Genomic DNA, 68377 nt, shown 5'->3' with positions numbered 1-68377 from the left:
TTCCCCACACCTCCTCAAACCATACGCCCTACCTCCACACGCCTCCCACCACACTCACTTCACCACATTACAACTCCCACAGTCCCTCATACCACATGCACTCGCACCACACGCCCTCCCACCACAGTCCCTCCCACAACACTCCCTTCGTCACCCTCCTTCTCCCACACATCCTCACGCCACTCGCCCTCCCACCACACTTCCTCCACCAAACTCCTTCTTCCACACTCCCTCACACCACCCACATTCCCAACAGATTCCCATCCAGCACATACCCTTTACCGCACTCCTTCACCCACACTCCTGCCCAAACTAACTTACACTACACTCCCTCACACCACACACACTCCCACTATAGTCCCTCCCACCACATTCCCTTCACTTCACTCCTTCTCCCACACTCCCTGGCATCACACGTTGTACCTCCACACGCCCTCCCACCACACTTCCTCCAACAAACTCCTTCTCCCAGACTCTCTCACACCACCCGCATTCCCAACACAGTCCCTTCCACCACACACACTTCACCGCACTCCTTCACCCACCCTCCTGCCCAAACTAACTTACATCACACTCCCTCGCACCACATGCACTCTCATTACAGTCCCTCCCACCACACAGCCTTCACCGCATTCCTTCCAGCAAACTCCTCCCCACACTAACTTTCACATCCCCCCTTTGCAACACACGCCCTCCCACCACACACCCTTCATCACACTCCTTCTCCCACACCTACTCCCACACCTCCTCCCACCGTATGCCCTCCTACACATACCCTCCCACCGCACTCACGTCACGACACAACTTCTCCCAAACTCTCTCACACCACATGCACTCCCCCAACAGTCCCTTCCACCACACGCAATTTACCACACTCCTTCCACCACACTCTGCCCCACAATAACATAAACCACATCCTTCTCACACATGACCTCTCACCACACCCCCTCCTACCACAAGCCTTTCCAGCAAACTCCCTTCACCACACACTTCTCCTATACTCCCTCGCACTAAACACATTCCCACCACACGCCCTCCCACCTCACGTCTCCCAACACACTCTATTCACCAAACCCCTTCTCCCACATTCCCTCTCACCACACGCCCTACCACCACACACCCTCCCACTACATTCCATTCATGACACTCCTTCTCCCATACCTCTTCGCACCATATGCGCCCCACCACATGACCTCCCACCACGCACCATTCATGCACTCCTTCCCCCACAGACTTCCCTACACTAACTTCCACCACATTCTCTCGCACCACAAGCCCTCCCATCACACGCCCTTCACCATACTCCTTCTCCCACTCTCACTCGCCACACACGCCCACCCTCCACATGCCCTCCCACCATACTCCCTTCACTTCACTCCTTCTCCCACACTCCCTGGCATCACGCGTTGTGCCACCACTCGCTCTCCCACCACACTCCCTCACACCACAAACTCTCCCACCACTCCACACTACTTCTCCCACACTCCCCACGCTATCATTCACCACACTCCCTCGCACCACACTTCCTCTCACCACACTCCCTTCACTACACTCCTTCTCCCACATTCACTCGCACCACACGCCATCCTACAGCACGCCCTCCCAACACTCTCCCTTCACTTCCCTCCTCCCTCACTCCCAGGCATCACACGTTGTACAACTACACGCCCTCCCACCACTGTCCCTCGCACTACACGCACTCCCACCACTCCACACTATTTCTCCCACACTCCTGCCCACACTAATTTTCACCACACTCCTTCGCATCACATGCACCCTCACCACACTCCCTTCTCCACACACCTTCTCCCACACTCCATCGCACCACATGCCCTCCCAACACACACCCACACACCAAACCCCTTCTCCCACATTCCTTCGCACCACACGCCCTACCACCACACACCCTCCCACCACATTCCCTTCATGACACTCCATCTCCCACACCACCTCACACCATATGCCCTCCCACCACACGCCCTCCCACCACACTCACTTCAACACACTACTTCTCGCTCCCTCACTCACACCACACGCACTCCCACCACAGTCCGTCCCACCACGCACTCCTTCCCTCACAGACTTCCCTATAATAACTTACACCACAATCTCTTGCACCACAAGCCCTCCCATCACACGCCCTTCAACATACTTCTCCCACACTCACTCACACCACATGCCCACCCTCCACATGCCCTCCCACCACACTCCCTTCACTTCACTCCTTCGCCCACACTCCCTGGGATCATGCATTGTACCACCACACGGTCACCCACCACTCTCCCTAGCACCACATGGACTCCCACGCCTCCACACTTCTTCTCCCACAATCCTCCCCACACTGCAGTTCACCACACTCCCTCACACCACACGCCCTCTCCACACACTCCCTTCACCACACTCCGTTCACCTCACTACTTCTCCCACACTCACTCGCACCACACGCCCATCCACCACACGCCCTCCCAACACACTCCCTTCACTTCAATCCTTCTCCCACACTCCCTGGCATCACATGTTGTACCAGCATACGCCCTTCCACCACTCTCCCTCGCAACACACGCAGTCACACCACTCCACACTACTTCTCCCACACTCCTGCCCACACTAACTTTCACCACACTCCCTCGCACCAAACGCCCTCTCACTACACTCCCTTCACCACACTCCTTCTCCCACACTGCATCGCACCACATACCCTCCCACCAAACACGCTCAGACCTCACAAACTCACATCGCACGCACTCCCATCACTCTCCCTTCACCACATTCCTTTTCCCACACTCCCTCGCAACACACGCACACCCACCACACTAAATCCCAACTCCTTCTCACACACGACCTCTCACCAAAACACCCTCCCTGCAATCTCCCTTCATCATATACTTCTCCCACACTCCCTCACACTAAAAACAGTCCCACCACACGGCCTCCCACCACACGTCCTCCCACCTCACCTCCCACCACACTTCATTCACCAAAATACTTCTCCCACATTCCATTGCACCACATGCCCTGCCACCACACACACTTCCACCACATTCCCTTCATCACACTCCTTCCCCACACCTCCTCAAACCATACGCCCTCCCTCCACACGCCTCCCACCACACTCACTTCACCACACTACTACTCCCACTGTCCCTCATACCACACGCACTCGCACCACACGCCCTCCCACCACAGTCCCTCCCACAACACTCCCTTCGTCACACTCCTTCTCCCGCACATCCTCACACCACTCGCCCTCCCACCACACTTCCTCCACCAAACTCCTTCTTCCACACTCCCTCACACCACCCACATTCCCAACAGATTCCCTTCCACCACACACACTTCACCGCACTCCTTCACCCACCCTCCTGCCCAAACTAACTTACATCACACTCCCTCGCACCATATGCACTCCCACTACAGTCCCTCCCACCACACAGCCTTCACCGCATTCCTTCCAGCAAACTCCTCCCCACACTAACTTTCACATCCCTCCTTTGCAACACACACCCTCCCACCACACACCCTTCATCACACTCCTTCTCCCACACCTCCTCCCACACCTCCTCCCACCGTATGCCCTCCTACACACATCCTCCCACCGCACTCACGTCACGACACAACTTCTCCCAAACTCTCTCACACCACATGCACTCCCCAACAGTCCCTTCCACCACACGCAATTTACCACACTCCTTCCACCACACTCTGCCCCATAATAACATAAACCACATCCTTCTCACACATGACCTCTCACCACACCCCCTCCTACCACAAGCCTTTCCAGCAAACTCCCTTCACCACACACTTCTCCTACACTCCCTCGCACTAAACACATTCCCACCACACGCCCTCCCACCACACGTATCCCACCACACTCCATTCACCAAACCCCTTCTCCCACATTCCCTCCCACCACAGACCCTTCACCGCATTCCCTCTAGCAAACTCCTCCCCACACTAACTTTCACATCACTCCTTCGCACCACACACCCTCCCTATGCACTCCCTTCATCACACTCCTTATCCCACATTCCATCGCAACATACGCCCTCCCACCACACGTCCTACCACCACACGGTTTCCCACCACATTGTCTCCTGTGAACTAGCAAGGAGAGACTGAATGGGCTGTCCTAACATGGCTTTTATCCTATTAAATCATTGTGTCCTGGGGACAAGCAAGGAGGGGGACAGGCAAAAAGGACTGTTCTCATATGGTCTAACCCCAATTAATACTCTGTGCCCTCTGGGTAAAAGGCAGGAAGATGGTCTAAAGGAGATGTCTATCAGGGTGGAGGAAAAGCCAAAGTTGCTGATCTCTGCTATCTCACACGAATTTAGCATTGTATACTGTGAGATAGCATGGAAAGGCCGAATGGTCTGTTCTCATATCGTCTAACTCCAATTAAAATACTGTGTCCTCTGACTAGCACGAAGGGGGATAGGCCAAAGTGACTGTTGTCATATGGTCCAAGCCCAATTAAGCATTGGGACCCGTGCGCATACAGGCAGGTTGATGGGCCGAAGGGGCAGTTCTCATTCTGTATTTCCCCAATTAATATAACGTGTCACGTGGGCTCGTAGTGTGGAGGATGGACCAAAGGGTCTGTTAACATACCATCACACATCAATTTCAATAGTGTGTCCTTGCAGCTAGCGGGGAGGAGGAGGGGCTGAAAGGGCTGTTTTCATCACGCCCAATCTCAGTTTACATATTGGGTTCCGTGGGCTGGCAGGGAAGTGGATATGGCGATGGTACTGTTCCCATACTGTCTTACCCCAATTAATCATTGGGTGCTGTGGGCTAGCAGGGAGGAGGATGTGCCGAGGGGAAATTCTCATACAGTCTAACAGAAATTTAACATTGTCTCCTGTGAGCTAGCAAGGATGGAATGAATGGGCTGTCCTAACACGGCCTTTATCCTATTAAATCATTGTGTCTTGGGTACAAGGAAGGAGAGAGATGGGCCAAATGGGCTGTTCTCATACTTCCCAACCTGTTAAAACATGGCATCCAAAAGTTTAGCAGGGACGGAATGGGCCGAATGGGCTGTTGACATTCTGATTTACCCTAATTAAGACATAGTGAATTTGGGGTAACAGTGAATAAGAAGGGCTGAAGTGTCTGGTCTCATACTGTCTAAACTCTATTGAACATTGTTTCCTATGAGATAGCATGGAGGAGATGGGCCAAATGGCTAGTTATCATTCCATCAAACCACAATTAAAACATTGTGTCCAGTGGGCTGACCGGCAGCGGTGGGATGCAAGGTGCTATCCAGAAACCATCTCACCCCTATTAAAACTTTGTGCGTTTCTGCTAACAGGGAGGTAGATGGGCCAAAGGGGCTCTTTTCATACAGTCTTACCTCAACTGAAAATTGTGTCCTGTGGATTAGCATCGTAGAGGATGGGACGAATGGGTATTCTAACACCGTCAAACCCCAATAAATACATTGTGTTCTGTAGGCTATCACAGAGGAGGAGGGGCCAAATGGGCTCTTCTCATACCATCCAAACCCAGATTGAAACATTCTGACCTGTTGGCTTAGAAGGAGAGGGCAGGCCAAAAGGGATCTTCACTTCAAATCCAAATGCAATTAATTTGTTGGATTCAGTGGGATAGCATTGAAAGGAGCAGGCCGATTGGCTGTTCTCATACTGTCTTTACCCCAATTAAACATTGTGTCTTGTGGGCTATCAGGAAAGATGAAGGGCCAAATTGTCTGATCTCATAATGACCAAACACAGTTAAACATTGTGTCCTGTGGACTAGAAGGTAGGGGGACAGGCCAACTGGGCTGTTCTCATACAGTTTAACCCCAATTAAAAATTGTGTCCTCTGGGCTGTCAGGGTGAAGGAAGAGCCAAAGTTGCTGGTCTCTGCTGTCTAACACCAATTAAGTATTACATACTGTGGGATAGCATGGAGTGGCTGAATGGTCTGTTCATATGCCATCTAACTCCAATTAAACTATTGTGTGCTGTGGGCTAGCATGAAGGGGAATATTCCGAAGTGACTGTTGTCATACGGTTCAAGCCCAATTAAGCATTGGGACCTGTGCGCAAACAGGCAGGTTGATGGGCCGAATGGGCAGTTCTCATTCTGTATTTCCCCAATTAATATAATGTGTCACATGGGCTTGTAGCATGGAAGATGGGCCAAAGGGGCTATCAACATATCATCTAACATCAATTTCAATAGTGTGTCCTTTCAGCTAGCGGGGAGGAGGAGGGGCTGAATGAGCTGTTTTCATAACGCCCAATCTCAGTTTAAACATTGCGTACCGTTGTCTGGCAGGGAAGTGGATGTGGCGATGGGACTGTTCCCATACTGTCTAACCCCAATTAATCATTGGGTGCTGTGGGCTAGCAGGGAGGAAGATGTGCCGAGGGGATGGTCTCATACTGTCTAACACAAATTGAACATTGTCTCCTGTGAGCTAGCAAGGAGGGACCGAATGGACTGTCCTAACACGGCCTTTACACTATTAAATCATTGTGTCCTGGGGACAAACAAGGAGGGGTATGGGCAAAATGGGTTGTTCTCATATGGTCTAACCCCAATAATACCTAAACCCAATTAAACATTGTCCCTTGTGGGCTAGTACTGTGAGGCCAAAAGGACTGTTCTCAACCCGCCCTACTCCAATTAAAACATTGTGTCACGTGGGCTAATAGCGAGGAGGCTGGTCTCATAGTGTCTTATCCAAATTTAACATTGTCTCCTGTGGGCCAGCATCGAAGATGATGGGACGAATGAGTATTCTAACACCATCAAACCCCAATAAATACACTGTGTTCTGTAGGCTATCACAGAGGAGGACGTGCCAAATGGGCTCTTTTCATAGCGTCCAACCCCAGTTGAAATATTCTGACCTGTTGGCTCAGAAGCAGAGGGCAGGCCAAAAGGGCTCTTCACCTCAAATCCAAATGCAATTAAATCGTTGGATTCAGAGGGCTAGCATCGAAGGGAGCAGGCTGAATTGGCTGTTCTCATATTGTCTTACCCCAATTAAACATTGTGTCTTGTGGGGTATCAGGTAGGATGAAAGGCCAAAGTGGCTGATCTCATAATGTCCAAACACAGTTAAACATTGTGTTCTGTGGACTAGAAGTAGGGGGATGGGCAAAATGGGCTGTTTTCATACAGTCTAACACCAATTAAAAATAGTGCCCTCTGGGCTATCAGGGTGGAGGAAGGGCCAAAGTTGCTGGTCTGCCACTCTCTCACACCAGTTAAGCATTGTATACTGTGGGTTAGCATGCAGAGTCCGAATGGGCTGTTCGCATACAGACTTTCCTGAATTAAACAATCAGTCCAATGGTCTAGCAAGGAGGGTGATGATGGAATGGCCTCTTTTCACTCCATCTAAACGCAATTAAAATGTTGTGTCTTGTGGGCTGGCAGGGAAGTGGGTGGACCACATGTACTATACTCATACAGTCTAACCACATTTGTGTCATGTGAACTAGTAGAGAGGTGGATAGGCCGAAGTGGCTGATCTCATCATGTCTCACCCCAATTAAACATTTTTGTTCCCTGTGGGCAAACAGGTAGGAAAACGAGCCGAATTGGCTGTTCACATACAGTCTAATGCCAATTAAAACTTTGTGCCCTGTGGGCAAACAGGCAGGAAGATGGGACAAATGGGCTGTTCTCATACCATCTAACTCCAATTAAAACATTGTGTCCTGTGGGCAAGCATGGAGGGGGATAGGCCAAAGTGACTGTTGTCATACTGTCCAAGCCCAATTAGACATTGGGACACGTGCGCAAGCAGGCAGGTTGCTGTTCTCATACCGCATAAACCCAATTAAAATATAGTGTCGTGTGGGCTAGTAGCAAGGAGGATTGGTCCAAGTGGCTGGTCTCATCATGTCTCACCCCAATTAAACATTGTGTCCTGTGGCCTAGCAGGTATGGGAATGGGTCAAATGGGCAGATCTCATATCACATAACTCCAAACAAATCATTGTGTCCTGTGGGCTAGCAGGGAAGTGGATGGGGTGAATGGGATGTATTCATGCTATATAACAGCAATTATAAAGGATCTCCTCTGGGCTAGCAGTGAATGGAATGGGTCAAATGTTCTGTACCAGTACCGTCTAACCTTAATGACAATAGTACGTCCTTTGGGCTAGCAGCGAGGGGAAGGGGAAGAATGGGTACTTCTCATATCTTCTAAACCTATTTAAAACATTGTGCCCCATGGGTAGGCAGGGAGTGGGATGGGCTGAATGGGCTGTTCCATACCTCCTAAACTCAATTAAAACATTGCGCCTTGTGGGCTAGTACGGTGGGGTCAAATGGACTGTTTCATACCACCCTACACCAATTAAAATATTCCGTCACGTGGGCAAGTAGTGAGGAGGATAGGCTGAAGTGGCTGTTCTCATAGTGTCTCACCCCAGTTAAACATTATGTCCTGTGTGCTCGCAGGTATGGGGATGGACAAAATGGGCTCTGCTCATACTGCCTTTCCCCAATTAAACATTGAGTCCCATAGTCTAGCATGGAGGGGACTACCTGAATGGGCTGTTCTCATACCCATTAAAATGTTGCGTCCTGAAGTTTAGTAGAGACGGGATGGGCCAAATGGGCTGTTCAAATTCCGATTTACCCTAATTAAGACATAGTGAATTTGGGATGACAGTGAATAAGAAGGGCTGAAGTGACTGGATTCATACTGTCTAACCTCTATTGAACATTGTTTCCTATGAGATAGCATGGAGGGGATGGGCCAAATGGCCAGTTATCATTCCATCAAACCACAATTAAAACATTGTGTCCAGTGGGCTGACAGGCAGGGGGTAGGATGCAAGGCGATGTCCTGAAACCATCTCACCCGTTAAAACTGTGTGCGTTTCTGCTAACAGGGAGGTAGATGGGCCGAAGGGGCTCTTTTCATACAGTCTTACCTCAACTGAACATTGTGTCTTGTGGGTTAGCATCATAGAGGATGGGACGAATGGGTATTCTAACACCGTCAAACCCCAATAAATACACTGTGTTCTGTAAGCTATCACAGAGGAGGAGGGGCCAAATGGGCTCTTCTCATACCGTCCAAACCCAGTTTGAAACATTCTGACCTGTTGTCTCGGATGGAGAGGGCAGGGCAAAAGAGATCTTCACCTCAAATCCAAATGCAATTAATTTGTTGGATTCAGCGGGATAGCATTGAAGGGAACAGGCTGAATTGGCTGTTCTCATACTCTCTAACCCCAATTGAACATTGTGTCCTGTGGGCTAGCATCGAAGAGGATGGGACGAATGTGTATTCTCACACGCAAAAACCCCAATAAATACACTGTGTTCTGTAGGCCATCACAGAGGAGGAGGGGCCAAATGGGCAGTTCTCATATCGTCGAACCCCAAAGAAATCATTGTGTCCTGTGGGCTAGCAGGGAGGTTGATGGGGCGAAGGGGATGTATTCATGCCATCTAACGGCAATTAAACATGGTCTCCTTTGGGTTAGGAGGAAATGGATCAGGTCAAATGTTCTGTACCACTGCTGTCTAATATTAGTTACAATAGTATGTTATTTGGCCTAGCAGGGAGTAAAAGGGGAAGAATGGGTACATCTCATATCTTCTAAACCTATATAAAACATTGTGCCCCATGGGCAGGCAGGGAGAGTGATGGGCTAAATAGGCTGTTCCATACCACCTAAACACAATTAAAACATTGTGCTTTGTGGGCTAGCACTGTGGGGCCAAATGGACTGTTCTCATACGGCCATACTCCAATTAAAATATTGCATACCGTTGGCTTGCAGGGAAGTGGATGTGGCGATGTGATTGTTCCCATACTGTTTAACCCCAATTAATCATTGGGTGCTGTGGGCTAGCAGGGATGTGCCGAGGGGATGTTCTCATACTGTCTAACACAAATTAAAATTTGTTTCCTGTGAGCTAGCAAGAAGGGACCAAATGGACTGTCCTAACACGGCCTTTACACTATTAAATCATTGTGTCTTGGAGACAAGCAAGGAGGGGTATGGGCCAAATGGGTTGTTATCATACGGTCTAACCCCAATTAAAATTTTGTGCCCTGTGAGCAAAAAGGCAGGCAGATGGTCCGAAGGAGATGTTCTTATACCGTATAACCGCAGTTGAAATATTGCAGCTCGTGGGCTAACTTCATGGAGGATGGAGAGAAGGAGCTGATGTCCTACTGCCTCACCCCAATTAAACTGTGGACTTTGTGCTACCAAGTTGGTGGAAGAAAACCCAATGAGCTGTTCTCATACCTCCCAACCCTAGTGAAAATGTTACATCCTGTGAGCTAGCACAGGACCGAATGGTCAGTACACATTCTATCTAATCCCACTGCAATATTGAGTCCTGTGGGCTGGCAGGGAATTGGATGGTCCGAAGGATCTCTTCTCATACAGTCTAACCCCAATTGAACATTGTGTTCTGTGGGCTAGCATCGAAGAGGTTGGGATGAATGTGTATTCTCACACTCTAAAATCCCAATAAATACACTGTGTTCTGTAGGCTATCACAGAGGAGGAGGGGCCAAATGGGCAGTTCTCATATCGTCTAACCCCAAAGAAATCATTGTGTCCTGTGGGCTAGCAGGGAGGTGGATGGGGCAAAGGGGATGTATTCATGCTATCTAACAGCAATTAAACATGGTCTCCTTTGGGATAGCAGGAAATGCATCAGGTCAAATGTTCTGTACCACTGCTGTCTAACATTAGTTACAATAGTATGTTATTTGGCCTAGCAGGGAGGAAAAGGGGAAGAATGGGTACATCTCATATCTTCTAAACCTATTTAAAACATTGTTCCCCATGGGCAGTCATGGAGAGGGATGGGCTGAATGGCCTGTTCCATACCATCTAAACCCAATTAAAACATTGTGCCTTGTGGGCTAGTTCTTTGGGGCCAAAAGAACTGTTCTCATACTGCCCTACTCTAATTAAAATATTGTGTCACGTGGGCTAATAGCGAGGAGGATAGGCCGAAGTGGCTGGTCTCATAGTGTCTCACCCAAATTTAACATTGTGTCCTGTGGGCCAGCATCGAAGATGATGGGACGAATGGGTATTCTAACAACATCAAACCCCAATAAATACACTGTGTTCTATCACAGAGGAGGAGATACCGAATGGGCTGTTCTAACAGAGCATTTCCCCCATTAAATCTTTGTGTCCAGGGGAAAGCAAGCAATGGGACAGCCAAATGGTCTGTTCTTATACGGTCTAACACCAATTAAAATTTTGTGCCCTATGGGCAAAAAGGCAAGCAGATGGGCTGAAGGAGATGTTCTTATACCGTATAACACAAGTTGATATATTGCGGCCGTGGGCTAACTTCATGGAAGATGGGCATGGTCTCCTCCTGTCACACACCAAATAAACTGTGGACTGTGTGCTAACAGGGTGGTGGAAGAAGACCCGATGAGCTGTTCTCATACGTCCAAACCCTAGTTAAAATTTTGCGTCTTGTGGGCTAGCCGAGGGACTGTGGTGGGAGGGCGTGTGCTGCGAGTGCGTGTGGTATGAGGGACAGTGGGAGTAGTAGTGTGGTGAAGTGAGTGTGGTGTGAGTGCATGTGGTATGAGACACGAGGGAAGAAGCAGTGTGATGATGGGAATGTGGCGTAAGGGTGTGTCGTGGGAGTGCGTGTGGTGTGAGGGAGGGAGCGAGAATTAATGTGTTGAAGTGAGTGTGGTGGGTGGGCATATGGTGCGAGGAGGTGTGGGAGAAGGAGTGTCATGAAGGGAATATGGTGGGAGGGTGTGTGGTGGTAGGGCGTGTGGTGCGAGGGAATGTGGGAGAAGGGGTTTGGTGAATGGAGTGTGGTGGGAGGACGTGTGGTGGGAGGACGTGTGGTGCGAGGACATGTGGTGGGAGGGTGTGTTGTTGGAGTGTGTTTACTGCGAGGGTGTGTGGGAGAAGTGTGCGGTGAAGGGAGTTTACTGGGAAGGCTTGTGGTAGGAGGGGGTGTGGTGGAAGGTCATGTGCGAGAAGTAGTGTGGTGTTAGTTAGTGTGGGGCAGAGTGTGGTGGAAGGAGTGTGGTAAATTGCATGTGGTGGAAGGGACTGTTGGGGGAGTACGTGTGGTGTGAGGGAGTGTGGGAGAAGTTGTGTGGTAATGTGAGTGAGGTGGGAGGGTGTGTGTTGGGAGGTCATGTGGTGGGAGGAGCTGTGGGAGAAGGAGTGTGATAAAGGGTGTGCGCTGGTAGGGCATGTGGTGCAATGGAGGGATGTGAAAGTTAGTGTGGGGAGGAGTTTGCTAGAAGGAATGCGGTGAAGGGTGTGTGGTGGGAGGGACTGTAGTGGGAGTGCGTGTGTTGCGAGAGAGTGTGGTGTAAGTTAGTTTCGGCAGGAGCGTGGGTGAAGCAGTGTGATGAAGTGTGTGTGGTGGAAGGGACTGTGTTGGGAATGTGGGTGGTGTGAGGGAGTGTGGGAGAAGGAGTTTGGTGGAGGAAGTGTGGTGGGAGGGCATGTGGTGGTACAACGTGTGATACCAGGGAGTGTGGGAGAAGGAGTGAAGTGAAGGGAGTGTGTTGGGAGAGACAGTAGTGGGAGTGCGTGTGGTGCGAGTGAGAGTGATGTAAGTTAGTTTGGGCAGGAGTGTGGGTGAAGGAGTGCGGTAAAGGGTGTGTGGTGGATGGGACTCTGTTGGGAATGCAGGTGGTATGAGGGAGTGTGGAAGAAGGAGTTTGGTGGAGGAAGTGTGGTGGGAGGGCGAGTGGCGCAAGGATGTGTGGGAAAAGGTGTGTGACGAAGGGAGTATTGTGGGAGGGACTGTGGTGGGAGAGCGTGTAGTGCGAGTGCGTGTGGTATGAGAGACGGTGGGAGTAGTAGTGTGGTGAAGTGAGTGTGGTGGGAGGGCGTGTGGTGGGAGGGCATGTGGTGCAAGGAAATGTTGGAGAAGGAGTGTGATGAAGGGAATGTGGCATAAGGGTGTGTGGTGGGAGTGCGTGTGGTGTGAGGGAGGGTGAGAGACGTATTGTGTTGAAGTGAGTGTGATGGAAGGGCGTGTGGTGGGTGGGAATATGGTGCGAGGTAGTGTGGGTGATGGAGTGTCATGAAGGGAATATGGTGGGTGGGTGTGTGGTGGTAGGATGTGTGGTGCGAGGGAATGTGGGAGAAGGGGTTTGGTGAATGGAGTGCGGTGGGAGGACTTGTGGTGGGAGGACGTGTGGTGGGAGGGTGTGTGGTGGGAGTGTGTTTAGTGAGAGGGAGTGTGGGAGAAGTGTGTGGTGAAGGGAGTTTGCTGGGAAGGCTTGTGGTAGGAGGGGGTGTGGTGGGACGTCATGTGTGAGAAGTAGTGTGGTGTTACTTAGTGTGGGGCAGAGTGTGGTGGAAGGAGTGTGGTAAATTTGATGTGGTGGAAGGGACTGTTGGGGGAGTACGTGTGGTGTGAGGGAGTGTAGGAGAAGTTGTGTGGTGATGTGAGTGCGGTGGGAGGATGTGTGGTGGGAGGGCGTCTGGTGGGAGGAGCTGTGTGAGAAGGAGTGTGATAAAGGGAGTGTGGTTGGAGGTCGTGTGGGTACAAGGTTTGATGCCAGGGAGTGTGGGATAAGGAGTGGTGAAGGGACTGTGGTGGGAGCTCGTGTGGTGGGAAGGCGTGTGGTGGGAGTGTGTTTAGTGCGAGGGAGTGTGGGAGAAGGGAGATTGTTGGGAGGCCTTGTGGTTGGAGGCGGTGTGGTGGTACGTCGTGTGGCAGAAGGAATGTTATTAAGGGAGTGTGGTGGGAGCTTATTTGCTGCGAACAAGTGTGGTGTAAGTTAGTGTGGGGTGGAATGTTTTAGAAGGAGTGCGGGGAAGGTTGTGTTGTGTAAGGGTCTGTGGGGGGAGTACGTATGGTGTGAAGGAGTGTGAGAGAAGTTGTGTGACGACGTGAGTGCTGTGGGTGGGTATGTGGTGGGAGGGTGTGTGGTGCGAGGATGTGTGGGGGAAGTAGTGTGATGAAGGGAGTGTGGTTGGGGGGCGTGTGGTGTGAAGGAGTTATGTGAAATTTAGTGTGGGGACGAGTTTGCTAGAAGGAATGCGGTGAAGCATTTGTGGAGGGATGAACTGTTGTGGGAGTGTGTGTGGTGCGAGGGAGTGTGGTGTATGTTAGTTTGGGCAGGAGTGTGTGCGATGGAATGCGGTGAAGGGTCTGTGGTGGAAGGGACTGTGTTGGCAATGCGTGTGGTGTGAGGGAGTCTGGGAGCAGGTGTTTGGTGGACAAAGTGTGTTGGGAGGGCGTGTGGGGCATGGAAGTGTGGTAGAAGTAATGTGGTGAAAGGAGTGTTGTGTGAGGACGTGTGGTGGGAGGGATTGTGGTGCGATGAGGTGTGGGAGAAGGAGTGTGATGAAGGGAATGTGGTGGGAGGGTGTGTGCTGTTTAGGCGTGTGGTGTGTGGGAATGTGGGAGAAGGCGTTTGGTGAATGGAGTGTGGTGGGAGGATGTCTGGTGGGATGGCGTGTGGTGGGAGGATGTCTGGTGGGATGGCGTGTGGTGGGAGTGTGTTTAGTGCAAGGGAGAGTGGAGAAGTGTGTGGTGAAGCGTGATTGCTGGGAGGGCGTGTGGTGAGAGTGTGTTTAGTGCGAGGGAGTGTGGGAGAAGTGTGTGGTGAAGCGTGTTTGCTCAGAGGGCTTGTGGTGGGAGTGGGTGTGGTGGGAGGTCATGTGTGTGAAGGAGTGTGCTGAAGGGCGTGTGGTGGGAGGGCGTGTGGTGGGAGGACTTGTGGTAGGATTTAGTGTGGTGAGAGTGCATGTGTTGCGAGGGAGTGTGGGAGAATGAGTGTGGTGAAGGGAGTGTAATGGTAGTGCGTGTGGTGTGAGTGTGTGGTGTGTGAGGGAGTGTGTGGTGGAGAGAATGTGGGAGAAGGAGTTTTTTGAATGTGTGTGGTGGGAAGACGTGTGGTGGTTGGGCATGTGGTGGTAGTGTGTTTAGTGCGAGGGAGTGTGTGACAATTATGTGGTGAAGGGAATTTGCTGGGACGGCTTGTGGTGGGAGGTTGTGTGGTGGTAGGTCGTGTGTGGGAGGAAGGAGTGTGGTGGACAAGTGTAGTGGGAAGGATTGTGGTGCGAGGAAGTGTGGGAGAATGTGTGTGATGAAGGGATTGTGGTGGGAGCTCGTTTGCTGCGAATGAGTGTGGTGTAAATTAGTGCGGGGTGGAGTGTGGTAGGAGTGTGGTGAAGGGTGTGTGGTGGACTCGACTGTGGGGTGAGTGCGTATGGTGTGAGGAAGTGTGGGAGAATTTGTGTGGTGAAGTGAGTGCGGTGGCAGGTGGGAGGGCGTGTGGTGGGAGTATGTGTGGGAGAAGGAGTGTGATGAAGGGAGTGCATAGGGAGATTGTGGTGCGAAGCAGTGATGTGAAAGTTAGTGTGGGGAGGAGTTTGCTAGAAGGAATGCGGTGAAGGATCTGTGGTGGGAGGTAATTTAGTGGGAGTGCATGTGGTGCGAGGGAGTGTAGTGTAAATTAGTTTGGGCAGGAGTGTGGGTGAAGGAGTGCGGTGAAGGGTGTGTGATGAAAGGGACTGTGTTGGGAATGCCTGTGGTGTGAGGGAGTGTCGGAGAAGGAGTTTGGTGGATTAAGTGTGGTGGGAGGCTGAGTGGGTGAGGATGTGTGGTGAAGGTGTGTGATGAAGGGAGTCTTGTGGGAAGGATTATGGTAGGAGGGCGTGTGGTGCAAGTGCGTGTGGTATGAGGGATGGTGGGAGAAGTAGTGTAGTGCATTGAGTGTGGTGGGAGTGCTTGTGGTGGGAGGGTGTGTGATGCAAGGATGTGTAGGAGAAGGAGTTTGGTGAATGGAGTGTTGTGTGAGGACGTGTGGTGGGAGGGATTGTGGTGCGATGAGGTGTGGGAGAAGGAGTATGATGAAGGGAATGTGGTGGGAGGGTGTGTGCTGTTTAGGCATGTGGTGTGTGGGAATGTGGGAGAAGGCATTTGGTGAATGGAGTGTGGTGGGAGGATGTCTGGTGGGATGTATGTGTTTGCCAGCAGGGAAATGGTGAAGGGTGTGCGGTGGGAGGGACAGTATTGGGAGTGCATATGGTGCGAGGGAGTGTGGTGTAAGTTAGTTTGGGCAGGAGTGTGGGTGAAGGAGTGCGGTGAAGTGTGAGTGGTGTAAGGGACTGTGTTGGGAATGCGGGTGGTGTGAGGGAGTATGGGAGAAGCAGTTTGGTGGAGGAAGTGTGGTGGGAGGGCAAATGGGGCGAGGATGTATGGGAGAAGGAGTGTGATGAAGGGAGTGTGGCGGGATGGACTACGGTGTGAGGGCGTGTGGTGGGAGTGTGTTTAGTGCGAGTGAGTGTGGGAGAAATGTGTGGTGAAGGGAGATTGCTGGGAGGGCTTGTGGTGGGACTGTGTGTGGTGTGAGGTCATGTGTGAGAAGGAGTGTTGTGAAGGGCGTGTGGTGGGAGGACGTGTGGTGGGATTTAGTGTGATGAGAGGGCGTGTGTTGCGAGGGAGTGTGGGAGAAGGAGTGTGGTGAAGGGAGTGTAATGGGAGCGTGTGTGGTGTGAGTGTGTGGGGTGTGAGGGAGTTTCGTGGGAGGGTGTGTGGTTTGAGGGTGTCTGGGAGAAGTAGTGTGGTGAAATGAGTGTCGTGGGAGGGTGTGTGGTGGGAGGGCACGTTGTGTGAGGGAGTATGGGAGAAGGATTTTGGTGATGGGCATGTTGTGGGAGAGCGTGTTGTATGAGGAGGTGTGGACGAAGGAGTGTGATGAAGGGAATGTGGTTTGAGGGTGTGTGGTGGAGGGAATGTAGGAGAACGAGTATGGAGAAGGGCGTGTGGTGGGAAGGCTTGTGGTGGGAGGGCGTGTGGTGCAAGAATGTGTGTGAGAAGGAGTTTGGTGAATGGAGTGTTGTGTGACGACGTGTGGTGGGAGGGATTGTGGTGCGATGAGGTGTGGGAGAAGGAGTGTGATGAAGGGAATGTGGTGGGTGGGTGTCTGCTGTTTAGGCATGTGGTGTGTGGGAATGTGGGAGAAGGCGTTTGGTGAATGGAGTGTGGTGGGAGGATGTCTGGTGGGATGGCGTGTGGTGGGAGTGTGTTTAGTGCAAGGGAGAGTGGAGAAGTGTGTGGTGAAGCGTGATTGCTGGGAGGGCGTGTGGTGAGAGTGTGTTTAGTGCGAGGGAGTGTGGGAGAAGTGTGTGGTGAAGCGTATTTGCTCAGAGGGCTTGTGGTGGGAGGTCATGTGTGAGAAGGAGTGTGCTGAAGGGCATGTGGTGGGAGGGCGTGTGGTGGGAGGACGTGTGGTAGGATTTAGTGTGGTGAGAGTGCGTGTGTTGTGAGGGAGTGTGGGAGAATGAGTGTGGTGAAGGGAGTGTAATGGTAGTGCGTGTGGTGCGAGTGTGTGGTGTGTGAGTGAGTGTGTGGTGGAGAGAATGTGGGAGAAGGAGTTTTTTGAATGTGTGTGGTGGGAAGACGTGTGGTGGATGGGCATGTGGTGGTAGTGTGTTTAGTGCGAGGGAGTGTGTGACAAGTATGTGGTGAAGGGAATTTGCTGGGACGGCTTGTGGTGGGAGGGGGTGTGGTGGTAGGTCGTGTGTGGGAGGAAGGAGTGTGGTGGACAAGTGTAGTGGGAAGGATTGTGGTGCGAGGAAGTGTGGGAGAATGTGTGTGATGAAGGGATTGTGGTGGGAGCTCGTTTGCTGCGAATGAGTGTGGTGTAAATTAGTGCGGGGCGGAGTGTGGTAGGAGTGTGGTGAAGGGTGTGTGGTGGACTCGACTGTGGGGTGAGTGCGTATGGTGTGAGGAAGTGTGGGAGAATTTGTGTGGTGAAGTGAGTGCGGTGGCAGGTGGGAGGGCGTGTGGTGGGAGTATGTGTGGGAGAAGGAGTGTGATGAAGGGAGTGCATAGGGAGATTGTGGTGCGAAGCAGTGATGTGAAAGTTAGTGTGGGGAGGAGTTTGCTAGACGGAATGCGGTGAAGGATCTGTGGTGGGAGGGAATTTAGTGGGAGTGCATGTGGTGCGAGGGAGTGTAGTGAAAATTAGTTTGGGCAGGAGTGGGGGTGAAGGAGTGCGGTGAAGTGTGAGTGGTGTAAGGGACTGTGTTGGGAATGCGGGTGGTGTGAGGGAGTATGGGAGAAGCAGTTTGGTGGAGGAAGTGTGGTGGGAGGGCAAATGGGGCGAGGATGTATGGGAGAAGGAGTGTGATGAAGGGAGTGTGGCGGGATGGACTACGGTGTGAGGGCGTGTGGTGGGAGTGTGTTTAGTGCGAGTGAGTGTGGGAGAAATGTGTGGTGAAGGGAGATTGCTGGGAGGGCTTGTGGTGGGACTGTGTGTGGTGTGAGGTCATGTGTGAGAAGGAGTGTTGTGAAGGGCGTGTGGTGGGAGGACGTGTGGTGGGATTTAGTGTGATGAGAGGGCGTGTGTTGCGAGGGAGTGTGGGAGAAGGAGTGTGGTGAAGGGAGTGTAATGGGAGCGTGTGTGGTGTGAGTGTGTGGGGTGTGAGGGAGTTTCGTGGGAGGGTGTGTGGTTTGAGGGTGTCTGGGAGAAGTAGTGTGGTGAAATGAGTGTCGTGGGAGGGTGTGTGGTGGGAGGGCACGTTGTGTGAGGGAGTATGGGAGAAGGATTTTGGTGATGGGCATGTTGTGGGAGAGCGTGTTGTATGAGGAGGTGTGGACGAAGGAGTGTGATGAAGGGAATGTGGTTTGAGGGTGTGTGGTGGAGGGAATGTGGGAGAACGAGTATGGAGAAGGGCGTGTGGTGGGAAGGCTTGTGGTGGGAGGGCGTGTGGTGCAAGAATGTGTGTGAGAAGGAGTTTGGTGAATGGAGTGTTGTGTGACGACGTGTGGTGGGAGGGATTGTGGTGCGATGAGGTGTGGGAGAAGGAGTGTGATGAAGGGAATGTGGTGGGTGGGTGTCTGCTGTTTAGGCATGTGGTGTGTGGGAATGTGGGAGAAGGCGTTTGGTGAATGGAGTGTGGTGGGAGGATGTCTGGTGGGATGGCGTGTGGTGGGAGTGTGTTTAGTGCAAGGGAGAGTGGAGAAGTGTGTGGTGAAGCGTGATTGCTGGGAGGGCGTGTGGTGAGAGTGTGTTTAGTGCGAGGGAGTGTGGGAGAAGTGTGTGGTGAAGCGTATTTGCTCAGAGGGCTTGTGGTGGGAGGTCATGTGTGAGAAGGAGTGTGCTGAAGGGCATGTGGTGGGAGGGCGTGTGGTGGGAGGACGTGTGGTAGGATTTAGTGTGGTGAGAGTGCGTGTGTTGTGAGGGAGTGTGGGAGAATGAGTGTGGTGTAGGGAGTGTAATGGTAGTGCGTGTGGTGCGAGTGTGTGGTGTGTGAGTGAGTGTGTGGTGGAGAGAATGTGGGAGAAGGAGTTTTTTGAATGTGTGTGGTGGGAAGACGTGTGGTGGATGGGCATGTGGTGGTAGTGTGTTTAGTGCGAGGGAGTGTGTGACAAGTATGTGGTGAAGGGAATTTGCTGGGACGGCTTGTAGTGGGAGGGGGTGTGGTGGTAGGTCGTGTGTGGGAGGAAGGAGTGTGGTGGACAAGTGTAGTGGGAAGGATTGTGGTGCGAGGAAGTGTGGGAGAATGTGTGTGATGAAGGGATTGTGGTGGGAGCTCGTTTGCTGCGAATGAGTGTGGTGTAAATTAGTGCGGGGCGGAGTGTGGTAGGAGTGTGGTGAAGGGTGTGTGGTGGAGTCGACTGTGGGGTGAGTGCGTATGGTGTGAGGAAGTGTGGGAGAATTTGTGTGGTGAAGTGAGTGCGGTGGCAGGTGGGAGGGCGTGTGGTGGGAGTATGTGTGGGAGAAGGAGTGTGATGAAGGGAGTGCATAGGGAGATTGTGGTGCGAAGCAGTGATGTGAAAGTTAGTGTGGGGAGGAGTTTGCTAGACGGAATGCGGTGAAGGATCTGTGGTGGGAGGGAATTTAGTGGGAGTGCATGTGGTGCGAGGGAGTGTAGTGAAAATTAGTTTGGGCAGGAGTGTGGGTGAAGGAGTGCAGTGAAGGGTGTGTGATGATAGGGACTGTGTTGGGAATGCCTGTGGTGTGAGGGAGTGTCGGAGAAGGAGTTTGGTGGATTAAGTGTGGTGGGAGGCTGAGTGGGTGAGGATGTGTGGGAGAAGGTGTGTGATGAAGGGAGTGTTGTGGGAAGGACTGTGGTTGGAGGGCGTGTGGTGCAAGTGCGTGTGGTATGAGGGATGGTGGGAGAAGTAGTGTGGTGCATTGAGTGTGGTGGGAGTGCTTGTGGTGGGAGGGTGTGTGATGCAAGGATGTGTAGGAGAAGGAGTTTGGTGATTGGAGTGTTGTGTGCAGACGTGTGGTGGGAGGGATTGTGGTGCGATGAGGTGTGGGAGAAGGAGTGTGATGAAGGGAATGTGGTGAGAGGGTGTGTGGTGTTTAGGCGTGTGGTGTGTGGGAATGTGGGAGAAGGCATTTGGTGAATGGAGTGTGGTGGTAGGAAGTCTGGTGGGATGGCGTGTGGTGGGAGTGTGTTTAGTGCAAGGGAGAGTGGAGAAGTGTGTGGTCAAACGTGATTGCTGGGAGGGCGTGTGGTGAGAGTGTGTTTAGTGCGAGGGAGTGTGGGAGAAGTGTGTGGTGAAGCGTGTTTGCTCAGAGGGCTTGTGGTGGGAGTGGGTGTGGTGGGAGGTCATGTGTGAGAAGGAGTGTGGTGAAGGGCGTGTGGTAGGAGGGCACATGGTAAGAGGGAATGTGGGAGATGGAGTATGGTGAAGGGTGTGTGGTGGGAGTGCGTGTGGTGGGAGGACATGTGGTGCGAGTTTATGGGGTGTGAGGAAGTGTCGTGGCAGTGTGTGTGGTTTGAGGGTGTGTGGGAGAAGTAGTGTGGTGAAATGAGTGTCGTGGGAGGGTGTGTGGTGGGAGATATGTGGTGTGAGGGAGTGTGGGAGAAGGAGTTTGGTGGATTAAGTGTGGAGGGAGGCTGAGTGGGTGAGGATGTGTGGGAGAAGGCGTGTGATGAAGGGAGTGTTGTGGGAAGGACTGTGGTGGGAGGGCGTGTGGTGCGAGTGCGTGTAGTATGAGGGATGGTGGGAGGAGTAGTGTTGTGCTTTGAGTGTGGTGGGAGTGCTTGTGGTGAGAGGGTGTGTGGTGCAAGGATGTGCAGGAGAAGGAGTTTGGTGAATGGAGTGTTGTGTGAGGACGTGTGGTGGGAGGGATTGTGGTGCGATGAGGTGTGGGAGCAGGAGTGTGATGAAGGGAATGTGGTGGGAGGGTGTGTGGTGTTTAGGCGTGTGGTGTGTGGGAATGTGGGAGAAGGCGTTTGGTGATGGAGTGTGGTGGGCGGATGTCTGGTGGGATGGATGTGTTTGCCAGAAGGGAAGCGGTGAAGGGTGTGCGCTGGGAGGGACAGTATTGGGAGTGCGTATGGTGCGAGAGAGTGTGGTGTAAGTTAGTTTGGGCAGGAGTGTGGGTGAAGGAGTGCGGTGAAGTGTGAGTGGTGTAAGGGACTGTGTTGGGAATGTGGGTGGTGAGAGGGAGTATGGGAGAAGGAGTTTGGTGGAGGAAGTGTGGTGGGAGGGCAAATGGAGCGAGGACATATAGGAGAAGGAGTGTGGTGAAGGGAGCGTAATGGGAGCATGTGTAGTGTGTGTGTGTGGGGTGTGAGGGAGTGTGGTGGGAGGGTGTGTGGTTTGAGGGTGTCTGGGAGAAGTAGTGTGGTGAAATGAGTGTCGTGGGAGGGTGTGTGGTGGGAGAGCACGTTGTGTGAGGGAGTGTGGGAGAAGGATTTTGGTGATGGGCATGTTGTGGGAGGGTGTGTTGTATGAGGAGGTGTGGGAGAAGGAGTGTGATGAAGGGAATGTGGTTTGAGGGTGTGTGGTGGAGGGAATCTGGGAGAACGAGTATGGAGAAGGGCGTGTGGTGGGAGGGTGTGTGGTGGGAGGGTGTGTGGTGCAAGGATGTGTGGGAGAAGGAGTTTGGTAAATGGAGTATTGTGTGAGGACGTGTGGTGGGAGGGATTGTGGTGCGATGAGGTGTGGGAGAAGGAGTGTGATGAAGGGAACGTGGTGGGAGGGTGTGTGCTGTTTAGGCGTGTGGTGTGTTGGAATGTGGTAGAAGTCGTTTGGTGAATGGAGTGTGGTGGGAGTGCGTGTGGGGGGAGGACGTGTGGTGCGAGTTTATGGGGTGTGAGGGAGTGTCGTGGCTGTGTGTGTGGTTTGAGGGTGTGTGGGAGAAGTAGTGTGGTGAAATGAGTGTCGTGGGAGGGTGTGTGGTGGGAGATATGTGGTGTGAGGGAGTGTGGGAGAAGGAGTTTGGTGGATTAAGTGTGGTGGGTGGCTGAGTGGGTGAGGATGTGTGGGAGAAGGTGTGTGATGAAGGGAGTGTTGTGGGAAGGACTGTGGTGGGAGGGCGTGTGGTGCGAGTGCGTGTGGAATGAGGGATGGTGGGAGAAGTAGTGTGGTGCAGTGAGTGTGGTGGGAGGGCTTGTGGTGGGAGGGCGGATGGTGCAAGTATGTGTGGTAGGATTTAGTGTGGTGAGATGCGTGTGTTGCGAGGGAGTGTGGGAGAATGAGTGTGGTGAAGGGAGTGTAATGGTAGTGCATGTGGTGCGAGTGTGTGGTGTGTGAGGGAGTGTGTGGTGGAGAGAATGTGGGAGAAGGAGTTTCGTGAATGGTGTGTGGTGGGAAGACGTGTGGTGGTTGGGCATGTGGTGGTAGTGTGTTTTGTGCGAGGGAGTGTGTGACAAGTATGTAGTGAAGGGAATTTGCTGGGACGGCTTGTGGTGGGAGGGGGTGTGGTGGTAGGTCGTGTGTGGGAGTAAGGAGTGTGGTGGACAAGTGTAGTGGGAAGGATTGTGGTGCGAGGAAGTGTGGGAGAATGTGTGTGATGAAGGAATTGTGGTGGGTGGGTGTCTGCTGTTTAGGCATGTGGTGTGTGGGAATGTGGGAGAAGGCGTTTGGTGAATGGAGTGTGGTGGGAGGATGTCTGGTGGGATGGCGTGTGGTGGGAGTGTGTTTAGTGCAAGGGAGAGTGGAGAAGTGTGTGGTGAAGCGTGATTGCTGGGAGGGCGTGTGGTGAGAGTGTGTTTAGTGCGAGGGAGTGTGGGAGAAGTGTGTGGTGAAGCGTATTTGCTCAGAGGGCTTGTGGTGGGAGGTCATGTGTGAGAAGGAGTGTGCTGAAGGGCATGTGGTGGGAGGGCGTGTGGTGGGAGGACGTGTGGTAGGATTTAGTGTGGTGAGAGTGCGTGTGTTGTGAGGGAGTGTGGGAGAATGAGTGTGGTGAAGGGAGTGTAATGGTAGTGCGTGTGGTGCGAGTGTGTGGTGTGTGAGTGAGTGTGTGGTGGAGAGAATGTGGGAGAAGGAGTTTTTTGAATGTGTGTGGTGGGAAGACGTGTGGTGGATGGGCATGTGGTGGTAGTGTGTTTAGTGCGAGGGAGTGTGTGACAAGTATGTGGTGAAGGGAATTTGCTGGGACGGCTTGTAGTGGGAGGGGGTGTGGTGGTAGGTCGTGTGTGGGAGGAAGGAGTGTGGTGGACAAGTGTAGTGGGAAGGATTGTGGTGCGAGGAAGTGTGGGAGAATGTGTGTGATGAAGGGATTGTGGTGGGAGCTCGTTTGCTGCGAATGAGTGTGGTGTAAATTAGTGCGGGGCGGAGTGTGGTAGGAGTGTGGTGAAGGGTGTGTGGTGGACTCGACTGTGGGGTGAGTGCGTATGGTGTGAGGAAGTGTGGGAGAATTTGTGTGGTGAAGTGAGTGCGGTGGCAGGTGGGAGGGCGTGTGGTGGGAGTATGTGTGGGAGAAGGAGTGTGATGAAGGGAGTGCATAGGGAGATTGTGGTGCGAAGCAGTGATGTGAAAGTTAGTGTGGGGAGGAGTTTGCTAGACGGAATGCGGTGAAGGATCTGTGGTGGGAGGGAATTTAGTGGGAGTGCATGTGGTGCGAGGGAGTGTAGTGAAAATTAGTTTGGGCAGGAGTGTGGGTGAAGGAGTGCAGTGAAGGGTGTGTGATGATAGGGACTGTGTTGGGAATGCCTGTGGTGTGAGGGAGTGTCGGAGAAGGAGTTTGGTGGATTAAGTGTGGTGGGAGGCTGAGTGGGTGAGGATGTGTGGGAGAAGGTGTGTGATGAAGGGAGTGTTGTGGGAAGGACTGTGGTTGGAGGGCGTGTGGTGCAAGTGCGTGTGGTATGAGGGATGGTGGGAGAAGTAGTGTGGTGCATTGAGTGTGGTGGGAGTGCTTGTGGTGGGAGGGTGTGTGATGCAAGGATGTGTAGGAGAAGGAGTTTGGTGATTGGAGTGTTGTGTGCAGACGTGTGGTGGGAGGGATTGTGGTGCGATGAGGTGTGGGAGAAGGAGTGTGATGAAGGGAATGTGGTGAGAGGGTGTGTGGTGTTTAGGCGTGTGGTGTGTGGGAATGTGGGAGAAGGCATTTGGTGAATGGAGTGTGGTGGTAGGAAGTCTGGTGGGATGGCGTGTGGTGGGAGTGTGTTTAGTGCAAGGGAGAGTGGAGAAGTGTGTGGTCAAACGTGATTGCTGGGAGGGCGTGTGGTGAGAGTGTGTTTAGTGCGAGGGAGTGTGGGAGAAGTGTGTGGTGAAGCGTGTTTGCTCAGAGGGCTTGTGGTGGGAGTGGGTGTGGTGGGAGGTCATGTGTGAGAAGGAGTGTGGTGAAGGGCGTGTGGTAGGAGGGCACATGGTAAGAGGGAATGTGGGAGATGGAGTATGGTGAAGGGTGTGTGGTGGGAGTGCGTGTGGTGGGAGGACATGTGGTGCGAGTTTATGGGGTGTGAGGAAGTGTCGTGGCAGTGTGTGTGGTTTGAGGGTGTGTGGGAGAAGTAGTGTGGTGAAATGAGTGTCGTGGGAGGGTGTGTGGTGGGAGATATGTGGTGTGAGGGAGTGTGGGAGAAGGAGTTTGGTGGATTAAGTGTGGAGGGAGGCTGAGTGGGTGAGGATGTGTGGGAGAAGGCGTGTGATGAAGGGAGTGTTGTGGGAAGGACTGTGGTGGGAGGGCGTGTGGTGCGAGTGCGTGTAGTATGAGGGATGGTGGGAGGAGTAGTGTTGTGCTTTGAGTGTGGTGGGAGTGCTTGTGGTGGGAGGGTGTGTGGTGCAAGGATGTGCAGGAGAAGGAGTTTGGTGAATGGAGTGTTGTGTGAGGACGTGTGGTGGGAGGGATTGTGGTGCGATGAGGTGTGGGAGCAGGAGTGTGATGAAGGGAATGTGGTGGGAGGGTGTGTGGTGTTTAGGCGTGTGGTGTGTGGGAATGTGGGAGAAGGCGTTTGGTGATGGAGTGTGGTGGACGGATGTCTGGTGGGATGGATGTGTTTGCCAGAAGGGAAGCGGTGAAGGGTGTGCGCTGGGAGGGACAGTATTGGGAGTGCGTATGGTGCGAGAGAGTGTGGTGTAAGTTAGTTTGGGCAGGAGTGTGGGTGAAGGAGTGCGGTGAAGTGTGAGTGGTGTAAGGGACTGTGTTGGGAATGTGGGTGGTGAGAGGGAGTATGGGAGAAGGAGTTTGGTGGAGGAAGTGTGGTGGGAGGGCAAATGGAGCGAGGACATATAGGAGAAGGAGTGTGGTGAAGGGAGCGTAATGGGAGCATGTGTAGTGTGTGTGTGTGGGGTGTGAGGGAGTGTGGTGGGAGGGTGTGTGGTTTGAGGGTGTCTGGGAGAAGTAGTGTGGTGAAATGAGTGTCGTGGGAGGGTGTGTGGTGGGAGAGCACGTTGTGTGAGGGAGTGTGGGAGAAGGATTTTGGTGATGGGCATGTTGTGGGAGGGTGTGTTGTATGAGGAGGTGTGGGAGAAGGAGTGTGATGAAGGGAATGTGGTTTGAGGGTGTGTGGTGGAGGGAATCTGGGAGAACGAGTATGGAGAAGGGCGTGTGGTTGTAGGGTGTGTGGTGGGAGGGTGTGTGGTGCAAGGATGTGTGGGAGAAGGAGTTTGGTAAATGGAGTATTGTGTGAGGACGTGTGGTGGGAGGGATTGTGGTGCGATGAGGTGTGGGAGAAGGAGTGTGATGAAGGGAACGTGGTGGGAGGGTGTGTGCTGTTTAGGCGTGTGGTGTGTTGGAATGTGGTAGAAGTCGTTTGGTGAATGGAGTGTGGTGGGAGTGCGTGTGGGGGGAGGACGTGTGGTGCGAGTTTATGGGGTGTGAGGGAGTGTCGTGGCTGTGTGTGTGGTTTGAGGGTGTGTGGGAGAAGTAGTGTGGTGAAATGAGTGTCGTGGGAGGGTGTGTGGTGGGAGATATGTGGTGTGAGGGAGTGTGGGAGAAGGAGTTTGGTGGATTAAGTGTGGTGGGTGGCTGAGTGGGTGAGGATGTGTGGGAGAAGGTGTGTGATGAAGGGAGTGTTGTGGGAAGGACTGTGGTGGGAGGGCGTGTGGTGCGAGTGCGTGTGGAATGAGGGATGGTGGGAGAAGTAGTGTGGTGCAGTGAGTGTGGTGGGAGGGCTTGTGGTGGGAGGGCGGATGGTGCAAGTATGTGTGGTAGGATTTAGTGTGGTGAGATGCGTGTGTTGCGAGGGAGTGTGGGAGAATGAGTGTGGTGAAGGGAGTGTAATGGTAGTGCATGTGGTGCGAGTGTGTGGTGTGTGAGGGAGTGTGTGGTGGAGAGAATGTGGGAGAAGGAGTTTCGTGAATGGTGTGTGGTGGGAAGACGTGTGGTGGTTGGGCATGTGGTGGTAGTGTGTTTTGTGCGAGGGAGTGTGTGACAAGTATGTAGTGAAGGGAATTTGCTGGGACGGCTTGTGGTGGGAGGGGGTGTGGTGGTAGGTCGTGTGTGGGAGTAAGGAGTGTGGTGGACAAGTGTAGTGGGAAGGATTGTGGTGCGAGGAAGTGTGGGAGAATGTGTGTGATGAAGGAATTGTGGTGGGTGGGTGTCTGCTGTTTAGGCATGTGGTGTGTGGGAATGTGGGAGAAGGCGTTTGGTGAATGGAGTGTGGTGGGAGGATGTCTGGTGGGATGGCGTGTGGTGGGAGTGTGTTTAGTGCAAGGGAGAGTGGAGAAGTGTGTGGTGAAGCGTGATTGCTGGGAGGGCGTGTGGTGAGAGTGTGTTTAGTGCGAGGGAGTGTGGGAGAAGTGTGTGGTGAAGCGTATTTGCTCAGAGGGCTTGTGGTGGGAGGTCATGTGTGAGAAGGAGTGTGCTGAAGGGCATGTGGTGGGAGGGCGTGTGGTGGGAGGACGTGTGGTAGGATTTAGTGTGGTGAGAGTGCGTGTGTTGTGAGGGAGTGTGGGAGAATGAGTGTGGTGAAGGGAGTGTAATGGTAGTGCGTGTGGTGCGAGTGTGTGGTGTGTGAGTGAGTGTGTGGTGGAGAGAATGTGGGAGAAGGAGTTTTTTGAATGTGTGTGGTGGGAAGACGTGTGGTGGATGGGCATGTGGTGGTAGTGTGTTTAGTGCGAGGGAGTGTGTGACAAGTATGTGGTGAAGGGAATTTGCTGGGACGGCTTGTAGTGGGAGGGGGTGTGGTGGTAGGTCGTGTGTGGGAGGAAGGAGTGTGGTGGACAAGTGTAGTGGGAAGGATTGTGGTGCGAGGAAGTGTGGGAGAATGTGTGTGATGAAGGGATTGTGGTGGGAGCTCGTTTGCTGCGAATGAGTGTGGTGTAAATTAGTGCGGGGCGGAGTGTGGTAGGAGTGTGGTGAAGGGTGTGTGGTGGACTCGACTGTGGGGTGAGTGCGTATGGTGTGAGGAAGTGTGGGAGAATTTGTGTGGTGAAGTGAGTGCGGTGGCAGGTGGGAGGGCGTGTGGTGGGAGTATGTGTGGGAGAAGGAGTGTGATGAAGGGAGTGCATAGGGAGATTGTGGTGCGAAGCAGTGATGTGAAAGTTAGTGTGGGGAGGAGTTTGCTAGACGGAATGCGGTGAAGGATCTGTGGTGGGAGGGAATTTAGTGGGAGTGCATGTGGTGCGAGGGAGTGTAGTGAAAATTAGTTTGGGCAGGAGTGTGGGTGAAGGAGTGCAGTGAAGGGTGTGTGATGATAGGGACTGTGTTGGGAATGCCTGTGGTGTGAGGGAGTGTCGGAGAAGGAGTTTGGTGGATTAAGTGTGGTGGGAGGCTGAGTGGGTGAGGATGTGTGGGAGAAGGTGTGTGATGAAGGGAGTGTTGTGGGAAGGACTGTGGTTGGAGGGCGTGTGGTGCAAGTGCGTGTGGTATGAGGGATGGTGGGAGAAGTAGTGTGGTGCATTGAGTGTGGTGGGAGTGCTTGTGGTGGGAGGGTGTGTGATGCAAGGATGTGTAGGAGAAGGAGTTTGGTGATTGGAGTGTTGTGTGCAGACGTGTGGTGGGAGGGATTGTGGTGCGATGAGGTGTGGGAGAAGGAGTGTGATGAAGGGAATGTGGTGAGAGGGTGTGTGGTGTTTAGGCGTGTGGTGTGTGGGAATGTGGGAGAAGGCATTTGGTGAATGGAGTGTGGTGGTAGGAAGTCTGGTGGGATGGCGTGTGGTGGGAGTGTGTTTAGTGCAAGGGAGAGTGGAGAAGTGTGTGGTCAAACGTGATTGCTGGGAGGGCGTGTGGTGAGAGTGTGTTTAGTGCGAGGGAGTGTGGGAGAAGTGTGTGGTGAAGCGTGTTTGCTCAGAGGGCTTGTGGTGGGAGTGGGTGTGGTGGGAGGTCATGTGTGAGAAGGAGTGTGGTGAAGGGCGTGTGGTAGGAGGGCACATGGTAAGAGGGAATGTGGGAGATGGAGTATGGTGAAGGGTGTGTGGTGGGAGTGCGTGTGGTGGGAGGACATGTGGTGCGAGTTTATGGGGTGTGAGGAAGTGTCGTGGCAGTGTGTGTGGTTTGAGGGTGTGTGGGAGAAGTAGTGTGGTGAAATGAGTGTCGTGGGAGGGTGTGTGGTGGGAGATATGTGGTGTGAGGGAGTGTGGGAGAAGGAGTTTGGTGGATTAAGTGTGGAGGGAGGCTGAGTGGGTGAGGATGTGTGGGAGAAGGCGTGTGATGAAGGGAGTGTTGTGGGAAGGACTGTGGTGGGAGGGCGTGTGGTGCGAGTGCGTGTAGTATGAGGGATGGTGGGAGGAGGAGTGTTGTGCTTTGAGTGTGGTGGGAGTGCTTGTGGTGGGAGGGTGTGTGGTGCAAGGATGTGCAGGAGAAGGAGTTTGGTGAATGGAGTGTTGTGTGAGGACGTGTGGTGGGAGGGATTGTGGTGCGATGAGGTGTGGGAGCAGGAGTGTGATGAAGGGAATGTGGTGGGAGGGTGTGTGGTGTTTAGGCGTGTGGTGTGTGGGAATGTGGGAGAAGGCGTTTGGTGATGGAGTGTGGTGGGCGGATGTCTGGTGGGATGGATGTGTTTGCCAGAAGGGAAGCGGTGAAGGGTGTGCGCTGGGAGGGACAGTATTGGGAGTGCGTATGGTGCGAGAGAGTGTGGTGTAAGTTAGTTTGGGCAGGAGTGTGGGTGAAGGAGTGCGGTGAAGTGTGAGTGGTGTAAGGGACTGTGTTGGGAATGTGGGTGGTGAGAGGGAGTATGGGAGAAGGAGTTTGGTGGAGGAAGTGTGGTGGGAGGGCAAATGGAGCGAGGACATATAGGAGAAGGAGTGTGGTGAAGGGAGCGTAATGGGAGCATGTGTAGTGTGTGTGTGTGGGGTGTGAGGGAGTGTGGTGGGAGGGTGTGTGGTTTGAGGGTGTCTGGGAGAAGTAGTGTGGTGAAATGAGTGTCGTGGGAGGGTGTGTGGTGGGAGAGCACGTTGTGTGAGGGAGTGTGGGAGAAGGATTTTGGTGATGGGCATGTTGTGGGAGGGTGTGTTGTATGAGGAGGTGTGGGAGAAGGAGTGTGATGAAGGGAATGTGGTTTGAGGGTGTGTGGTGGAGGGAATCTGGGAGAACGAGTATGGAGAAGGGCGTGTGGTGGGAGGGTGTGTGGTGGGAGGGTGTGTGGTGCAAGGATGTGTGGGAGAAGGAGTTTGGTAAATGGAGTATTGTGTGAGGACGTGTGGTGGGAGGGATTGTGGTGCGATGAGGTGTGGGAGAAGGAGTGTGATGAAGGGAACGTGGTGGGAGGGTGTGTGCTGTTTAGGCGTGTGGTGTGTTGGAATGTGGTAGAAGTCGTTTGGTGAATGGAGTGTGGTGGGAGTGCGTGTGGGGGGAGGACGTGTGGTGCGAGTTTATGGGGTGTGAGGGAGTGTCGTGGCTGTGTGTGTGGTTTGAGGGTGTGTGGGAGAAGTAGTGTGGTGAAATGAGTGTCGTGGGAGGGTGTGTGGTGGGAGATATGTGGTGTGAGGGAGTGTGGGAGAAGGAGTTTGGTGGATTAAGTGTGGTGGGTGGCTGAGTGGGTGAGGATGTGTGGGAGAAGGTGTGTGATGAAGGGAGTGTTGTGGGAAGGACTGTGGTGGGAGGGCGTGTGGTGCGAGTGCGTGTGGAATGAGGGATGGTGGGAGAAGTAGTGTGGTGCAGTGAGTGTGGTGGGAGGGCTTGTGGTGGGAGGGCGGATGGTGCAAGTATGTGTGGTAGGATTTAGTGTGGTGAGATGCGTGTGTTGCGAGGGAGTGTGGGAGAATGAGTGTGGTGAAGGGAGTGTAATGGTAGTGCATGTGGTGCGAGTGTGTGGTGTGTGAGGGAGTGTGTGGTGGAGAGAATGTGGGAGAAGGAGTTTCGTGAATGGTGTGTGGTGGGAAGACGTGTGGTGGTTGGGCATGTGGTGGTAGTGTGTTTTGTGCGAGGGAGTGTGTGACAAGTATGTAGTGAAGGGAATTTGCTGGGACGGCTTGTGGTGGGAGGGGGTGTGGTGGTAGGTCGTGTGTGGGAGTAAGGAGTGTGGTGGACAAGTGTAGTGGGAAGGATTGTGGTGCGAGGAAGTGTGGGAGAATGTGTGTGATGAAGGAATTGTGGTGGGAACTCGTTTGCTGCGAATGCTGTAAATTAGTGCGGGGCGGAGTGTGGTAGGAGTGTGGTGAAGGGTGTGTGGTGGACTCGACTGTGGGGTGAGTGCGTGTGGTGTGAGGAAGTGTGGGAGAAGGAGTGTGATGAAGGGAGTGCATAGGGAAATTGTGGTGCGAAGCAGTGATGTGAAAGTTAGTGTGGGGAGGAGTTTGCTAGAAGGAATGCGGTGAAGGATCTGTGGTGGGAGGGAATTTAGTGGGAGTGCATGTGGTGCGAGGGAGTGTAGTGTAAATTAGTTTGAGCAGGAGTGTGGGTGAAGGAGTGCGGTGAAGTGTGTGTGATGAAAGGGACTGTGTTGGGAATGCCTGTGGTGTGAGGGAGTGTCGGAAAAGGAGTTTGGTGGATTAAGTGTGGTGGGAGGCTGAGTGGGTGAGGATGTGTGGGAGAAGGTGTGTGATGAAGTGAATGTTGTGGTAAGGACTGTGGTGGGAGGGCGTGTGGTGCGAGTGCGTGTGGTATGAGGGATGGTGGCTGAAGTAGTGTGGTGCATTGAGTGTGGTGGGAGTGCTTGTGGTGGGAGGGCGGATGGTGCAAGGATGTGTGGGAGAAGGAGTTTGGTGAATGGAGGTGTGGGAGAAGGAGTGTACTGAAGGGAGTGTGCTGTGAGGGCGTGTGATGCGAGGTAGCGTGGGAGAAGGAGTTTAATGAAGGGAGTGTTGTGTGAGGACGTGTGGTGGGAGGGATTGTGGTGCGATGAGGTGTGGGAGAAGCAGTGTGATGAAGGGAATGTGGTGGGAGGGTGTGTGATTGTAGAGCGTGTGGTGTGATGGAATGTGGGAGAAGGAGTTTGGTTAATGGAGTGTGGTGGGAGGACGTCTGGTGGGAGCGAGTGTGGTGTGAGTGTGTTTAGTGCGAGGGAGTGTTGGAGAAGTGTGTGGTGAAGGGAGATTGTTGGGAGGGCTTGTGGTGGGAGGGGGTGTGGTGGTAGGTCATGTGTCAGAAGGAGTGATATGAAGGGAGTGTGCTGGGAGCTCGTTTGCTGCGAACGGTTGTGGTGTAAGTTAGTGTGGGACGGAATGTGGTCGAAAGTGTGCGGTGAAGGTTGTGTAGTGGAAGGATCTGTCTGGGGAGTACGTATGGTGTGAAGGAGTGTGAGAGAAGTTGTGTGGTGATGTGAGTGCTTTGGGAGGGTGTGTGGTGGGAGAGTGTATGGTGGGAGGAAGTGTGGGAGAAGGAGTGTGATGACGGGAGTGCGGTGGGAAGTCATATGGTTCGAAGGAGTTATGTGAATGTTAGTGTGGATAGGAGTTTGCTAGAAGGAATGCGGTGAAGCGTATGTGGTGGGATGCACTGTAGGTGGAGTGTGTGTTGTGCGAGGGAGTGTGCTGTAAGTTAGTTTGGGCAGGAGTGTGTGGGATGGAATGCGGTGAAGGGTATGTGGTAGCTGGGACTGTGTTGTGAATGTGTGTGGTGTGAGGTAGTCTGGGAGCAGGTCTTTGGTGGAGAAAGTGTGTTGGGAGGGCGTGTTGGACGTGAAAGTGTGGGAGAAGGAGTGTGCTGAAGGGAGTGTTGTGGGATAGACTGTGGAGGGAGGGTGTGTGGTGCGAGTGAGTGTGGGAGAAGCAATGTGGTGAATGGAGTGTGGTGGGAGGATGTGTGGTGCAAGGAAGTGTGGGAGAAGAAGTTTGATGAAATGATTGTGGTGGCAGGGCATGAGGTTCGAGGGAGTGTGGTGTAGTTAGTGTGTGGATGAGTGTGGGAGAAAGAGTGCTGTTAACGGTGTGAGGTGGAAGGGACTGTTGTGGGAGTGCGTGTGGTATGAGGGTGTTGGGAGATTTTGTGTGGTGAAATGGGTCTGTTGGGAGGGTGGGTGTTGGGAGGGCGTATGGTAGAAGGATGTGTGTGAGAAGGAGTGTGATGAAGGGAATGCATAGGGAGGGTGTGTGGTGCGAAGGATTGATGTGAAAGTTAGTGTGGGGAGGAGTTTGCTAGAAGGAATGCGGTGAAGGATCTGCGGTGGGAGGTAATTTAGTGGGAGTGCATGTGGTGCGAGGGAGTGTAGTGTAAATTAGTTTGGGCAGGAGTGTGGGTGAAGGAGTGCGGTGAAGGGTGTGTGATGAAAGGGACTGTGTTGTGAATGGCTGTGGTGTGAGGGAGTGTTGGAAAAGGAGTTTGGTGGATTAAGTGTGGTGGGAGGCCGAGTGGGTGAGGATGTGTGGGAGAAGGAGTGTAATGAAGGGAGTGTTGTGGGAGGGACTGTGGTAGAGGGCGTGTGGTACGAGTGCGTGTGGTATGAGGGATGGTGGGAGAAGTAGTGTAGTGAAGTGAGTGTGGTGGGAGGGCGTGTGGTGGGAGGGCGTGTGGTCAAAGGTCGTGTGGTGGGAGTGTGTTTAGTGCGAGGGAGTGTGGGAGAAGTGTATGGTGAAGGGAGATTGCTGGGAGGGCATGTGGTGGGAGGGGTTTTGGTGGGAGGTTGTGTGTGAGAAGGAGTTTGGTGAAGGGAGTGTGGTGGGAGGGCGTGTGGTGGGAGGACGTGTGGTGGGATTTTGTGTGTTGCGAGGGAGTGTGGGAGAAGGAGTGTGGTGAAGTGAGTGTGATGGGAGTGCGTGAGGTTTGAGTGTGTGTGGTTTGTGGGTGTGTGGTGAGAGGGCATGTGGTGCGATGGTGTGTGGGAGAAGGAGTGTGGTGAAGGGAGTGTGGTGAGTGGGCATGTGGTGCAAGGGAGTGTGGTGAATATTTGTGTGGGCAGGAGTGTGGGAGAAGTAGTGTGGAGTGGTGGAGTGCATGTGGTGCGAGGGAGAGTGGTTGGAGGGCATGTGGTTGTACAACATGTGATGCCAGGGAGTGAGGGAGAAGGAGTGAAGTGAATGGCGTGTGTTGGGAGGGCCTGTTGTAGGAGGGCGTGTTCTTCGAGTGAGTGTGGGAGTAGGAGTGTGGTGAAAGGAGTGTGGTGAGAGGGAGTGTGGTGCGAGGGAGTGTGGTGAATGGTAGCATTGGGTGGAGTGTGGGAGAAGTACTGTGGAGTGGTGGGAGTGTGTGTGGTGCGAGGGAGTGTGGTGGGAGAGCGTTTGGTGGTACAACGTGTGATGCCAGGGTGTGTGGGAGAAGGAGTGAATTGAAGTGAGTGTGGTGGGAGGGCGTGTGGAGGGTGTGCTTGTTGGGCGAATGAGTGTGCGATAAGGAGTATGGAGAAGGGCGTGTGATGGGAGAGCTTGTGGTGCGAGAGAATGTGGTGAAAGTTAGTGTAGGGAAGTCTGTGGGTGAAGTAGTGCATGAATGGTGCGTGGTGGGAGGGACATTGGTGGGAGCACGTGTGGTGGGATGGCATGTGGTGGGGGGGCATGTGGTGCGAGGTGGTGTGGGAGGAGTGTGATGAAGGGAATGTGGTGGGAGGGTGTGTGGTGTTAGGGCGTGTGGTGCAAGGGAATGTGGGAGAAGGGGTTTTGTGAATGGAGTGTGTTGCGATATGTGTGGTGGGAGTGTGTTTAGTGCGAGGGAGTATGGGAGAAGTGTGTGGTGAAGGGAGTTTGCTGGAAAGGCTTGTGGTAGGAGGAGTGTGGTGGGAGGTCATGTGTGAGAAGAATGTGGTGTAACTTAGTGTGGTGTGGAGTGTGGTGGAAGGAGTGTGGAAAATTGCGTGTGGTGGAAGGGACTATTGGGGAAGTGCATGTGGTGTGAGGGAGTGTGGGAGAAGTTGTGTGGTGACGTGAGTGCAGTCAGAGGGTGTGTGGTGGTAGGGCATGCGGTGGGAGGAAGTGTGGGAGAAGGAGTGTGATGAAGGGTGTGCGGAGGGAGGGCGTGTAGTTCAAAGGAGGGATGTGAAAGTTAGTGTGGGGTGGAGTGTGGTGGAAGATGTGTGGAAAATTGCGTGTGGTGGAAGGGACTGTTGTGGAAGTGCATGTGGTGTGAGGGAGTGTGGGAGAAGTTGTGTGGTGACGTGAGTGCGGTCGGAGGGCGTGCGGAGGGAGGAGGTATGGGAGAAGGAGTGTGATGAAGGGTGTGTGGTGGGAGGGCGTGTGGCGCAAAGGAGGGATGTGAAAGTTAGTGTGGGGAGGAGTTTGCAGACGGAATGCGGTGAAGTGTGTGTGGTGGGAGGGACTGTAATGGGAGTGCGTGTGGTGCGAGGGAGTGTGGTGTAAGTTAGTTTGGGCAGGAGTGTGGGTGAAGGACTGTTGGGGAAGTGCTAGAAGGAATGAGGTGAAGGGTCTGTGGTGGGAGGGACTTTATTGGGAGGGCGTGTGGTGCGAGTGCGTGTGGTATGAGGGACGGTGGGGGAAGTAGTGTGAAGTGAGTGTGCTGGGAGTGCATGTAGTGGGAGGGTGCTTGGAGGGAGTGTGTTTAGTGCGAGGGAGAGTGGGAGAAGGAGTTTGGTGGAGGAAGCGTGGTGGGATGGCGAGTGGTGTGAGGGAGTGTGGGAGAAGTTGTGTGGTGACGTGAGTGCAGTCAGAGGGTGTGTGGTGGGAGGGCGTGCGGTGGGAGGAGGTGTGGGAGAAGGAGTGTGATGAAGGGTGTGCGGAGGGAGGGCGTGTAGTGCAAAGGAGGGATGTGAAAGTTAGTGTGGGGTGGAGTGTGGTGGAAGATGTGTGGAAAATTGCGTGTGGTGGAAGGGAATGTTGTGGAAGTGCATATGGTGTGAGGGAGTGTGGGAGAAGTTGTGTGGTGACGTGAGTGCGGTCGGATGGTGTGGTGGGAGGGCGTGCGGAGGGAGGAGGTATGGGAGAAGGAGTGTGATGAAGGGTGTGCAGTGGGAGGGCATGTGGTGCAAAGGAGGGATGTGAAAGTTAGTGTGGGGAGGAGTTTGCAGACGGAATGCGGTGAAGTGTGTGTGGTGGGAGGGACTGTAGTGGGAGTGCGTGTGGTGTGAGGGAATGTAGTGTAATTTAGTTTGGGCAGGAGTGTGGGTGAAGGAGTGAGTGTGGTGTAGGTTAGTGTGGGGTGGAGTGTGGTAGATGGGACTGTGCTGTGGGAGGGTGTGTGGTGAGAGGGTGTGTGGTGGGAGTGTGCTTCGTGCGTGGGAGTGTATGGTGAAGGGAGATTGATGGGAGGGCTTGTGGTGGAAGATGGTGTGGTGGTAGGTTGTGTGTGAGAAGAAGTTTTATGAAGGGAGTGTGGTGGGAGCTTGTTTGCTGTGAACGAGTGTGGTGTAAGTTAGTGTGGGATGGAATGTGGTAGAAGGAGTGCGGTGAAGGTTGTGTGCTGGAAGTGTCTGTGGGGGGAGTGCATATGGTGTGAAGGAGTATGAGAGAAGTTGTGTGGTTACATGAATGCCGTGGGAGTGTGTGTAGTGGGAGGGTTTGTGGTGGGAGGAGGTGTGAGAGAAGGAGTGTGATGAAGGTTGTGCGGTGGGAGGGTGTGTGGTGCGAAGGAGTCATGTGAATGTTAGTGTGGGGAGGAGTTTGCTAGAAGGAATGCGGTGAAGGGTCTGTGGTGGGAGGGACTTTAGTGGGAGGGTGTGTGGTGCGAGTGCGTATGGTATGAGGGATGGTGGGAGAAGTAGTGTGGTGAAGTGAATGTGGTGGGAGGGCACATAGTGGGAGGGCGTTTGGTGGGAGTGTGTTTAGTGCGAGGGAGAGTGGGAGAAGTGTATGGTGAAGGGAGATTGCTAGGAGGGCTTGTGGTGGGAGGGGATTTGGTGGAAGGTCATGTGTGAGAAGTAGTGTGGTGAAGGGAGTGTGGTGGGAGGGCATACGATATGAAGGAATATGGGAGACGGAGTATGGTGAAAGGAGTATTGTGGGAGGGCGGGTGGTGGGAGGACCTGTGGTGGGATTTATTGTGGTGCGAGGGCATGTGTTGCGAGGGAGTGTGGGAGAAGGAGTGTGGTGAAGGGAGTGTGATTAGAAGGCGTGTGGTGCGTGGGATTGTGGTGAAAGTTAGTGTGGGGAGGAGTGTGGGAGAAGTAGTGTGGAGTGGTGGGAGTGCGTTTGGTGCGAGGGAGGGTGGGAGAAGTAGTTTGGTGAAGTAAGTGTGGTGGGAGGGCATATGGTGCGAGGAGGTGTGGGAGTAGGAGTGTGATGAATGGAATATGGTGGGAGGGTGTGTGGTGGTCGGGCGTGTGGTGCTGGGGAATGTGGGAGAAGGTGTTTGTTGAATGGAGTGTGGTGGGAGGACGTGTGGTGCAAGGTCTTGTGGGAGTGTGTTTAGTGCTAGTGAGTGTGGGAGAAGTGTGTGGTCAAGGGAGTTTGCTGGGAAGTCTTGTGGTTGGAGGTGGTGTGGTGGAAGGTCGTGTGTGAGAAGGAGTGTGGTGTAAGTTAGTGTGGGGCGGAGTGTGGTTGAAGGAGTGCGGTAAAGGGCGTGTGATGCAAGGGACTGTGGGGTGTGTGTGTGGTGTGAGGGAGTGTGGGAGAAGTTGTGTGGTGACGTGACTGCAGTGGGAGGGAGGGAGTGACGAAGGCAGTGCGGTGGGAGGCTGTGTGGTGCTAAGGAGGGATGTGAAAGTTAATGTGGGGATGTGTTTGCCAGAACGGAAGCGGTGAAAGGTGTGCTGTGGGAGGGACTGTATGATGTGAGGGAGTGTGGTGTAAGTTAGTTTGGGCAGCAGTGTGGGTGAAGGAGTGAGGTGGAGGGTGTGTGTTGGAAGGGACTGTGTTGGGAATGCGGGTGGTGTGAGGGAGTGTGGGAGAAGGAGTTTGGTGGAGGATGTGTGGTTGGGAGTGCGAATGGGTCGAGGATGTGTGGAAGAACGAGTGTGACGAAGGGAGTGTTGTGGGATGGACTGCGGTGGGAGGGCGTGTGGTGCGAGTGCGTGTGGTATGAGGGATGGTGGGATAATTAATGTGGTGAAGTGAGTGTGGTGGGAGAGCAAGAGGTTGGAGGGCGTGTGGTGGGAATGTGTTTAGTGCGCATGAGTGTGGGAGAAATGTATGGTGAAGGGAGATTACTGGGAGGGCTTGTGGTGGGAGTGGGTGTGGTGTGAGGTCATGTGTGAGAAGGTGTGTTGTGAAGGGCGTGTGGTGGGAGGACGTGTGGTGGGATTTAGTGTGGTGAGAGGGTGTGTGTTGCGAGGGAGTGTGGGAGAAGGTGTGTGGTGAAGGGAGTGTAATGGGATTGCGTGTGGTGTGAGTGTGTGGGGTGGGAGGGTGTGTGATTTGATGGTGTGTGGGAAAAGTAGTGTGGTGAAATGTGTGTCGTGCGAGGGTGTGTGGTGGGAGGGCACGTGGTGTGAGGGAGTGTGGGATAAATAGTGTGGAGTGGGGGGATTACTTGAGTTGCGAGGGAGAGTGGTGGGACGGCATGTGGTGGTACAAAGTGTGATGCAAGGGAGTGCGGGAGAAGAAGTGAAGGGAGTGTGGTGGGAGGGACTTTAGTGGGAGGGCTTGTGGTGCGAGTGCGTGTGTTATGAGGGACGGTGGGAGAAGTAGAGTGAAGTGAGTGTGGTGGGAGTGCATGTAGTGGGAGGGCGCTTGGTGGGAGTGTGTTTAGTGCGAGGGAGAGTGGGAGAAGTGTATGGTGAAGGGAGATTGCTGGGAGGGCTTGTGGTGGGAGGGGATTTGGTGGAAGGTCGTGTATGAGAAGGAGTGTGGTGAAGGGAGTGTGGTGGGAGGGCATATGATATGAGAGAATGTGGGAGACGGAGTATGGTGAAGGGAGTATTGTGGGAGGGCGGGTGGTGGGAGGGCCTGTGGTGGGATTTAGAGTGGTGTGAGGGCATGTGTTGCGAGGGAGTGTAGGATGAGTGTGGTGATGGGAGTGTAGTGAGAAGGCGTGTGATGCGTGGGATTGTGGTGAAAGTTGAGTGTGGGAGAAGTAGTGTGGAGTGGTGGGAGTTCGTGTGGTGCGAGGGAGGATGGGAGAAGTAGTTTAGTGAAGTAAGTGTGGTGGGAGGGTGTATGGTGCGAGGAGTTGTGGCAGAAGGAGTGTGATGAATGGAATATGGTGGGAGGGTGTGTGGTGATTGGGCGTGTGGTGCTGGGGAATGTGGGAGAAGGAGTTTGGTGAATGGAGTGTGGTGGGAGGACGTGTGGTGCGAGGTCTTGTGGTGGGAGTGTGTTTAGTGCTAGTGAGTGTGGGAGAAGTGTGTGGTCAAGGGAGTTTGCTGGGAAGTCTTGTGGTTGTAGGTGGTGTGGTGGAAGGACGTGTGTGAGAAGGAGTGTGGTGTAAGTTAGTGTGGGGCGGAGAGTGGTAGAAGGAGTGCGGTAAAGGGCGTGTGATGGAAGGGACTGTGGGGTGTGTGTGGTGTGAAGGAGTGTGGCAGAAGTTCTGTGGGGATGTGACTGCGGTGGGAGAGTGTGTGTTGGGAGGAGGTGTGGGCGAAGGAGTGTGATGAAGGCAGTGCGGTGGGATGCCGTGTGGTGCAAAGGAGGGATGTGAAAGTTAGTGTGCGGATGTGTTTGCGAGAAGGGAAGGGCGTGTGGTGCTGGGGAATGTGGGAGAAGGGGTTTGGTGAATGGAGTGTGGTTGGAGGGGGTGTGGTGGGAGGTCGTGTGTTTGGTGTGCGGTGGGAGGGACAGTATTGGGAGTGCGTATGGTGCAAGGGAGTGTGGTGTAAGTTAGTTTGGGCAGGAGTGTGGGTGAAGGAGTGTGGTGATGTGTGAGTGGTGTAACGGACTGTGTTGGGAATGTGGGTGGTGTGAGGGAGTATGCGAGAAGGAGTTTGGTGGAGGAAGTGTGGTGGGAGGGCAAATGGGGCGAGGATGTATTGGAGAAGGAGTGTGATGAAGGGAGTGTGGTGGGATGGACTGCGGTGGGAGGGCGTGTGGTGGGAGTGTGTTTAGTGCGAGTGAGTGTGGGAGAAATGTGTGGTGAAGGGAGATTGCTGGGAGGGCTTGTGGTGGGAGTGGGTGTGGTGTGAGGTCATGTGTGAGAAGGAGTGTTGTGAAGGGCGTGTGGTGGGAGGACGTGTGGTGGGATTTAGTGTGGTGAGAGGGCGTGTGTTGTGAGGGAGTGTGGGAGAAGGAGTGTGGTGAAGGGAGTGTAATGGGAGCGTGTGTGGTGTGCGTGTGTGGGGTGTGAGGGAGTGTGGTGGGAGGGTGTGTGGTTTGAGGGCACGTTGTGTGAGGGAGTGTGGGAGAAGGATTTTGGTGATGGGCATGTTGTGGAAGGGCGTGTTGTATGAGGAGGTGTGGGAGAAGGAGTGTGATGAAGGGAATGTGGTGTGAGGGTGTGTGGTGGAGGGAATGTGGGAGAACGAGTATGGAGAAGGGCGTGTGATGGGAGGGCTTGTAAGTTAGTTTAGGGAAGTCTGTGGTGGAAAGAGTCCATGAATGGTACGTGGTGGGAGGGACTGTGGTGGGAGTGCATGTGTTGTGAGTGAGGGTGGGAGAAGTAGTGTGGAGTGGGGGGAGTGCTTGTGGTGCGAGGGAAAGTGGTGGGATGACGTGGTACAACGTGTGATGTCAGGGAGTGTGGGAGAAGGAGTGAAGTGAAGGGAGTGTGGTGGGAGGGCGTGTGGTGTGAATGAGTGTGGGAAAGGAGTGTGGTGAGAGGGCATGTGGAGGGAGTGCCTTTAGTGCGAGTGAGTGTTGGAGAAGTGAGTTTTCAAGGGAGTTTGCTGCGAAAGCTTGTGGTGGGAGGGGGTGTGGTGGGAGGTCGTGTGTGAGAAGGAGTGTGGTGTAAGTTAGTGTGGGGTGGAGTGTGGTAGAAGGGACTGTGGGGGTAGTGCATGTGGTGGGAGGGAGTGTGGGAGAATTTGTGTGGTGGGAGGGTGTATGGTGGGATGGCGTGTGGTGGGAGAAGGTGTGGGAGAAGGATTGTGATGAAGGGTGTGTGGTGTGAGGGCGTGTGGTGCTAAGGAGGGATATGACTGTTATTGTGGGGATGAGTATGGTAGAAGGAATGCAGTGAAGGGTGTGTGGTGGGTGGGACTGTAGTGGGAGTGCGTGTGGTGCGAGGGAGTGTGGTGGTACAACGTGTGATGCCAGGGTGTGCGGGAGAAGGAGTGAAGTGAAGGGAGTTTGGTGGGAGGGTCTGCAGTGCGAGGGCGTGTGGTGTGAGGGAGTGTGGTGTAAGTTAGTTTGGGCAGGAGTGTGGCTGAAAGAGTTCGGTGAAGGGTGTGTGGTGGAAGGGACTGTATTAGGAATGCGGGTGGTTTCAGGGAGTGTGGGAGAAGGAATTTGATGGAGGAAGTGTGTTGGGAGGGTGAGTGGGGCGAGGATGTGTGGGAGAAGGAGTGTGATGAAGGGAGTGTTGTGGGAGGGACTGTTTTGGGAGGGCTTGTGGTGCGAGTGAGGACTTGTGGTGCATGTGGTATCAGGGACGATGTGAGAAATAGTGTGGTGGTGAGTGTGGTAGGAGGGTGTGTCGTGCAAGGAGGTGTTGGAGAAGGAGTGTGATGAAGGGAATGTGGCGGAAGGGTGTGTGGTGGTAGGGCATGTAGTGCAAGGGAGTGTGGGAGAAGGAGTGTGATGAAGGGAGTGTGGTGGTAGGTCGTGTGGTGTGAGAGAATGTGGGAGAAGGGGTTTGGTGCATGGAGTGTGGTGGGAGTATGTGTGGTGGGAGGTCGTGCAGTGGGTGTGTGTTTCGTGTGAGGGAGTTTGGGAGAAGTGTGTGGTGAAGCGAGTTTGCTGGGAAGGCTTGTGGTGGGAGGGGGTGTGGTGGGAGGTCGTGTGTTAGAAGGAGTGTGGTGTACGTTAGTGTGTGGCGGTGTGTGGTAGAAGGAGTGTGGTAAAGGGCGTGTGCTGGAAGGGACTGTGGGGGGAGTGTGTGTGGTGTGAGGGTGTGTGGGAGAAGTTGTGTGGTGACGTAACCATGGTGGGAGTGTGTGTCGTGGGAGGGCGTGTGGTGGAAATGAGGGATGTGAAAGTTAGTGTAGGGAGGAGTACGGTGAAAGGTGTGCGGTGGGAGGGACTGTATTGGGAGTGCGTACGGTACGAGGGAGTGTGGTGTAAGTTAGTCTGGGCAGGAGTGTGGGTGAAGGAGTGAGGTTGAATGGAGTGTGGTGGGAGGACGTGTGGTGGGATGGCATGTGGTGGCGGTGTTTTTAGTGTGAGGGAGTGTGGGAGAAGTTTGTCATGAAGGGAGATTGTTGTGAAGGCTTGTGGTTGGAGGGGGTGTGGCGGGAGTTCGTGTGTGAAAAGGAGTGGGTTGATGGAAGTGCGGAGGGAGGGATTGTGGTGCGAGGAATTGTGGGAAGTGGAGCGTGATGAAGGGAGTGTGGTCGGAGGTCATTTGCTGTGAACGAATGTCGTGTAAGTTAGTGTGTGGCGGAGTGTGGTAGAAGGAGTTTGGTGAAGGTTGTGTGGTGGAAGGGACTGTGGCGGGAGTGCGTATGGTGTGAGGGAGTGTGGGAGAAGTTTTGTGGTGAAGTGTGTGCGGTGGGAGGGTGTGTGGTGAGAGGGCATGTGATGGCAGGATGTGTGGGAGAAAGAATGCGATGAATTGTGTGCCGTGGGATGGTGTGAGGTGCGTAGGAGTGTGTTGTAAGTTAGTCTGGGCAGGATTGTGGGTGAAGGAGTGCGGTGAATGGTGAATGGTGGAAGGCTCTGTGTTGGGAATGCGGGTGGTGTGAGGGAGTGTGGGAGAAGGAGTTTGGTGGAGGCAGTGTGGTGGGAGGGCAAATAGGGGTGTGGATGTGTGGGAGAAGGAGTGTGATGAAGGGAGTGTTGTGGGATGGAGTGTGGTGGGAGGGCGTGTGGTGTGAGTGCGTGTGGTATGAGGGATGGTGGGAGTAGTGTGGTGAAGTGAGTGTGTGGGATGGCATGTGGTGCAAGGATGTTTTGGAGAAGGAGTGTGATGAAGTGAAGATGGCGGAAGGGTGTGTGGTGGTAGGGCGTGTGGTGCAAGGGAATGTGGGGGCAGGAGTTTGGTGAATGGAGTGTAGTGGGAGGACGTGTGGTTCGAGGGCGTGTAGTGGAAGTGTGTTTGGTGCGAGGGAGTGTGGGAGAAGTGTGTGGTGACGGGAGATTTCTGGGAGGGCTTGTGGGGGAGGGGGTGTGTTGGGCGGACGTGTGTGAGAAGGAGTGTGGTGAAGGGTGAGTGGTGGGAGGACGTATGGTATGAGGGAATGTGGGAGACGGAGTATGGTGAAGGGAGTACGGTTGGAGGGCTAGTGGTGGGAGTATGAGTGGTGGATTTAGTGTGGTTGGAGGTCGTGTCCTGCAAGGGAGTTTGGGAGAAGGAGTGTGGTGAAGAGAGTGTGATTGGAGTGTGTGTGGTGGGAGTGCTTGTGGTGGGAGTGTGTGTGGTGTGAGGGAGTGTGGCGGGAGGGTGTGGCAGTAGGGTGTGTGGAGCGATGGAATGTGGGAGAAGGAGTTTGTTGAATGGAGTGTGGTGGGAGGACATGTGGTGGGGCGGCATGTGCTGGGGGTGTGTTTAGTGTGAGGGCATGTGGGAGAAGTTTGTGGTGATGGGAGTTTGCTGGGAATGCCTGTGGTGGGAGGGGGTGTGGTGGGAATGTGTGTGGTGTGAGGAAGTGTGGCGGGAGTGTGTGTGTTGTGAGTGTGAGTGCGTGAATTAGTGTGGTGAAGGGAGTGACGTGGGAGGGTGTGTGGTGTGCGGGCATGTGATGCAAATGATTGTAGGAGAAGGATGTGTGGTGAAGCGAGTGTGGTGTGAGGGCATGTGGTGCGAGTGAATGGGAGAAACAGTGTATTGAAGGGCGCGTTATGGGAGGGCTTGTGGTGCGAGAGAGTGTGGTGTAAGTTAGTGAAGGGTAGTCTACGGGGGAAGGAGTGCATGAAGGGTGCGTGCCGGGAGGGACTGTGGTGGGAGGTGGGAGTGCATGTGGTGTGAGGGAGTAGTGTTGTGATGTGAGTGTGGTGGGAGGGTGTGTGGTGGGAGAGCGTATGGTGCTAGGAGATGTGGGAGAAGGAGTGTGATGAAGGGTATGTGGTGGGAGGGTGTGTGGTGGTAGGGCGTGTGGTGCCAGGGAATGTGGCAGAAGAAGTTTGTTGAATGGAGTGTGGTGGGAGGACATGTGGTAGGAGGGCATGTGAAAGGGGGTGTGTTTAGTGTGAGGGAGTGTGGGAGAAATTTGTGGCAAAGGGAGTTTGCTGGGAAGGCTTGTGGTGGGAGGGGTGTGGCAGGAGTTCGGGTGTAAGAAGGAGTGTGGAAAAGGGTATGTGGTGGGAGGGCGTATGTTATGAGGCAATGTGGGAGACAGAGTATGGTCAAGGGAGTATGGTGGGAGTGCGAGTGGTGGGAGTACGTGTTGTGAGATTTAGTGTGGTGGGAGATCGCGTGCTGCAAGGGAGTGTGGGAGAAGGAGTGTGGTGAAGGGAGTGTTATTGGAGTCCTTGTGATGGGAGTGCGTGTGGTGAGAGTGTGTGTGGTGTGAGGGAGTGTGGCGGGAGGGTGTGTGGTGTGAGTGTGTGTGGGAGAAGTAGTGTGGTGAAGTGAGTGTCGTTGGAGGGTGTGTGGTGGGAGGGCGCATTGTGCGAAGGGGTGTGGGAGAAGGAGTGTGATGAAAGGTATGTGGTGGGACGGTGTGTGGTGGTAGGGCGTGTGGTGCGAAGGATTGTGGGAGAAGGAGTTTGTTGAATGGAGTGTGGTGGGAGGACGTGTGGTGGGGGTGTGTTTAGTGTGAGGGCGTGTGGGAGAAGTTTGTGGTTTATGGGAGTTTGCTGGGAAGGCTTGTGGTGGGAGGTGGTGTGGTGGGAGGTTGTGTGTGAGAAGGAATGTGGTGGAGGAAGTGTGGTGGGGTGGATTGTGGTACGAGGAAGTGTGGGAGAAGGAGTGTGATGAAGGGAGTGTGATGAGAGCTCGTTTGCTGCGAACGAGTGTGGTGAAAGTTAGTGTGGGGCGGAGTGCGGTAGAAGGAGTGCAGTGAAAGTTTTGTGGTGCAAGGGTCTGTGGGGGAGTGCGTATGGTGTGTGGGAGTGTGGGAGAAGTTGTATGGTGAAGTGAGTGCGGTGGGTGGGTGTGTGCTGAGAGGGCGCGTGGTGGGAGGATGTATGGGAGAAGGAGTGTTATGAAGTGTGTGCAGTGGGATGGCGTGTTGTGCGGTGGAGTGAGGTGTAAGTTAATTTGGGCAGGAGTGTGGGTGAAGGAGTGCTGTGAAGGGTGAGTGATGGAAGGGACTGTATTGGGAATGCAGGTGGTGTGAGGGAGTGGCGAGAAGGAGTTTGGTGGAGGGAGTGTGGTGGGAGGGCGAATGGGGCTTGGATGTGTGGGAGAAGGAGTGTGATTAAGGGAGTGTTGTGGGATGGACTGTTGTGGGAGGGCGTGTGGTGTGAGTGCGTGTGGTATGAGGGATGGTGGGTGAAGTAGTGTGGTGAAGTGAGTGTGGTGGGATGGCGTGTGGTGTGTGGGCGTGTGGTGCAAGGAGGTGTGTGAGAAGGAGTGTGATGAAGGGAATGTGGCAGAAGGGTGTGTGGTTGTAGGGCGTGTGGTGTGATGGAATGTGGGAGAAGGAGTTTGGTGAATGGAGTGTAGGGGAGGACGTGTGGTGCTAGTGTGTTTAGTGCGAGGGTGTGTGCGAGAAGTGTGTGGTGAAGGGAAATTGCTGGGAGGGTTTGTGGGGGAGTGTATATGTTGGGCGGACGTGTGTGAGAAGGAGTGTGGTGAAGGGCATGTGGTGGGAGGGCGTATGGTATGAGGGAATGTGGGAGACGGAGTATGGTGAAGGGAGTGTGGTGGGAAGGCGAGTGGTGGGAGTACGTGTGGTGGGATTTAGAGTGGTGGGAGATCGTGTGCTGCAAAGGAGTGTGGGAGAAGGAGTGTGGTGAAGGTAGTGTTATTGGAGTCCTTGTGGAGGGAGTGCGTGTGGTGGGAGTGTGTGTGGGAGAAGTAGTGTGGTGAAGTGAGTGTCGTGGGAGGGTGTGTGGTGGTAGGGCATGTGATGCAAGTTATTGTGGGGGGAAGGAGTGTGGTGAAGGGAGTGTGGTGAGAGGGCATGTGGTGCGAGTGAGTGGGAGAAAGAGTATGCTGAAGGGCGCGTTATGGGAGTGTTTGTTCTGTGAGAGAGTGTGGTGTAAGTTAGTGTTGGGAAGTCTGCGGGGGAAGGAGTGCATGAAGGGTGCGTGGTTGGAGGGACTGTGGTGGGAGTGCATGTGGTGAGAGGGAGGGTGGGTGAAGTAGTATGGTGATGTCAGTGTGGTTGAGGGCGTGTGGTGGGAGGGCGTATGGTGCGAGGAGGTGTGGGAGAAGGAGTGTGATGAAGGGTATGTGGTGGGATGATGTGTGGTGCTAGCGCGTGTGGTGTGAGGGAATGTGGGAGAGGGAGTTTATTGAATGGAGTGTGGTTGGAGGACGTGTGGTGGGAGGGCATGTGGTGTGGGTTTGTTTAGTGTGAGGGAGTGCGGGAGAAGATTTTGGTGAACGGAGTTTTTTGGGAAGGCTTGTGTTGGGAGCGGAGTGTGGCGGGAGATCATTTGTGAGAAGGAGTGTGGTGGAGCAAGTGTAGTGCGAGGGATTATGGTGTGACGAAGTGTGGGAGAAGGATTGTGATGAAGGGATTGTGCTGGGAGCTCGTTTGCTGTGAACGAGTGTGGTGTAAGTTAGTGTGGGGCAGAGTGTGGTAGAAGGAGTGCGGTGAAAGTTGTGTGGTGCAAGGGTCTGTGGGGGAGTGCGTATGGTGTGTGGGAGTGTGGGAGAACTTTTATGGTGAAGTGAGTGCGGTGGGTGGGTGTGTGCTGAGAGGGCGCGTGGTGGGAGGATGTATGGGAGAAGGAGTTATGAAGTGTGTGCGGTGGGATGGCGTGTTGTGCGTTGGAGTGAGGCTTAAGTTAATTTGGGCAGGAGTGTGGGTGAAGGAGTGCTGTGAAGGGTGAGTGATGGAAGGGACTGTGTTGGTAATGCGGGTTGTGTGAGGGAGTGGCGAGAAGGAGCTTGGTGGAGGAAGTGTGGTGGGAGGGCGAATGGGGCTTGGATGTGTGGGAGAAGGAGTGTGATTAAGGGAGTGTTGTGGGACGGACTGTTGTGGGAGGGCGTGTGTTGCGAGTGCTTGTGGTATGAGGGATGGTGGGAGAATTAGTGTGGTGAAGTGAGTGTGGTGGGATGGCATGTGGTGTGTGGGCGTGTGGTGCAAGGAGGTGTGGGAGAAGGAGTGTGATGAAGGGAATTTGGCGGAAGGGTGTGTGGTTGTAGGGCGTGTGGTGTGAAGGAATGTGGGAGAAGGAGTTTGGTGAATGGAGTGTAGTGGGAGGACGTGTGGTGCTAGTGTGTTTAGTGCGAGGGTGTGTGCAAGAAGTGTGTGGTGAACGTATATTGCTGGGAGGGTTTGTGGGGGAGCGGATGGGTTGGGCGGACGTGTGTGAGAAGGAGTGTGGTGAAGGGCATGTGGTGGGAGGGCGTATGGTATGATGGAATGTGGGAGACGGAGTATGGTGAAGGGAGTGTGGTGGGAAGGCGAGTGGTGGGAGTACGTGTGGTGGGATATACTGTGGTGGGAGATCGTGTGCTGCAAGGGAGTGTGGGAGAAGGAGTGTGGTGAATGGAGTGTTATTGGAGTCCTTGTGGTGGGAGTGCGTATGGTGGGAGTGTGTGTGGTGTGAGGAAGTGTGGCGGGAGGGTGTGTGGTGTGAGTGTGTGTGGGAGAAGTAGTGTGGTGAAGTGAGTGTCGTGGGAGGGTGTGTGGTGGTAGGGCATGCGATGCAAGTGATTGTGGGAGAAGGAGTGTGGTGAAGGGAGTGTGGTGAGAGGGCATGTGGGGCGAATGAGTGGGAGAAAGAGTATGGTGAAGGGCGTGTTATGGGAGTGCTTCTTCTGCGAGAGAGTGTCGTGTAAGTTAGTGTAGGGAAGTCTGCGGGGGAAGGAGTGCATGAAGGGTGCGTGGTGGGAGGGACTGTGGTGGGAGTGCATGTGGTGAGAGGGAGGGTGGGTGAAGTAGTGTGGTGATGTCAGTGTGGTGGGAGGGCGTATGATGCGAGGAGGTGTGGGAGAAGGAGTGTGATGAAGGGTATGTGGTGGGATGATGTGTGGTGCGAGGGAATGTGGGAGAAGGAGTTTGTTGAATGGAGTGTGGTGGGAGGGCGTGTGGTGGGAGGGCATGTGGTGTGGGTTTGTTTAGTGTGAGGGAGTGCGGGAGAAGATTTTGGTGAAGGGAGTTTTCTGGGAAGGCTTGGGTTGGGTGCGGAGTGTGTCAGGAGATCGTGTGTGAGAAGGAGTGTGGTGGAGCAAGTGTAGTGCGAGGGATTGTGGTGCGACGAAGTGTGGGAGAAGGAGTGTGATGAAGGGAGTGTGGTGGGAGCTCGTTTGATGTGAACGAGTGTGGTGTAAGTTAGTGTGGGGCGGAGTGTGGTAGAAGGAGTGCGGTGAAGGTTATGTGGTGGAAGGGACTGTGGCAGGAGTGCGTATGGTGTGAGGGAGTGTGGGAGAAGTTCTGTGGTGAAGTGTGTGAGGTGGTAGTGTGTGTGGTGAGAGGGCATGTGGTGGCAGGATGTGTGGGATAAAGAGTGTGATGAAGTGTGTGCCGTGGGATGGTGTGTGGTGCGTAGGAGTGTGTTGTAAGTTAGTTTGGGCTGGATCGTCGGTGAAGGAGTACGGTGAATGGTGAGTGGTGGAAGGCTCTGTGTTGGGAATGCAGGTGGTGTGAGGGAGTGTGGGAGAATGAGTTTGGTGGAGGGAGTGTGATTGGAGTGTGTGTTGGGAGTGCCTGTGGTGGGAGTGTCTGTGGTGTAAGGGAGTGTGGCGGGAGGGTGTGTTGTGTGAGTGTGTGTGGGAGAAGTAGTGTGGTGAAGTGAGTGTCGTGGGAGGGCATGTGATGCAAGTGATTGTGGGAGAAGAGTGTATTGAAGGGTGTGTGGTGAGAGGGTATGTGGTGCAAGTGAGTAGGAGAAAGAATTTGTTGAAGGGTGCATTATGTGAGGGCTTGTTGTGCGAGAGAGTGTGCTGTAAATTAGTGTAGGGAAGTCTGCGGGGGAAGGACTGCATGAAGGATGCGTGGTGGGAGGGACTGTGGTGGGAGTGCATGTGGTGTGAGGGAGGTTGGGAGAAGTAGTGTAGTGATGTGAGTGTGTTGGGAGGGTGTGTGGCGATAGGGCGTGTGGTGCGAGGGAATGTAGGAGAAGGAGTTTGTTGAATGGAGTGTGGTGGGAGGACGTGTGGTGGGAGGGCATGTGGTGGGGTGTGTTTAGTGTGAGGGAGTGTGGGAGAAGTTTGTCTTGAAGGGAGATTGTTGGGAAGGCTTGTGGTGGGAGGGAGTGTGGTCGGAGTTCGTTTGCTGCGAACGAATGTCGTATATGTAGTGTGGGGCGATGTGTGGCAGAAGGAGTTTGGTGAAGGTTGTGTGGTGGAAGGGACTGTGGCGGGAGTGTGTATGGTGTGAGGGAGTGTGGGAGAAGTTTTATGGTGAAGTGTGTGCGGTGGGAGGGATTGTGGTGAGAGGGCATGTGGTGGCACGATGTGTGGAAGAAGGAGTGTGATGAAGTGTGTGCCGTAGGATGGTGTGTGTGCGTAGGATTGTATTGTAAGTTAGTGTGGGCAGGATTGTGTGTGAAGGAGTGCAGTGAATGGTGAGTGGTGGAAGGCACTGTGTTGGGCATGCGGGTGGCGTGAGGGAGTTTGGGAGAAGGAGTTTTGTTGAGGAAGTGTAGTGGGAGGGTGAATGGGACGTGGATATGTGGGAGAAGGAGTGTGATGAAGGGAGTGTTGTGGGATGGACTGTGGTGGGAGGGCGTGTGGTGAGAGTGCATGTGGTATGAGGGATGGTGGGAGTAGTGTGGTGAAGTGAGTGTGCGGGATGGCATGTGGTGGGTGGGCGTGTGGTGCAAGGATGTTTTGGAGAAGGAGTGTGATGAAGGGAAGATGGCGGAAGGGTGTGTGGTGGTAGGGCGTGTGGTGCAAGGGAATGTGGGGGAAGGAGTTTGGTGAATGGAGTGTGGTGGGAGGACTTGTGGTTCGAGGTCATGTAATGGAAGTGTGTTTAGTGCGAGGGAGTGTGGGAGAAGTGTGTGGTGAAGGGAGATTTCTGGGAGGGCTTGTGAGGGAGGGGGTGTGGTGGGAGTGTGTGTGGTGTGAGGGAGTGTGGCGGGAGGGTGTGTGGTGGTAAGGCATGTGATGCAAGTGATTGTGGGAGAAGGAGTGTGGTGAAGGGAGTGTGGTGAGAGGGCATGTGGTGTTAGTGAGTGGGAGAAAGAATATGTTGAAGGGCGCGTTATGTGAGGGCTTGTTGTGCGAGAGAGTGTGCTGTAAGTTAGTATAGGGAAGTCTGCGGGGGAAGGACTTCATGAAGGATGCGTGGTGGGATGGACTGTGGTGGGAGTGCATGTGGTGTGAGTGAGGTCGGGAGAAGCAGTGTAGTGATGTGAGTGTGTTGGGAAGGTGTGTGGCGGTAGGGCATGTGGTGCGAGGGAACGTGCGAGAAGGAGTTTGTTGAATGGAGTGTGGTGGGAGGACGTGTTGTGGGAGGGCATGTGATGGGGGTGTGTTTAGTGTGAGGGAGTGTGGGAGAAGTTTGTCGTGAAGGGAGTTTGCTTAGAAGGCTTGTGGTGGGAGGGGGTGTGGTGGGAGTTCGTATGTGAGAAGGAGTGTGGTGATGGAAGTGCGGAGGGAGGGATTCTGGTGCGAGGAATTGTGGAAAATGGAGTGTGATGAAGGGAGTGTGGTGGGAGCTCGTTTGTTGCGAACGAATGTCGTGTAATTTAGTGTGGGGCGGAGTGTGGTAGAAGGAGTTTGGTGAAGGTTGTGTGGTGGAAGGGACTGTGGAGGGAGTGTGTATGGTGTGAGGGAGTGTGGGAGAAGTTGTGTGGTGAAGGGAGTGAAATGGGAGTGTGTGTGTGCGAGTGTGTGGTGTGTGAGGGAGCGTCTTGGAAGGGAGTGTGGTGTGAGGTAGTGTGAAGGATTTTGGTGAAGGGCATGTGGTGGGAGGGCGTGTGGTACTAGGAGGTGTGGGAGAAGGAGTGTGATGAAGGGAACGTGGTGTGAGGGTGTGTGGTCAAAGAGCGTGTGGTGGAGGAAATGTGGGAGAAGGAATATCGTGAAGGGCGTGTGATGGGAGGGCTTGTGGTTTCAGAGAGTGTGGTGTAAGTTAGTGTAGGGAACTCTGTGGGGGAAGGAGTGCTTGAATGGTGCATGGTGGGAGGGACTGTGGTAGGAGTGCGTGTGCTGTGAGGAAGGGTGGGAGAAGTAGAGTGGTGAAGTGAGTGTGGTGGGAGGGCATGTGGTGGGAATGCGTGTCGTGTGAGTGAGGGTCGGAGAAGTAGTGTGGATTGGGTGGAGTGCTTGTGGTGCGTGTGAGAGTGGTGGGAGTGCTTGTGGTTGTACAACGTGTGATGCCAGGGAGTGTGGTTGAAGGAGTGAAGTGAAGGGAGTGTGGTGGGAGGCATTTGGTGGGTGGGCGTGTGGTGTGAGTGAGTGTGGTAAAAGGAGTATAGTGATGGGAGAGTGGTGAGAGGGCGTGTGGAGGGAGTGTGTTTAGAGCGAGTGAGTGTGGGAGAAGTGTGTGGTGAATTGAGTTTGCTGTGAAGGCTTGTGGTGGGAGGGGGTGTGGTGTGAGGTCGTGTGTGAGAAGGAGTGTGGTGTAAGTTAGTGTGGGGTGGAGTGTGGTAGAAGGAGTGTGGTAAAGGGCATGTGGTTGAAGGGACTGTGGGGGTAGTGCGTGTGGTGTGAGAGAGTGTGGGAGAAGTAGAGTGGTGATGTGAGTGTGGTGGGAGGGCGTGTGGTGGGAGGAGGTGTGGGAGAAGGATTGTGATGAAGGGTGTGCGGTGGGAGAGCGTGTGGTGCAAAGGAGGGATGTGATTGTTGGCGTGGGGAGGAGTTTGGTAGAAGGAATGCAGTGAAGGGTGGTGGGTAGGACTGTCGTGTGGGTGCGTGTGGTGCGAGGGAGTGTGGTGGACTACGTGTGATGCCAGGGAGTGTGGGAGAAGGAGTGAAGTGAAGGGAGTGTCGTGGGAGGGTGTGTGGTGTGAGGGCATGTGATGCAAGTGATTATAGGAGAAGGATGTGTGGTGAAGTGAGTGTGGTGTGAGGGCATGTGGTGCGAGTGAATGGGAGAAAGAGTATGTTGAAGGGCGTGTGTGGTGGGAGGGATTGTGGTACGAGGAAGTGTGGGAGGAGGAGTGTATTGAAGGGAGTGTGATGAGAGCTCGTTTGCTGCGAACGAGTGTGGTGTAAGTTAGTGTGGGGCGGAGTGTGGTAGAAGGAGTGCGGTGAAACTTGAGTGGTGCAAGGGACTATGGGGGAGTGCGTATTGTTTGTGGGAGTGTGGGAGAAGTTGTATGGTGAAGTGAGTGTGGTGGATGGGTGTGTGGTGAGAGGGCGTGTGGTGGGAGGATGTATGGGAGAAGAAGTGTAATGAAGTGTGTGCGGTGGGATGGCGTGTTTTGCTTTGGAGTGAGGTGTAACTTAATTTGGGCAGGAGTGTGGGTGAAGGAGTGCTGTGAAGGGTGAGTGATGGAAGGGACTGTGTTGGGAATGCGGGTGGTGTTAGGGAGTGGCGAGAAAGAGTTTGGTGGAGGAAGTGTGATGGGAGGGCGAATGGGGCTTGGATGTGTGGGGGAAGGAGTGTGATTAAGGGAGTGTTGTGGGATGGACTGTTGTGGGAGGGCGTGTGGTGCGAGTACGTGTGATATGAGGGATGGTGGGAGAAGTAGTGTGGTGAAGTGAGTGTGATGGGATGGCATGTGGTGTGTGGGTGTGTGGTGCAAGGAGGTGTGGGAGAAGGAGTGTGATGAAGGGTATGTGTTGGGAGGGTGTGTGGTTGCAGGGCGTGTAGTGCGAGGGAATGTGGGAGAAGTAGTTTGTTGAATGGAGTGTGGTGGGAGGACGAGTGATGGGAGGGCATGCGAACTGGGTGTGTTTAGGTAGTGTGGGAGAAATTTGTGGTGAAGGGAGTTTACTGGAAAGGCTTGTGGTGGGAGGGGTTGTGGCGGGAGTTCGTATGTGAGAAGGAGTGTGGTGGAGGAACTGTTGTGGGAGGGTTTGTGTTGCGAGGAAGTGTGGGAGAAGGAGTGTCATGAAGTGTGTGCAGTGGGATGGCATGTGGTGCGTTGGAGTGTGGTGTAAGTTAGTTTGGACAGGAGTGTGGGTGAAGGAGTGCGGTGAAGCGTGAGTGGTGGAAGGAACTGTGTTGGGAATGCAGGTGGTGTGAGGGAGTGTGGGAGAAGGAGTTTGGTGGAGGAAGTGTGGTGGGAGTGCGAATGGGTCGTGGATGTGTGGGAGAAGGAGTGTGTTGAAGGGAGTGTTGTGGGATGGACTGTGGTGGGAGGGTGTGTTGTGCGAGTGTATGTGGTATGAGGGATGTTTGGAGAAGTAGCGTGGTGAAGTGAGTGTGGTGGGATGGCGTGTGGTGGGTGGGCGTGTGGTGCAAGGACGTGTGGGAGAAGGAGTGTGATGAAGGGAATGTGGCGGAAGGATGTGTAGTGGTAGGGCGTGTGGTGTGACTGAATGTGGGAGAAGGAGTTTGGTGAATGGAGTGTGGTGGGAGGACGTGTGGTTTGAGGGAATGTGGTAGTAGTGTGGTTAGTGTGAGTGAGTGTGGGAGAAGTGTGTGGTGATGTGAGATTGCTGGGAGGGCTTGTGGGGGAGGGATTGTGTTGGCGGACGCGTGTGTGAAGGAGTGTGGTGGAGGAACTGTTGTGGGAGGGTTTGTGTTGCGAGGAAGTGTGGGAGAAGGAGTGTGATGGAGGAAATGTTGTGGCACGGAGTGTGGTTTGAGGGTGTGTGGTGTGAGGAGGTGTGGGAGAAGGAGTGTGATGAAGGGTGTGTGGTGGGAGGGTGTGTGGTGGTAAGGCGTGTGGTGCGAGGGAATGTGGGAGAAGGAGTTTGTTCAATGGAGTGTGGTGGTAGGACGTGTGGTGGGGCGCATGTGCTGGGGGTTTGATTAGTGTGAGGGCATGTGGGAGAAGTTTGTGGTGATGGGAGTTTGCTGGGAAGGCTTGTGGTGGGAGGGTGTGTGGTGCGAGTGCATATGGTGCTAGGAGGTGTAGGGGAAGGGGTGTGATGAAGGGTAAGTGGTGGGAGGGCGTGTGGTGGTAGGGCGTGTGGTGCGAGGGAATGTGGGAAAAGAAGTTTGTTGAATGGAGTATGGTGAAGGGAGTATGGATGGAGGGCGAGTTGTGAGGGTACGCATTGTGGGATTTAGTGTGGTGGGAGATTGTGTGCTGCAAGGAAGTGTGGGAGAAGGAGTGTGGTGAAGTGAGTGTGATTGGAATGTGTGTGGTGTGAGGGCATGTGATGCAAGTGATTGTGTGAGAAGGAGTGAGGTGAAGGGAGTGTGGTGAGAGGGCTTGTGGTGCGAGTGAGTTGGTGAAAGAGTATGGTCAAGGTCGCATTATGGGAGGTCTTGTGCGAGAGAGTGTCGTGTAAGTTAGTGCAGGGAAGTCTGCGGTGGATACAGTGCCTGAAGGGTGCGTGGTGGGAAGGACTGTGGTATGAGGGAGGGTGGGAGAAGTAGTGTGGTGATGTGAGTGTGGTGGGAGGGTGTATGGTGGCATGAGGTGTGGGAGAAGGAGTTTGATGAAGGGTATGTGGTGGGAGTTTGTGTGGTGGTAGGGTGTATGGTGTGATGGAATGTGGGAGAAGGAGTGTGATGAACGGAGTGTTGTGGGAGCTCGTTTTCTAAGAACGATTGTGGTGTAAGTTAGTGAGGGGCAGAGTGTGGTAGAAGGAGTTTGTTGAATGTTGTGTGCTGGAAGCTGGGAAGGTTTGTGTGGGAGGGTGTGTGGCGGGAGATCGTGTGTGAGAAGGAGTGAGGTAGAAGAGGTGAGGTGGGACATATTGTGGTGTGAGGTTTGGGAGAAGGAGTGTGATGAAGGGAGTCTGTTGGGAGCTCGTTTTCTGCGACCGAGTTTGGTGTGTTAGTGTGGGGCAGAGTGTGATAGAAGGAGTGCGGTGAAGTTTGTGTGGTGGAAGGGACTGTGGGGGGAGTGTGTATGGTGGAAGGAGGTTTGGGAGAAGGAGCGTGATGAAGTGTGTGCGGTGTGATGGCCTGTCGTGTGTAGAAGTGATGCAAAAGTTAGTGTGGGGAGTAGTTTGCTAGTAGGAATGCGCTGAAGGGGTTGTGGTGGTAAGCACTGTTGTGGGTGTGCGTGTGGGGCAAGGGAGTGTGGTGTAAGTTTGTTTGGGCAGGAGTGTGGATGAAAGAATATGGTAAAGGGTATGTGGTGGAAGGGACTTTGTTGGGAATGCATGAGGTGTGAGGGAGTGTGGGAGTAGGTGTGTGATGAAGGGAGTTTTGTGGGAGTGACTGTGGTGGGAGGATGTGTGGTGCGACTGAGTGTGGGAGGTGTGTGATGAAATATTTGTGGTGGGAGGGCATGTGGTGCGAGGGAGTGTGGTGTAGTTAGTGTGGGGATGGGTGTGGGAGAAGGAGTGCTGTGAAGGGTGAATGGTGGAAGGGACTTTTGTGGGACTGCGTGTGGTATGGGGATGTGGGAGTAGTAGTGTGGTGAAGTGAGTGTGGCGGGTTTGCATGTGGTGGGATGGCGTGTGGTGAGAGGTGGTGTGGGAGAAGGAGTGTGTTGAAGGGTGTGTGGTGTGAGGGCGTGTGATGTGAGAGAGTGTGGGAGAAGTAGTTTGGTGGTGAGAGGGTGCATGGTGGGAGGACGTATAATGCGAGGTAGTGTGGGAGAAGGAGTGTAGTGAAGGGAGTGCTGTGTGAGGACGTGTGGTTGGAGGGAATTAAGTGCACGTGACTGTTGGAAGAGTATGGTGAAGGGAGCGTGATGGGAGGATGTGTGGTGCGAGGGAGTGTGATGTAAGATATTGTGGGGAGGACTGGGAGAAGGAGTGCATGATGTGAGTCTGGTGGGAGAACGTTTGGTGGGAGGGCGTGTGGTATGAGGAGGTGTGGGAGAAGGAATGTGGTGTAAGTTAGAGTGTGGCGGTGTGTGGTAGAAGGAGTGCAGTAAAGGGTGTGTGGTGGAAGGGACTGTGGGGTGAGTGTGTGTGATGTGAGGGAGTGTGGGAGAAGTTGTATGGTCACGCGACTGAAGATGGGAGGGTGTGTCTTGGGAGGGCGTGTGTTGAGAGGAGGTTTGGGAGAAGGAATGTGATGAAGGGTGTGCGGTGGGAGGGCATGTGGTGCAATGGAGTGATGTAAAATTTAGTGTGGGGAGGAGTATGCTAAAAGGAATGCGGTGAAGGGTGTGTGGTGGGAGGGACTGTGTTGGAAATGCGGGTGGTGTGAGGCAGTATGGGAGAAGGAGTTTGGTGGAGGGTGTGGTGGGGTGGTGAATGGGGCATGGTTGTGTGGGAGAAGGAGTGTGATGGAGGAAATGTTGTGGGACGGAGTGTGGTTTGAGGGTGTGTTGCACGAGGAGGTGTGGGAGAAGGAATGTGATGAATGGTGTGTGGTGGGAGGGGGTGTGGTTGAGTGTGTGTGGTGTGAGGGAGTGTGGCGGGAGTGTGTGTGGTGTGAGTGTGTGTGTGAGAATTAGTATGGTGAAAGGAGTGTCGTGGGAGGGTGTGTGGTGTGAGGGCATGTGATGCATGATTATAGGAGAAGGATGTGTGGTGAATGGAGTGTGGTGTGAGGGCATGTGGTGCGAGTGAATGGGAGAAAGAGTATGTTGAAAGGCGCGTTATGGGAGGGCTTGTTTTGTGAAAGAGTGTGGTGCAAGTTAGTGAAGGGAAGTCTGCGGGGGAATGATTGCATGCAGGGTGCGTGCTGGGAGGGACTGTGGTGGGAGGTGGGAGTGCATGTGGTGTGAGGGAGGGTGGGAGAAGTAGTGTTGTGATGTGAGTGTAGTGGGAGGGTGTGTGGTGGGAGGGATATGGTGCTAGGAGGTGTGGGGGAAGGAGTGTGATGAAGGGTAAGTGGTGGGAGGGTGTGTGGTGGTAGGGCGTGTGGTGCGAGGGAATGTGGGAAAAGAAGTTTGTTGAATGGAGTGTGGTGGGGGATGTGTGGTGGGAGGGCATGTGAAAGGGGGTGTGTTTAGTGTGAGGGAATGTGGGAGAAATTTGTGGTAAAGGGAGTTTGCTGGGAAGGCTTGTGGGAGGGGGTATGGCGGGAGTTCGTGTGTGAGAAGGAGTGTGGAAAATGGCATGTGGTGGGAGGGCGTATGGTATGAGGCAATGTGGGAGACAGAGTATGGTCAAGGGAGTATGGTGGGAGTGCGAGTGGTGGGAGTACGTGTTGTGAGATTTAGTGTGGTGGGAGATCGTGTGCTGCAAGGGAGTGTGGGAGAAGGAGTGTTTTGAAGGGAGTGTTATTGGAGTCCTTGTGGTGGAAGTGCGTGTGGTGGGAGTGTGTGTGGTGTGAGGGAGTGTGGCGGGAGTGTGTGTGGTGTGAGTGTGTGTGGGAGAAGTAGTGTGGCAAATTGAATGTCGTGGGAGGGTGTGTGGTGGGAGGGCGTATGGTGCGAAGTGGTGTGGGAGAAGGAGTGTGAAGAAGCGTATGTGGTGGTAGGGTGTGTGGTGGTAGGGCGTGTGATGCAAGGGAATGTGGGAGAAGGAGTTTGTTGAATGGAGTGTGGTGGGAGGACGTGTGGTGGGGGGCATGTGGTGGGGGTGTGTTTAGTGTGAGGGCGTGTGGGAGAAATTTGTGGTTTATGGGAGTTTGCTGGGAAGGCTTGTGATGGGAGGTGGTGTGGCGGGAGGTCATGTGTGAGAAGGTGTGTGGTGGAGGAAGTGTGGTGGGAGGGATTGTGGTACGAGGAAGTGTGGGAGAAGGAGTGTATTGAAGGGAGTGTGATAAGAGCTCGTTTGCTGCGAACGAGTGTGGTGTATGTTAGTGTGGGGCGGAGTGTGGTAGAAGGAGTGCGGTGAAACTTGTGTGGTGCAAGGGACTGTGGGGGAGTGCGTATTGTTTGTGGGAGTGTGGGAGAAGTTGTATGGTGAAGTGAGTGTGGTGGATGGGTGTGTGGTGAGAGGGCGTGTGGTGGGAGGATGTATGGGAGAAGGAGTGTAATGAAGTGTGTGTGGTGGGATGGCGTGTTTTGCGTTGGAGTGAGGTGTAACTTAATTTGGGCAGGAGTGTGGGTGAAGGAGTGCTGTGAAGGGTGAGTGATGGAAGGGACTGTGTTGGGAATGCGGGTGGTGTTAGGGAGTGGCGAGAAAGAGTTTGGTGGAGGAAGTGTGATGGGAGGGCGAATGGGGCTTGGATGTGTGGGGGAAGGAGTGTGATTAAGGGAGTGTTGTGGGACGGACTGTTGTGGGAGGGCGTGTGGTGCGAGTACGTGTGGTATGAGGGATGGTGGGAGAAGTAGTGTGGTGAAGTGAGTGTGATGGGATGGCATGTGGTGTGTGGGTGTGTGGTGCAAGGAGGTGTGGGAGAAGGAGTGTGATGAAGGGTATGTGTTGGGAGGGTGTGTGGTTGCAGGGCGTGTGGTGCGAGGGAATGTGGGAGAAGTAGTTTGTTGAATGGAGTGTGGTGGGAGGACGAGTGATGGGAGGGCATGCGAACTGGGTGTGTTTAGGTAGTGTGGGAGAAATTTGTGGTGAAGGGAGTTTACTGGAAAGGCTTGTGGTGGGAGGGGTTGTGGCAGGAGTTCGTATGTGAGAAGGAGTGTGGTGGAGGAACTGTTGTGGGAGGGTTTGTGTTGCGAGGAAGTGTGGGAGAAGGAGTGTCATGAAGTGTGTGCAGTGGGATGGCATGTGGTGCGTTGGAGTGTGGTGTAAGTTAGTTTGGGCAGGAGTGTGGGTGAAGAGGTGCGGTGAAGCGTGAGTGGTGGAAGGAACTGTGTTGGGAATGCAGGTGGTGTGGGGGAGTGTGGGAGAAGGAGTTTGGTGGAGGAAGTGTGGTGGGAGTGCGAATGGGTCGTGGATGTGTGGGAGAAGGAGTGTGTTGAAGGGAGTGTTGTGGGATGGACTGTGGTGGGAGGGTGTGTTGTGCGAGTGTATGTGGTATGAGGGATGTTTGGAGAAGTAGTGTGGTGAAGTGAGTGTGGTGGGATGGCGTGTTGTGGGTGGGCGTGTGGTGCAAGGACGTGTGGGAGAAGGAGTGTGATGAAGGGAATGTGGCGGAAGGATGTGTAGTGGTAGGGCGTGTGGTGTGACTGAATGTGGGAGAAGTAGTTTGGTGAATGGAGTGTGGGGGGAGGACGTGTGGTTCGAGGGAATGTGGTAGAGGTGTGGTTAGTGTGAGTGAGTGTGGGAGAAGTGTGTGGTGAAGTAATTTGCTGGGAGGGCTTGTGGGGGAGGGATTGTGTTGGGCGGATGCGTGTGTGAAGGAGTGTGGTGGAGGAACTGTTGTGGGAGGGTTTGTGTTGCGAGGAAGTGTGGGAGAAGGAGTGTGATGGAGGAAATGTTGTGGCACGGAGTGTGGTTTGAGGGTGTGTGGTGTGAGGAGGTGTGGGAGAAGAAGTGTGATGAAGGGTGTGTGGTGGGAGGATGTGTGGTGGTAGGGCGTGTGGTGCGAGGGAATGTGGGAGAAGGAGTTTGTTCAATGGAGTGTGGTGGTAGGACGTGTGGTGGGGCGCATGTGCTGGGGGTTTGATTAGTGTGAGGGCGTGTGGGAGAAGTTTGTGGTGATGGGAGTTTGCTGGGAAGGCTTGTGGTGGGAGGGTGTGTGGTGAGAGGGCATATGGTGCTAGGAGGTGTAGGGGAAGGAGTGTGATGAAGGGTAAGTGGTGGGAGGGCGTGTGGTGGTAGGGCGTGTGGTGCGAGGGAATGTGGGAAAAGAAGTTTGTTGAATGGAGTATGGTGAAGGGAGTATGGATGGAGGGCGAGTTGTGAGAGTACGCATTGTGGGATTTAGTGTGGTGGGAGATTGTGTGCTGCAAGGAAGTGTGGGAGAAGGAGTGTGGTGAAGTGAGTGTGATTGGAATGTGTGTGGTGTGAGGGCATGTGATGCAAGTGATTGTGTGAGAAGGAGTGAGGTGAAGGGAGTGTGGTGAGAGGGCTTGTGGTGCGAGTGAGTTGGTGAAAGAGTATGGTCAAGGTCGCATTATGGGAGGTCTTGTGCGAGAGAGTGTCGTGTAAGTTAGTGCAGGGAAGTCTGCGGTGGATACAGTGCCTGAAGGGTGCGTGGTGGGAAGGACTGTGGTATGAGGGAGGGTGGGAGAAGTAGTGTGGTGATGTGAGTGTGGTGGGAGGGTGTATGGTGGCATGAGGTGTGGGAGAAGGAGTTTGATGAAGGGTATGTGGTGGGAGTTTGTGTGGTGGTAGGGCGTATGGTGTGATGGAATGTGGGAGAAGGAGTGTGATGAACGGAGTGTTGTGGGAGCTCGTTTTCTAAGAACGATTGTGGTGTAAGTTAGTGAGGGGCAGAGTGTGGTAGAAGGAGTTTGTTGAATGTTGTGTGCTGGAAGCTGGGAAGGTTTGTGTGGGAGGGTGTGTGGCGGGAGATCGTGTGTGAGAAGGAGTGAGGTAGAAGAGGTGAGGTGGGACATATTGTGGTGTGAGGTTTGGGAGAAGGAGTGTGATGAAGGGAGTCTGTTGGGAGCTCGTTTTCTGTGACCGAGTTTGGTGTGTTAGTGTGGGGCAGAGTGTGATAGAAGGTGTGCGGTGAAGTTTGTGTGGTGGAAGGGACTGTGGGGGGAGTGTGTATGGTGGAAGGAGGTTTGGGAGAAGGAGCGTGATGAAGTGTGTGCGGTGTGATGGCCTGTCGTGTGTAGAAGTGATGCAAAAGTTAGTGTGGGGAGTAGTTTGCTAGTAGGAATGCGCTGAAGGGTTTGTGGTGGTAAGCACTGTTGTGGGTGTGCGTGTGGGGCAAGGGAGTGTGGTGTAAGTTTGTTTGGGCAGGAGTGTGGATGAAAGAATATGGTAAAGGGTATGTGGTGGAAGGGACTTTGTTGGGAATGCATGAGGTGTGAGGGAGTGTGGGAGTAGGTGTGTGATGAAGGGAGTTTTGTGGGAGTGACTGTGGTGGGAGGATGTGTGGTGCGACTGAGTGTGGGAGGTGTGTGATGAAATATTTGTGGTGGGAGGGCATGTGGTGCGAGGGAGTGTGGTGTAGTTAGTGTGGGGATGGGTGTGGGAGAAGGAGTGCTGTGAAGGGTGAATGGTGGAAGGGACTTTTGTGGGACTGCGTGTGGTATGGGGATGTGGGAGTAGTAGTGTGGTGAAGTGAGTGTGGCGGGTTTGCATGTGGTGGGATGGCGTGTGGTGAGAGGTGGTGTGGGAGAAGGAGTGTGTTGAAGGGTGTGTGGTGTGAGGGCGTGTGATGTGAGAGAGTGTGGGAGAAGTAGTTTGGTGGTGAGAGGGTGCATGGTGGGAGGACGTATAATGCGAGGTAGTGTGGGAGAAGGAGTGTAGTGAAGGGAGTGCTGTGTGAGGACGTGTGGTTGGAGGGAATTAAGTGCACGTGACTATTGGAGGAGTATGGTGAAGGGAGCGTGATGGGAGGATGTGTGGTGCGAGGGAGTGTGATGTAAGATATTGTGGGGAGGACTGGGAGAAGGAGTGCATGATGTGAGTCTGGTGGGAGGACGTTTGGTGGGAGGGCGTGTGGTATGAGGAGGTGTGGGAGAAGGAATGTGGTGTAAGTTAGAGTGTGGCGGTGTGTGGTAGAAGGAGTGCAGTAAAGGGTGTGTGGTGGAAGGGACTGTGGGGTGAGTGTGTGTGATGTGAGGGAGTGTGGGAGAAGTTGTGTGGTCACGCGACTGAAGATGGGAGGGTGTGTCTTGGGAGGGCGTGTGTTGGTAGGAGGTTTGGGAGAAGGAGTGTGATGAAGGGTGTGCGGTGGGAGGGCATGTGGTGCAATGGAGTGATGTAAAATTTAGTGTGGGGAGGAGTATGCTAAAAGGAATGCGGTGAAGGGTGTGTGGTGGGTGGGACTGTGTTGGAAATGCGGGTGGTGTGAGGCAGTATGGGAGAAGGAGTTTGGTGGAGGGTGTGGTGGGGTGGTGAATGGGGCATAGTTGTGTGGGAGAAGGAGTGTGATTCAGGAAATGTGTGGGACGGAGTGTGGTTTGAGGGTGTGTTGCGCGAGGAGGTGTGGGAGAAGGAATGTGATGAATGGTGTGTGGTGGGAGGGGGTGTGGTTGAGTGTGTGTGGTGTGAGGGAGTGTGGCGGGAGTGTGTGTGGTGTGAGTGTGTGTGTGAGAATTAGTATGGTGAAGGGAGTGTCGTGGGAGGGTGTGTGGTGTGAGGGCATGTGATGCAAGTGATTGTAGGAGAAGGATGTTTGGTGAAGGGAGTGTGGTGTGAGGGCAGGTGGTGCGAGTGAATGGGAGAAAGAGTATGTTGAAGGGCGCATTATGGGAGGGCTTGTTGTGCGAGAGAGTGTGGTGTAAGTTAGTGAAGGGTTGTCTGTGGGGGAAGGGATTCATGAAGGGTGCATGCTGGGAGGGACTTTGGTGGGAGGTGGGAGTGCATGTGGTGTGAGGGAGGGTGGGAGAAGTGGTGTGGTGATGTGAGTGTGGTGGGAGGGTGTGTGGTGGGAGGGCGTATGATGCTAGGATGTGTGGGGTAAGGAATGTGATGAAGGGTATGTGGTGGGAGGGTGTGTGGTGGTAGGGCGTGTGGTGCGATGGAATGTGGGAGAAGGAGTTGGTTGAATGGAGTGTGGTGGGAGGACATGTGGTGGGAGGGCATGCTAAGGGGGTGTGGGAGACATTTGTGGTGAAGTGAGTTTGCTGGAAAGGCTTGTGGTGGGATGGATTGTGGTGGGAGTTCGTGTGTGAAAAGGAGTGTGGTGGAGGAAATGTTGTGGGAGGGTTTGTGTTGTGGGGAAGTGTGGGAGAAGGAGTGTGATGAAGTGTGTGCAGTGGGATGGCGTGTGGTGCGTAGAAGTGTGGTGTAAGTTAGTTTGGGCAGGAGTGTGGTTGAACGAGTGCGGTGAAGGGTGAGTGGTAAAAGGGACTGTGTTGGGAATGCGAGTGGTGTGAGGGAGTGTGCGTGAAGGAGTTTGGTGGAGGAAGTGCTAATGGGGCGTGGATGTGTGGGAGAAGGAGTGTGTTGAAGGGTGTGTTGTGGGACACACTGTGGTGGGAGGGCGTGTTGTGCGAGTGTATGTGGTATGAGGGACGTTGGGAGAAGTAGTGTGGTGAAGTGAGTGTGGTGGGATGGCGTGTGGTGGGTGGGCGTGTGATGCAAGGAGGTGTGGGAGAAGGAGTGTGATGAAGGGAATGTGGCGGAAGGATGTGTAGTGGTAGGGCGTATGGTGTGACTGAATGTGGGAGAAGGAGTTAGGTGAATGGAGTGTGGTGGGAGTACGTGAGGTTCGAGGGCATGTGATGGTTGTGTGGTTAGTACGAGGGAGTGTGTGAGAAGTGTGTGGTGAAGGAAGTTTGCTGGGAGGGCTTGTGGGGGAGGGGGTGTGTTGGGCGGATGTATGTGAGAAGGAATGTGGATAAGGGCATGTGGTGGGAGGGCGTATGGTATGAGGCAATGTGGGAGACAATGTATGGTGAAGGGTGTATTGTTGGAAGGCGAGTGGTGAGAGTACGCGTTGTGGGATTTAGTGTGGTGGGAGATTGTGTGGTGCAAGGGAGTGTGGGAGAAGGAGTGTGGTGAAGGGAGTGTGGTGAGAGGGCATGTGGTGCGAGTGAGTTGGAGAAAGAGTATGGTGAAGGGCGCATTATGGGAGGGCTTGTGCGAGAGAGTGTGGTGTAAGTTAGTGTAGGGAATTCTGCGGGGGAAGGAGTGCATGAAGGGTGCTTGGTGGGAGGGTCTGTGGTGTGAGTGAATGTGGTGTGTGTGAGGGTGGGAGAAGTAGTGTGGTGATGTGAGCGTGGTGGGAGGGCGTGTGGTGGCAGGGTGTCTGGTGTGAGGAGGTGTGGGAGCAGGAGTGTGATGAAGGGTATGTGGTGGGAGTGTGTATTGTGATAGGGCGTGTGGTGTGAGGGAATGTGGGATAAGGAGTTTGGTGAATGGAGTGTGGTGGGAGGACGTGTGGTTCGAGGGCGTGTGGTGGGAGTGTGTTTCGTGTGAGAAAGTGTGGGAGAAGTGTGTGGTGAATGGAGATTGCTGGGAGGGCTTGTGGGGGAGTGTGTGTGTTGGGCGGACATGTTTGATAAGGAGTGTGGTGAAGGGCCTGTGGTGGGAGGGCGTATGGTATGAGGGAATGTGGGAGACGGAGTATAGTGAAGGGAGTATGGTTAGAGGACGAGTGGTGAGGGTACGTGTGGTGGGATTTAGTGTGGTGGGAGGTCGTGGACTGCAAGGGAGTGTGGGAGAAGGAGTGTGGTGAAGGGAGTGTGATTGGAGTGCATGTGGTGGGAGTGCGTGTAGTGGTAGTGTGTGTGGTGTGAGTGAGTGTGGCGGGTGGGTGTGTTGCGTGAGTGTGTGTGGGAGAAGTAGTGTGGTGAAGTGAATGTCGTGGGAGGGTGTGTGGTGGGAGGGCATGTGATGCAAGTGATTGTGAGAGGAGTGTGGTGAAGGGAGTGTGGTGAGAGGACATGTGGTGCGAGTGAGTAGGAGAAAGCATATGTTGAAGGGTGCGTTATGGGAGGGCTTGTTGTGCGAGAGAGTGTTGTGTAAGTTAATGTAGGGAAGTCTGCAGTGGAAGGAGTGCATGAAGGGTTCGTGGTGGGAGGGACTGTGGTGTGAGGGATGGTGGGAGAAGTAGTGTGGTGATGTGAGTGTGGTGGGAAGGCGTATGGTGGCAGGAGGTGTGGGAGAAGGAGTGTGATGAAGGGTATGTGATATGAGGTTGTGTGGTGGTAGGGCGTATGGTGCGAGGGAATGTGGGAAAAGGAGTGTGATGAAGGGAGTGTTGTGGGAGCTCGTTTTCTGTGACCGAGTTTGGTGTGTTAGTGTGGGGCGGAGTGTGATAGAAGGAGTGCGGTGAAGGTTGTGTGGTGGAAGCGACTGTGGGGGGAGTGTGTATGGTGTGAGGGAATGTGGGATAAGTTGTGTGGTGAAGTGAGTGCGGTGGGAGGATGCGTGGTGAGAGGGCGTATGGTGGGAGGAGGTTTGGGAGAAGGAGTGTGATGAAGTGTGTGTGGTGAGATGGCCTGTCGTGCGTAGGAGTGATTCGAAAGTTAGTGTGGGGAGGAGTTTGCTAGTAGGAATGCGCTGAAGGGTTTGGTGGGAAGCACTGTAGTGGGTGTGCATGTGGGGCGAGGGAGTGTGGTGTAAGTTTGTTTGGGCAGGAGTGTGGGTGAAGGAATGTGGTAAAAAGTGTGTGGTGGAAGGGACTTTGTTGGGAATGCATGAAGTGTGAGGGAGTGTGGGAGTAGGAGTGTGATGAAGGGAGTTTTGTGGGAGGGACTGTGGCGGGAGGACGCGTGGTGCGACTGAGTGTGGGAGGAGTGTGGTGAAATGATCGTGGTGGGAGGGCATGTGGTGCGAGGGAGTGTGTTGTAGTTAGTGTGGGGATGAGTGTGGGAGAAGGAGTGCTGTGAAGGGTGTGTGGCAGGGATCATAGGGAGAGTGCATGTGGTGCGACGGAGTGTGGGAGAATGAGTTTAGTGGAGGAAGTGTGGTGGGAGGATGTGTGGTGGGAGGAGGTGTGATGCAAGAGAGTTTGGGGAAGGAGTGTAGTGCAGCGGCTATAGCGGAAAGAAGTTTGGTGGGAGGGCGTGTGGTGTGAGTGAGCGTCGGAAACGGTGCGTAGTGAAGGGAGTGTGGTGGGAGGACATGTGGTGCGAGTGAGTGTGGGAGGAGTGTGGTTAAGGGACTGTGGGTGGTGGGCATGTGGTGCGAGGGAGTGTGGGACATGGAGTGTGGTGAAAGGAGTGTGGTGAACGGCGTGTGGTGGGAGGGCTTGTGGGAAATTGAATTGTGGGGAAGATTGGGGGCATAGGAATTTGGTGAAGGAAATGTGGTGTGAGGGTCTGTGATGGGAGAGCGTGAGGTGGGGAGGGTGTGTTGTGCTAAGGAGTGTGGGAGCAGGAGTGTGGCGAAGGGACTTTGGTGGGTGGGCCTGTCGTGAGAGGGCATATGGTGGGAGGGCATTTGGTAGGAGGGCGTGCTGTGTGAGGAAGTGTGGAAGAAGGAGTGTGATGAAGGGAGTGTGGTGGGAGGGTGTGTGTTGCGAGTGAGTGTTGTGATATTTAGTGTGGGGAGGTATGTGGGAGAAGGAGTGTGGCGAAGGGTGGGTGGTGGGAGGAACTGTGGAGGGAGTGCATGTGGTGTGAGGGAGTGTGGGTGAAGAAATGTGGTGAAGGGAGTGTTGTGGGAGGCCGTGTGGTGCGAGGGAATGTGGGGAAATATAGTGTGGGGAGGAGTGCGGGAGAAGGAGTGTGGTGAAGCGAATGTGGTGGGAGGGCGTGTGCTGGGAGAGCGTGTGGTGCGAGGGTGTGTGATGCGAGGGAGTGTGGGAGCGGGAGAGTGGCAAATGGAGTTTGACGGGAGGACGTGTTGTGGTAGGACGTATGGAGTGAGGGCATGTGGTGCAAAGGAGTGTGGGGAAAGTTACTATCGGGAGGAGTGTGTTAGAAGGAGTGCAGTGAAGGGTGTGTGGTGAGAGGGACTCTGGTGGGTGTGTGTGTGGGGCGAGGGAGTGTGGGAGAAGTAATGTGGTGAAGGGAGAGTGGTGGGAGGGCATGTGGTGGGAGACCATGTGGTGTGAGTTTGTATCAGAGAAAGAGTGTGGTCAAGGGAGTGTGGTGGGAGGGCGTGTGGTATGAGTAAGTGTGGTGTGAGTTTGTATCGGAGAAGGAGTGTGATAGAGAAGGGAAATGCTCTGGAAGAAGATGAAGGGCAATTGGCAGGAAAAGTAAATAATGTTGTTATTAAAGATGAGGGAAAACAGGGATTAAAAATTGGGAAATCTCTGAAATTCATATATTTTAATGGCAGGAGTATTGTAAAAAAGGTGGATGAGCTGAAGGTGTGGATTGATACTTGGAAGTATGATGTGGTAGCGATTAGTGAGACATGGTTGCAGGAGGGATGTGATTGGTAACTAAATATCCCTGGGTTTCGTTGTTTTAGGTGTGATAGAGTCGGAGGGGCAAGAGGAGGTGGGGTTGCATTGCTTGTCAGGGAAAATATTACAGCGGTGCCTAGGAAGGATAGATTAGAGGGCACATCCACGGAGGCTATTTGGGTGGAACTGAGGAGTAGGAAAGGAGAGGTTACACTTGTAGGGGTGTATTATAGACCACCCGGAGGGGACCGAGACCTAGAGGAGCAAATCTGTAGGGAGATAGTAGATATTTGTGATAAGCACAGGGTTGTAATTATGGGAGATTTTAATTTTCCACATATAGATTGGGAAACACATTCTGTGAAAGGACTGGATGGGTTAGAGTTTGTGAAATGTGTGCAAGATAGTTTTTTACAACAATATGTAGAGGTGCCGACCAGAGAAGGAGCAGTGTTAGATCTACTGTTGGCAAATGGGATGGGTCAAGTGACGGAGGTTAGTGTTGGCGAGCACTTCGGGTCCAGTGATCATAATGCCATCAGCTTCAATGTCATTATGGAAAGAGAGAAGTCAGGGCCAACGATTGAGGTTTTTGATTGGGGAAAAGCTAGATTTGAGGAGATGCGAAAGGACTTGCAGGGTGTGCATTGGGACAATTTGTTTTATGGGCAGGATGTAGTAGAGAGATGGAAGTCTTTTAAAGATCAGATTTTGAGAGTGCAAAAGCTTTATGTTCCTGTTAGGTTAAAAGGAGGGGCAAAAGGTTTGAGAGAGCCGTGGTTTTCAAGGAATATTGGAAACTTGGTTCGAAGAAAAAGGGAGGCGTACATTAGATATAAGAAGCATGGAGTTAAGGAGATGTTTGAAAAATACATTGAATGTAAGAGGAATCTTAAGAGAGGAATTAGGAAAGCTAAAAGAAGGTACGAGAAAACTATGGCAAGCAGGGTGAAAACTAATCCAAAAGAGTTCTACAAATATGTTAATGGTAAGAGGAAAGCTAGAGACAAAATTGGTCCCTTAGAAAATCAGAGTGGAAAACTGTGTGTGGAGCCTAGAGAAATGGGGGAGATATTGAACAGTTTCTTTTCTTCGGTATTCACTAAGGAGAAGGATATTGGGAGATGTGAGATAAAAAAAAGCAAATTGGGTAAATATGGGGAATATAGAGATTACAAAAGGTGTAGTTTTAAGGCTTTTGAAGAATATAAAGGTGGATAAGTCTCCGGGACCAGATGGGATCTTCCCCAGGACATTGAGAGAAGTGAAGGAGGAAATAGCAGAGGCTCTGGCAGTAATTTTCCAAATGTCATTAGATATGGGGATAGTGCCAGAGGATTGGCGTATTGCGCATGTGGTTCCGTTATTTAAAAAGGGTTCAAGGAGGAAGCCTGGCAACTATCGGCCTGTAAGTTTGACGTCTGTGGTAGGTAAATTAATGGAGAAAATTCTTAGAGATAGTACTTATAAACATCTGGATAGACAGGGTCTGATCAGGAGCACTCAACATGGATTTGTGGGAGGAAGGTCATGTTTGACCAATCTGATTGAATTTTTTGAAGAGGTGACTAGGAATGTGGATGAGGGTAGCGCAGTGGATGTTGTCTATATGGACTTCAGTAAGGCCTTCGATAAGGTACCACATGTAAGGTTAGTTAGGAAGGTGCAGTCTTTAGGTATAAATTTTAAGATAGTCAAATGGATTGAACATTGGCTGAAAGGGAGAGGCCAGAGAGTGGTAGTGGATAATTGTCTGTCAGGTTGGAGGCCGGTGACCAGTGGTGTGCCTCAAGGATCTGTATTGGGCCCATTGTTGTTCGTTATATACATTAATGATCTAGATGATGGGGTGGTGAATTGGATTAGTAAATATGCAGACGATACTAAGATAGGTGGAATAGTGGATAATGAAGAAGGTTTTCAAGGATTGCAGAGGGATTTGGGCTGCTTAGAAAAGTGGGCTGAAAAATGGCAGATGGAATTTAATGCTGATAAGTGTGAGGTGCTTCATTTTGGTAAGAAGAATCAGAATAGGACATACGTGGTAAATGGGAGAGCATTGAGGAATACAGAAGAGCAGAAAGATTTAGGAGTAACGGTACATCATTCCCTGAAGGTAGAAACTCACGTGAATAGGGTGGTGAAGAAGGCTTTTAGTATGCTGGCCTTTATCAATCATTGCATGGAATATAGGAGTTGGGAGGTGATGTTGAGATTGTATAAGACGTTGGTGCGGCCTAATTTGGAGTTCTGTGTGCAGTTCTGGTCGCCTAATTATAGGAAGG

At 53.6% G+C, this 68377-nt stretch overlaps 1 protein-coding gene across 1 annotated transcript; it reads right to left on the bottom strand.

The window, feature by feature from the left end:
- Window positions 1-13998: 13998 nt before the first annotated feature.
- On the bottom strand, window positions 13999-53522 carry LOC138742023 (mucin-2-like). Its single transcript, XM_069896215.1, is given in 18 exon segments — window positions 13999-14168; window positions 17636-17718; window positions 20839-20963; window positions 28788-28830; window positions 28862-29094; window positions 30143-30202; window positions 30204-30521; window positions 31119-31197; window positions 31199-31297; window positions 33171-33524; window positions 41748-42004; window positions 42611-42874; window positions 43236-43575; window positions 45535-45589; window positions 47274-47339; window positions 50081-50331; window positions 50717-51035; window positions 53519-53522. Coding segments are annotated over 18 exon segments (3120 nt in total).
- Between the last annotated feature and the right edge of the window lie 14855 nt (window positions 53523-68377).

This window comes from Narcine bancroftii, chromosome 8 (assembly GCF_036971445.1).
Source record: "Narcine bancroftii isolate sNarBan1 chromosome 8, sNarBan1.hap1, whole genome shotgun sequence".
NCBI lineage: Eukaryota > Metazoa > Chordata > Chondrichthyes > Torpediniformes > Narcinidae > Narcine > Narcine bancroftii.
The sequence above is the reverse complement of the archived record's forward strand: the minus strand, read 5'-3'. Positions and strand labels throughout refer to the sequence as shown.